The sequence below is a fragment of the Oryctolagus cuniculus genome, chromosome 1 (assembly GCF_051225735.1).
Source record: "Oryctolagus cuniculus isolate XC-2025 breed Fujian yellow rabbit chromosome 1, ASM5122573v1, whole genome shotgun sequence".
Classification (NCBI taxonomy): Eukaryota; Metazoa; Chordata; class Mammalia; order Lagomorpha; family Leporidae; genus Oryctolagus; species Oryctolagus cuniculus.
Window position 1 is genome coordinate 62,623,119 of NC_142867.1, and position 71,776 is coordinate 62,694,894.

At 43.0% G+C, this 71,776-nt stretch overlaps 4 protein-coding genes and 1 pseudogene across 7 annotated transcripts; 1 reads left to right on the forward strand and 4 right to left on the reverse strand.

Moving 5' to 3' along the window:
- The first annotated feature begins 16,994 nt into the window (after positions 1–16,994).
- Positions 16,995–25,944, forward strand: TRIM21 (tripartite motif containing 21). Of its 4 annotated transcripts, none has more exons than XM_070074479.2 (7): positions 16,995–17,153; positions 18,469–18,924; positions 19,728–19,823; positions 20,918–21,148; positions 22,547–22,569; positions 24,187–24,287; positions 24,574–25,944. In XM_070074479.2, exons 2-7 carry the CDS (start codon positions 18,517–18,519, stop codon positions 25,119–25,121), a joined length of 1,407 nt encoding a protein of 468 aa, XP_069930580.2. In that variant the 5' UTR covers positions 16,995–17,153; positions 18,469–18,516; the 3' UTR covers positions 25,122–25,944. The 4 variants fall into 4 exon arrangements, 2 of the variants coding, with proteins under 2 accessions (XP_069930580.2, XP_089185807.1); XR_016231845.1 differs by having other exon boundaries at positions 17,062–17,153; positions 21,549–22,569; XR_016231847.1 differs by lacking the exon at positions 22,547–22,569 and having other exon boundaries at positions 17,062–17,153.
- Positions 25,945–32,670: 6,726 nt separating this feature from the next.
- LOC100345302 (olfactory receptor 52B4-like) lies at positions 32,671–33,615 on the reverse strand. Its single transcript, XM_008264910.3, has one exon. The coding sequence runs from the start codon at positions 33,613–33,615 to the stop codon at positions 32,671–32,673; it is 945 nt and encodes a 314-aa protein (XP_008263132.3).
- An 8,435-nt stretch (positions 33,616–42,050) lies between these two features.
- LOC100346343 (olfactory receptor 52B4-like) lies at positions 42,051–43,057 on the reverse strand. The gene has a single exon (XM_002708732.5). The coding sequence runs from the start codon at positions 42,990–42,992 to the stop codon at positions 42,051–42,053; it is 942 nt and encodes a 313-aa protein (XP_002708778.3). The 5' UTR covers positions 42,993–43,057.
- Positions 43,058–57,723: 14,666 nt separating this feature from the next.
- On the reverse strand, positions 57,724–58,668 carry LOC100346082 (olfactory receptor 52B4-like). Its single transcript, XM_002708731.4, has one exon. It carries the CDS (start codon positions 58,666–58,668, stop codon positions 57,724–57,726), a length of 945 nt encoding a protein of 314 aa, XP_002708777.3.
- Positions 58,669–68,199: 9,531 nt separating this feature from the next.
- The window catches only part of LOC127484411 (olfactory receptor 52B4-like), a 19,940-nt pseudogene continuing 16,363 nt past the window's right edge, over positions 68,200–71,776 (reverse strand).

Here is a 71,776-nt window from a genome sequence, read left to right on the forward strand (position 1 = left end):
GGGCCATCCTCCACTGCACTCCCTGGCCACAGCAGAGGGCTGGCTTGGAAGAGGGACAACCGGGACAGAATCCGGCGCCCCGACCGGGACTAGAACCCGGTGTGCCGGCGCCGCTAGGCGGAGGATTAGCCTAGTGAGCCGCGGCGCCGGCCTATGGAAGCCTTTTGAGTTCGCCGACTTCGGTCTTATTCCGACAAGGTCGTAGTCAAAGTGGAAGTTCTCTCTTCCCTTCAGAGAAAGGTACCTCCTTCTTTGGCCGTTCTTTCCACTGGGATCTCACTCACAGAGATCTTTCATTTAGTTCTTTTTTTTTTTTTTTTTTTTTTTTTTTGGCCAGAGTGTCTTGGCTTTCCATGACTGAAATACTCTCTTGGGCTTTTTAGCCAGATCCAAATGCCGTAAGGGCTGATTCTGAGGCCAGAGTGCTGTTTAGGACATCTGTCATTCTTTGAGTCTGCTGTCATACCTGTCTTTTTACATAAGAATTTAACACATACTACTTAATGCCTGTCCCTGTGAGACTTTTTTTTTTCCTTTTCTTATGAGAAAATTAAGGTTTAAGGAGGCTACGTACCTTTACCAAGGTCTTATGAGTAGGCAGTAGAGCCAGGATTTAAATCCACGATGGCCTAAAGACAAAGGCTATCCATTTACTTCATGTAAGGACAGAGTAATTCTGATCCTTAGCACCTCATGGTTATCAGATCCTATGCCTACAAGATACTTAAATGTCAGTTGTTCTACCATTTACTTTTAAAGCAGATGTAGGGATTTAAGATGGGAGCAAGACTACCCAGTAAGAGAAACAGTCTTCAGACCAACCCAGCCAGGCTTCTCTGCTTCCCTTCATTCACAGTGTTTCCAATTTCCCCATGGATTGTGCTTCATCCCCTGGAGACAATCCTAAAGTCACCTTCCAGCTCCCAACTATACCCAAGACCCAAAATGCAGCAGGGTCTAGTATGTGAGGCTGTACCTTCTAGGCCAATGCTGTGGGGAGGCAATGTCCTTACCATGTAAGAAGGGACACTAATACTTCAGAGTGGTGTGAACATGGAAAGACTATACACTGTTTAGCATATAGCAGGAATTCATTAAAATGTGGTAACCAGACACCACCCTAGGACTTCACAACCATTAACTCATGAAGTCTGCCTCCTCTTAACGCCTCGGAGTGGCATCATCCCCTTTCCACAGTTGAGAATCATCTGAGAGGAGAGGAAACCAACTCAGAGTAAGCAGAAGAGACTGGCTTCAAGCACCCTTCTGTTCCTCAGCAGTCTCATCCCTAAAATCTCTGAAAAATATTTCTCTAAAGATCATAAAGGTAAGATACACAAGACACTCAAAACCATGCCTACTGTGTAATCACAAAAATAATGGCTACTAGGAGTATTGATTGCTTTGCAGTTTGGATACAATGATCATTCCCATTTTGTATATGGGAAACCTGAGGTGCCAAGTGGTTGGATAACTTGCCTAAGGTCATGAAGTTACAAAGTGAATGAGCCAGAGTACAAACTCAGGCAGCCTAATTCCAGAGCCCATATTCTTTAGCACTATGTTATGCTGCTTTCTGTTATCTACAATGAATATTAATGCTGAAAATATCCATCCCCAAAGAAGATGAAACACAAGTGCATATTCATGGGATCTCCTCACACACTCCTGCCTTTTCCCTGACCACTGGCCTGCATCAGTCCTTGAGGGTTCCCAAAGAAAGCCCTAAGAGCATAAGGAGCCTGTGTCTTTACTTGACTATCCCTGTTTTGCACACCATTTGGGTTTTATTCTAGGCATATAAGAATTTTCTCCTCAGTCATGTTCTAAGAGATCAAAGGAGACACTTGACAAAACCATGTAGGAAAAGAGCTATAAAGATGGAGGTAGAAAGATGAAGAGAAAATGATGATGGATGAACAGAATTAATGCAGGGACAATCCCTCTAAAAAAAAAAAAAAAGGTGGGGAACAAAGTACATCCTCTGCCCTTACACTGTCGTACTCATCCAGGTTCCAGAAGACCATGAATAATGCATAATCAGGGAAGTCTCCCCAAAAGCAAAGCTTTGAGTCACTGTAGGAAATGACCCAGCTTAGAGCAGTTTGGAGACCCTTCTCCCACAAGAGTCTCTATAGCAACTAAGCATCAGTCTCCAGCACTCCAGGGAGTATGTGGTGTTAAGCCTCTGGCTTTGCCAGCTGTGTCCTGGGGATAAGAGGAAAGTTAGAGAAAAATGGGGCCTAGCCTGGTAAAGACTGTCAGGAGTTAGGAACCTAAACTTTCTCCAAGCCCACAGTAATGATGTGCTTTCACCAAAATTATACCTACCACTGTTCTTTTTTAGAAACAAGCTTAATTTAAGCCTGCCCAAGTCAAGCACCTGTAGCTTAAAAGACAATCTGCAAGGTTTCCAGCCCCCAAAAACAACTCGGACTCCTTTATTTCTGCTTCCTAGCTATCTGAAGCTTTATGCTATAGGTGGGAACGGAGGATGTGAAGGGAGGTGCCTACATCCAAACCTCCTTCCTCCCCACACCACATACAAATTGAGGCTCAGAGACTCGTATGATGCTGCTAAGTACTAACCAGGACTTATACAACGAAAGCTACCAGGAAGCTGAAGTGAGATCTGATCAAAGGAATAAAATTGGAGTTTCCCAAAGAGTGTTTTACTTTATACATTTAGAATCCAAATGGCAAATAAGACATGTATTTAATAATTGTTAAGTTTTAAAAATTCTATGCAATATCTAATGTCTAAATATTTTTAAATCATAGATCATATTCACATCTAACCATACAAGTGTTATCTCATATTGAAAATTGGCAGGAAAGAGTCTTGGTTAGATTGATTAGGGTTAATTTGGTGAAGCCAGAGTCTGAAATGGATCAGAAATAGTCATTAGAAATAGAAGAGGGAGAAGGACGAGGGGTGGGAGAGTTGGGGGGGGGGTGGCAGGTACTGTGGGAAGAATTGCCGTGTTCCTAAAGATGTAATTATGAAATGTATGAAGTTTGTATTCCTTAAATAAAAGACTTCTGGGAAAAAATAAGGATTTAACATAAATTGAAAAAATATAAACTCAGAAGCTTTTAAATGCAGAATCAACTCTGATACAGAAGACTTCATATGTAAATCATTAGCTCTTGTGAACATTTTGGGACCCAGCCTTCTGTGTTCTTCCTCTGTGACTAATAGATAAGTCTGCTAAGGAGGTCTGAACTGTTCGCAAATGTGTTTTCTCTACCTTCCTTGAATGTCTTTAAGTACATGAGTGATGTACTTTCCATTAAAGACATGCATCTTACTAACATTTCAATTGGCATACTATGAGGATACTTCATTGAAAAAATGGAATTTGAAGATGAGCTTATTCTGTGCAAAAATTTCAGAAACCCATTCATAGTTTTTTTCATAATAGGTATTGTTCATGAACATTTTGAAGATCACTTTTGTACATGAATTTCAGGTACCAGAACAAACATTTAACTGCATTTTCCACAAACTTTGCTGTACACTCATTCATATATTTTACTCTAGTTGGGCAGCACAGGGATAGAAACTCATGCTGGGGCCAGCGCTGTGGGGTAGTGGGTAATGCCACCATCTGCAGTGCAGGCATCCCATATGGGCACCAGCTCGAGTCCTGGCTGCTCCACTTCCAATCCAGCTCTCTATTATGGCCTGGGAAAGCAGTAGAAGATGGCCCAAGCCTTTGGGCCCCTGCGCCCGTGTGGGAGACCCAGAAGAAGCTCCTGGCTTTGGATCGGTGCAGCTCCAGCAGTTGCGGCCAACTAGGGAGTCAACCAGCAGATGGAAGACTTCTCTTTCTCTCTGCCTCTCCTCTCTGTAACTCTGACTTTCAAGTAAAAAAAAAATCTTTAAAAAAAAAAAAAGAAACTTATGCTCTAGATCTAGACTCTGGGTTTGAATCCTGGCATTACTACCTATCAACTGTAAGACCACATGCAAACGTAACCCTCTGTGTCTCAAATGTTCTCACCAATAAAAGGGAAATGACAGCACTTCTGTCACTTAATTGTGACATTAAATGAGTTCATCAGGAAATCATAAGCCCTTAAGTGGTAACTATGATCACTTTTTACATAGCTGACAGTTTCTCTGCTTGAGTTAGGTTAGGGTGATAGGGAGACCCACTCCTCTCTTCCCTTACTCATGCTAGCCCGCATGTGCAGCTAAGGGGAAGTTCAATCAGATGGACCCCAGACAGGGATGCAGAGCCTACATTCTAGGCCTGTCTCTGCCCTACAAGAGATTACAGGGCAACTGTCAGATCCAGCCTGTGTTAAGAGCAGCCACTGCAGATGAGCCTGCAGAACCATCTACAGATATCTTCTAGACTTGACCAGCTGGCTGAAGATTGAAGAGGAGGAACAGTGTTTCCTTTCATCCTGAACTTGCTCGTCCCAATCCCTAAGTTGAGCTCAAACAGGACTGATATGATAGTAGCCCACAGATGCCCAGTGAGGCCCATTATAAAGGGGAAGACCAGCAAAAGTAACTCCCTCTCTCAGGTAATGGAAAGACCTGGAGAAAAATTGCCTTCCTCAGACAGACTCATTTCTGTGCTTCCTAGAGGAAGAAGGGCTGAGGAGGCTGCCAGTACAAGGTCTGAGTTCAGTCTCTTCATCCCAGACCCCAGTTTTGACGCCCTTATCCTTGCACTCACCACAGCTCCAGAGCTTGTATTTCCTCTCATTTGTTCTTCTGTGTGTGGAAGGCATTTCTTGCTGGGTCTGCAAAGGCCAGTACTTTATAATCTTCTGGTGGAGGTATGGAAATAACAGGTCTGCTGGGATCCACATTACAAGTCCAAGAGATTTTCATAAGAGAACTTCCTGAACCCCCTGAGTTCTGGCTCAGGCAGCTCTGGGACTTGGGAGGAATCATCAGGCAGAACATCCTGATGATTCAGCACCTGATGATTTTCTTAGCGGACACAAGAAGTTGGACTAAGATTCCTTATACTAAAGCACCTGCCATCCCCGAAGAGCCAGCCCTTTGAATTGCTTGGTGAGACAGATGGAGGCAAGGGGATGGTTACAGACTGGGACACACTCTATCCTGGGGAAACATAGGACATGAGAAATTGACACTTCTAGAACAAATGAACCATAGGTTCTATGGAAAACATGTTAGAGATGACAGGTTGTCTCTATCTAACATTATTGTACCTAGGGAATGAGAGTAAGTGAAAACAAAGCCATGCTGATGCAGCAGCCTCTCTCCTGGTAATACCTTTGGATATCATCCATCAAGTATGATGCAGAGGAAAAGCTCTTATCTATTCCTAGTTAGGCCACTTATCAACTACGGGATAATGAGCACATGCTTTACTTCCTTGAACCTCGTATGTCTTATTTGTAAACTGGGGACAATGATTACTTTGTGGGATTGTTGGTAGAATATGAGAGTACTTCAAATAGTTCATAGAAAATGGAATTAAAAGATTTTTTACAAAAAAATTAATCCATGCATTTTCCATGAAGTTTTTGAAGACCCTTCATGCAGATTTAAAATGTTCTATGCCAAAATATTTTAATTCTGATTTCCATGAACTTTGTGAAATTGCCTCATATATAAAGGCTCCCAGAAAAGGGTGGCATGCCTTACATTACTCCCTCTATTTCCTTTGCAATAGGAGGTTGAGAACCAGTTCTATAAAAAATTTGAAAGGCAGCATTATTAGGTGAGAGGGATGAGTGGAAGAAGACCTCTCTCCTGTGGTTCACTCTCCAAATGGGCACACCAGCCAGGGCTGGGCCAGGCTGAAACCAGGAGCCTCATTCTAGGTCTCCCACATGAGTACAGGGGCCCATACTCTTCAGCCATCTTCTCATTTCCTAGGCCATTAGCAGGGAATGGGATTGGAAGTGTAGCAGCTAAGACACAAACCAGTGCCCATATGGGATGCTGGCATTGCAAGCAGTGGCTTTGGCTTTACCCACCACACCATGGCGATGGCCCTGAGAACCAATTTTGGTAACTTCTCAGAATTCCTCTATATCCAGTGTGTCATTGTAATCTTTCCCCACCACTCATAGCCAGAGGTATTTAACCAACTTTACCTGAAATAATTTTAAATCTGAAGAAAAATTGCAAAAATAGTTGGTTTCTATATGGTTTCAACCAGTTTCCTTTATGTTAACATATTCCATAAACAAGGTACATTTGTCAAAATTAAAGGATTAATAATGGTACAATACAACTAACTAAATTCTACTCTTTATTTTGATTTTATCAGCTTTTCTACATGTCTGTATTATGTTTTAACAGCCAACCCAGGAAACCACACTGCTTTTAATTGCCATGCCCCCTTATTCTCCTCTGCTATGTGACAGTTCTCAGTCTTACTTTTCACATTCTTAGAAGTCTTTAAGAGTTAGAAACATGCCAGGGGATTCCAATTCAATCCCATCAAGGTGGCATGTACCAATGCCATCTCACTAGTCAAAGTGATCAGTTTCAGTTCACAATTGATCATAATGATAGGATTAAGTGTCAAAGGGATCACATAAACAAGACTAGTGTCTACTAATACTAACTGATAGAATTAAAAAGGAGAGAACGATCCCACATGGGAAGTGGGATACACAGCAGACTCATAGGATGGCAGATGTCCTAAGCAGCACTCTGGCCTCAGAATCAGCCCTTAAGGCATTAGGATCTGGCTGAAGAGCCCAGGAGAGTATTTCAGGCATGGAAAGCCAAGACTCTGGCCAAAAAAAACTGACCTAAATGAAAGATCTCTGAGTGAGATCCCAGTGGAAAGAACGGCCATCAAAGAAGGAGGTACCTTTCTCTGAAGGGAGGAGAGAACTTCCACTTTGACTACGACGTTGTCTAAATAAGATCAGAGTTGGCAAACTCAAAAGGCTTCCATAGCCTTGGCAACTCATGACAAGAGCCTTGGGTGATTACTGATGCCATTATCAGGAGTGTCAATTGTTAAATCAACAACAGCAGTCACTGTGTACTTACTTTCCATGTAGGATTTCTGTCCTTAATGTGTTGTACTATGTGAATTAATGCTGTAACTAGTATTCAAACAGTACTTTACACTTGTATTTCTGTGTGGGTGCAAACTGTTAATCTTTACTTTATATGTAGTAAATTGATCTTCTGTATATAAAGAGAATTGAAAATGAATCTTGATGTGAATGGAATGGGAGAGGGAGCAGGAGATGGGAGGGTTGCTGGTGGGAGGGAAGTTATGGGAGTGAAAAAGCCACTGTAATCCAAAAGCTGTACTTTGGAAATTTATATTTATTAAATAAAAGTTAAAATAAAAAAATTAAGTCTTGAAGAGTAAAGAAATAACCAGATGTTCCGTAGAAAAGTCAGCTTTTAGGCCGGCACCGCGGCTCACTAGGCTAATCCTGCACCCTTGCGGCGCCGGCACACCAGGTGCTAGTCCCGGTCGGGGCGCCGGATTCTGTCCCGGTTGCCCCTCTTCCAGGCCAGCTCTCTGCTGTGGCCCAGGAGTGCAGTGGAGGATGGCCCAAGTGCTTGGGCCCTGCACCCCATGGGAGACCAGGAGAAGTACCTGGCTCCTGCCATCGGATCAGCGCGGTGCGCCGGCGGCGGCGGCCATTGGAGGGTGAACCAACAGCAAAGGAAGACCTTTCTCTCTGTCTCTCTCTCTCACTGTCCACTCTGCCTGTCAAAAATAAAAAAAAATAAAAAATAAAAAAGTCAGCTTTTAATTCACTTCAGCTGTCCCATCATCATCTCTGCTGGAAAGAGAGGAGGGCAACCCAGAAGTGAGACCATGCTACAGATTTCCTGACTTCTCTTTGTTCCAATGTAGGTCTTGGGGTTTCCTGGAGACCAGAGAATGGCATTTGGTCTGCTTAAGGCCATTAGCAGTTCCTCAGATTATCCAGTATTTCTTCCAACCTGGAAACCAATCTCTGTCTTCCATGGGCTGGACCCCATTATAGGCCTTCCCCCACATGTTACACATCACATTTTCATTCATTAAAATTTCATTTAGAAATGTTGCAGGTTCGGGGCCAGCACTGTGGCTCATTTGGTTAATCCTCTGCGGCGCTGGCATAAGGTTCTAGTCCCGGTTGCTCCTCTTCCAGTCCAGCTCTCTGCTGTGGCCCAGGAAGGCAGTGGAGGATGGCCCAAGTGCTTGGGCTCCTGCACCCGCATGGGAGACCAGGAGGAAGCACCTGGCTCCTGGCTTCAGATTGACTCCAGCTTCCTGCTAGTGCAAACCCTGGGAGGTGGCAGTGATGGCTCCAGTGTTGGGTTCCTTACTGTCCATGTGAGAGACCTGGATTGAGTTCCTGGCTCCTGGCTCTGCCCACCCCTCTCCCTCCTTGCCATTGTGGTTGTTTGTGGGGTGAACCAGCTGATAAGAGCATTTTCTCTGTCTCCCCTTCTCTCCCTTTTTTATACAATCACACATGTATACACATATTAATTTTTTAGCCATATGCATGTTATTTATTAGACTTGCAAGCAAAAAATAAATATAAATTTCCAAAGTACAGCTTTTGGATTACAGTGGCTTTTTTCTCCCCCATAACACATATTTTATTTATTTTTTTGCATCATTTTTTTTAACTTTTATTTAATGAATATAAATTTCCAAAGTACAGCTTATGGATTACAATGGCTTCCCCCCCCATAACGTCCCTCCCACCCGCAACCCTCCCCTTTCCCACTCCCTCTCCCCTTCCATTCACATCAAGATTCATTTTCAATTCTCTTTATATACAGAAGATCAGTTTAGCATACATTAAGTAAAGATTTCAACAGTTTGCTCCCACACTGAAACATAAAGTGAAAAATACTGTTTGAGTACTAGTTATAGCATCAAATCTCAATGTACAGCACACTAAGGACAAAGATCCTACATGAGGAGTAAGTGCACAGTGATTCCTGTTGTTGACTTAACAAGTTGACACTCTTGTTCATGGCATCAGTAATCACCCCAGGCTCTTGCCATGAGCTGCCAAGGCTATGGAAGCCCCCTGAGTTCACCGACTCTGATAATTTTTAGACAAGGCCATGGTCAAAGTGGAAGTTCTTTCCTCCCTTCAGAGAAAGGTACCTCCTTTGATGGCCCATTCTTTCCACTGGGATCTCACTCGTGGAGATCTTTCATTTAGGTGTTTTTTTTTTTTCCCCAGAGTGTCTTGGCTTTCCATGCCTGAAATACTCTCATGGGCATTTCAGCTGGATCCGCATGCCTTAAGGGCTGATTATGAGGCCAGAGTGCTGCTTAGGACATCTGCCATTCTATGGGTCTGCTGTGTATCTCACTTCCCATGTTGGATCATTCTCTCCCTTTTTGATTCTATCAGCTAGTATTTGCAGACACTATTCTTGTTTCTGTGATCCCTTTGGTTCTTAGTCCTATCATTATGATCAATTGTGAACAGAAATTGATCACTGGGACTAGTGAGATGGCATTGGTACATGCCACCTTGATGGGATTGAATTGGAATCCCCTGGTATGTTTCTAACTCTACTGTTTGAGGTAAGTCAGCTTGAGCATGTCCCGAATTGCACATCCCTTCCCTCTCTTATTCCCACTCTTATATTTAACAGCAATCACTTTTCAGTTAAGTCTCAGCACTTAAGAAGAATTGTGTATTGATTACAGTATTCAACCAAAAGTATTAAGTAGAACAAAAAAAAATACTAAGAGGGATAACATATTAAGCTGCTCATCAACAGTCAGGGTGAGGGCTGATCAAGTCACCGTTTCTCATAGTGTTCATTTCACTTTAACAGGTTTCCTTTTTGGTGCTCAGTTAGTTGTCACCTATCAAGGAGAACAAGTGGTATTTGTCCCTTTGGGATTGGCTTATTTCACTCAACATAATGTTTTCCAAATTCCTAACAGGGATCACTTTTCAGTTAAAATTTAAACACCTAAGAATAATTGTGTGTTAATCACAGAGTTCAACCAATAGTATTAGAACAAAAAAAATACTAAAATGGATAAAGTATTACATTGTACATCAACCGTCAGGACAGGAGCTGATCAAGTCACTGTTTCTCATGGTGTCCATTTCACTTCAACAACTTTCCCCTTTGGTGCTCAGTTAGTTGTCGCCAATCAGGGAGAACATATGATATTTGTCCCTTTGGGACTGGCTTAATTCACTCAGCATGATGTTTTCCAAATTCCTCCATCTTGTTGCAAATGACTGGGTTTCGTTGTTTTTGACTGCTGTATAGTATTCTATAGAGTACATGTCCCATAATTTCTTTATCCAGTCTACTGTTGATGGGCATTTGGGTTGGTTCCAGGTCTTAGCTATTGTGAATTGTGCTGCAATAAACATTAATGAGCAGACTGCTTTTTTGTTTGCCAATTTAATTTCCTTTGGGTAAATTCCAAGGAGTGGGATGGCTGGGTTGAATGGTAGGGTTATATTCAGGTTTCTGAGGAATCTCCAGACTGACTTCCATAGTGGCTTCACCAGTTTGCATTCCCACCAACAGTGGGTTAGTGTCCCTTTTTCCCCACATCCTCTCCAGCATCTGTTGTTGGTAGATTTCTGAATGTGAGCCATTCTAACTGGGGTGAGGTGGAACCTCATCCCATAACACATATTAATTTTTAAAGAAGACAATTGGGATAAAGGGAAGTAAGGCAAGGAAAAATGCAAAACAATGTGATGTGATACCTTATTACTCTGGATAGGAATTCATGAGTTTCAGGAAGATACAAAAAATCTAGTAGCAAACAGATTTGCTCATTAGGATTGAAAGGGGAAAGTACACCTTGAAATATTCTTCTGTTTTTAAGGATTTACTTGAAAGGCAAAGTTAGAGACAACTTCCATCTGTTGGCTCACTCACCAAATGGCTGCAATGGCCAGGACAAAGCTGGGTCCATAAGCTTCTTCCAGGTCTCCCATGAGGGTGGCAGGGGCCCAGGCCCTTGGGCCAGCTTCTGCTTTCCAAAGCACATTAGTAGGGAGTAGGTTGGAAGCAGAGCAGCCAGGACAAGAACTTGAACTCATGTGGAATGCTAGTGTCCCAGATGGTGGCTTAACCCACTTATACCACAAAGCAGGTGACTGAAAGAGCCTTTAAAAAGAGAAAGCAGGAATTTTGTGTCTCTGCTGTCTCCCACTCCTCATTGATCAATACTTACCCCATGGTGAGCTAAGTCTGCATTGTTTGTTATTTGGTCCATACTGGCTTTTTAGAAATCTTGATCTCATGCCCTGTAATGTATTGTTTTGACCAAACCCCAAAGTATACATATAAAATGGTGACCCAGTACTACTAAGTGCTAAGAAAAGGGTTCAACAGAATATGATATGGTGCACAAGCTGGTATCCACACAGATCACCCTGAAAGTAGTGAATGAAAATCTTATCAATGGACAGACTTTAACAATTTTTAAAGATTTTATTTATTTGAGAGATAGTGTTACATTGAGAGCGAGAGAGAGAGAGAAAGGACTTCCATCTGCTGGTTCACTCCCCAAAAGGCCGGAACTGGGCCAATCCAAAGCCAGGAGCTACTTCTGGGTCTCCCAAGTGTATGGGCCATCTCTGCTTTCCCAGGCCAGAGCAGAGAGTTGGATTAGAAGAGGAGCAGCCAGGACTAGAACCAATGCCTATATGGGATGCCAATGCCACAGGTGGAGGAATAACCCACTGTGCCACAGCCCTGGCCCCGGCCCCAACAATTTTTTTAATATTAATATTGATCTATTTGAAAGGCAGAACTACAGAGAGAAACAGAGGCAGAGAGGAATCTTCCATCCACTGATTCACTCACCAAATGGTCACAACGGCCACAGTTGGGCCAGGCCAAAGCCAAAAGCCTGGAGTTTCATCTGAGTCTCCCACATGGGTGCAGGGACTCACATACTTGGGCCATCTTCTGCTTCTTTCCCAGGTGCATTAGCAGAGAGCTGGATCAGAAGTGAAGCAGCCAGGACCCTAACTGGTGCCCATATGGAATGCCAGCACTGCAGGCAGAGACTTAACCAGCTATGTCATAGTGCTGTTTCCCAAGCAAATTTTTGTCCATTTTGCTTGCAAGAAAAATTTAGTTATGCAGATTAGCTCATGTATACAATTAATTCATTTACATATACTGTCAGTTTATGTAGAACTTCTAGGAAAATGTTCAGAGTGTGAAAATATTTGTTTCTACATGAACCTTACCAAAGGGCATCCAATAACAAAGAAGGTGCTCAATGATCAAGTAGACAAGGTGATCCATCCTGTGGTTGTTGACCGCTTCTGTCCCAGCCACTGGTTGCCTGTTCAATGGGTATGCTCTACAAGTGCCCACATCCATAGTAGTAAACAGGTAAGCCTTAGGGGAAATTCAGGTAGTGGGGCTCAGGCAGAGCCTCTGTGTTGCTATGACACTTGGACATAAACAGTCAACTCTGACTCTGATTTTTCACTATTTCTAAGGAGGTCTGCAAAGTATCCTAGTGGCCTATTAGTTACATTGAGCCAAGAACAATGTGTCCTCACAAAATAGGTAATACTCCAGAGACATACTTGTTTTCCCTCTGACATTGCTTCTGCCAGCACCACCCCCCTTTTAAACTTACACTATCAGGGTATTCTAACACTATCACTTGCAACCAAAGAACTGATTTGATAATAAAAGAATTCTGAGAATTGCATTGCCCTATGGCATTCACTCACCTTACAGGTACTCTGTCAGCCAGAGAAGCAGCTGGCCAGTCGAACTGTGCGATGCGTTGCTGGAGGTTCAGGTATGGCAGGGATTTGGAATCTCCACCTGCTGTGGTCTGAATGTTTGTGCACCCCTCCCTACTTCATACATTAAAACCCAATCCCCATGGTGATCGTGTACAGAGGTGGGACCTTGGGATCCATGCCCTTATAAAAGAGATCTGAGGAAGCTCCTCTGCTTATCAAACGTGTAGGATTCACTGAGGAGTCGCCTTTGAAGAAGAAAGTCCTCACCAGATACCAAATCTGCAAACACCTTGATCTGGACTTCCCAACTCCAGAACTGTGAGCACTAAAATTCTGTTGTTTATAAATTACCCAGTCCAGGATATTTCATTACTGCTGCAGGGATGGAATTAGACACCACCCTCTGAGATTGACTGATTATACCATAAGTTCTGGTATAAATTTCTAATCAGCAAGCGATATATGCTAGCCCTTTTTTCATACCTAGTATAAACATGCTCTTTAGAGAATCGATGGGAAGGTAGAGATGGCTCCTGTTACTATTAAACTCATTTACAGGACATTTTCTGTCCCTTCCCCAACACAGGGTTCAGCCAGTTTCTACTCAACCCTAGAAAGGGAGAACCCTTTCCACTAGGGAAAGGAAACTGACATTTGTAACTATCTCCTGCTCTCTGGCACTTCTTTAGCCACTAAGGAAATAGGCAGAGGATATTTCTACATTAGCAGGAACTGACTTATCCCTATTACCAAGGAGAACTTGGGTTGTTGGTACCCAACAGGGACAATGAGGACTATTCCTAAAACCCAAAGTATACATTGGAGAGATTCCTCATTCTTATGGTCCAATGACAATAGCCAGTGTGTTAGGCAGGAACATTACAGACACTGAGCCTTTAGAAGTAAAGATTTGGGTCACTTACCCCGGAAAAGAACTCTGAAATGCAAAAGTACTGTCAGTGAAGGCTATAAGTGGCAAATTTGGTCTTACAGTTCCTACCTTGGTAATTTTCTGTAACAGTTATGCATATGTTGTGTTAATGATCTATGTGCACATTATTAGCCATACACTAAAATAACCTTGTAGAGTATGCATTAAAATCTCTGATAAGGAAAATGGATAGGCAAATAGCTGGTAAGTAGCAGTGTCAGCAATGATGGTACACCTGCCTTATTATGAAACCTATGTCTTTACTACCCCTCCTGTCAGTAGCTACTCAATGCCTGCAGGAAACAATACAGGGTTTTTAGCAATATGAAGCAGTTTTATGTATTTGAAAGGCATAGTGACACTCTGGCCTCAGAATCAGCCCTTAAGGCATTCAGATCTGGCTGAAAAGCCCATGAGAGTATTTCAGGCATGGAAAGCCAAAACACTCTGGGGAAAAAAATGACCTAAATGAAAGATCTCTGCGAGTGAGATCCCAGTGGAAAGAACAGGTCATCAAAGGAGGAGGTACTTTTCTCTGAAGGGAGGAGAGAACTTCCACTTTGACTACAATCTTGTCTAAATATGATCAGAGTCAGTGAACTCAAAAGGCTTCCATAACCTTGGCAACTCATCACAAGAGCTTAGGGTGATTACTGATGCCATAAACAAGAGTGTCAATTTGTTAAGTCAACAACAGCAGTCACTGTGCACTTACTCCCCATGTAGGATCTTTGTCCTTAATGTGCTGTACATTGTGAATTAATGCTATAACTAGTATTCAAACAGTATTTTTCACTTTGCGTTTCTATGTGGGTGCAAACTGTTGAAATCTTTACTTAATGTATGCTAAACTGATCTTCTGTATATAAAGAGAATTGAAAATGAATCTTGATGTGAATGGAATGGGAGAGGGAGCGGGAAAGGGGAGGGTTGCGGGTGGGAGGGAAGTTATGGTGGGGGGGGAGACATTGTAATCCATAAGCTGTACTTTGGAAATTTATATTCATTAAATAAAATTAAAAAATAAAAAAATTAAAGGCATAGTGACAAAGAACTTCTGTCCCCTGTTTCATTGCCCAAATGCCCATGATAGCTAGCCAAAGCGAGGCCAAGAGCCAAGAACTCCATTGGGTCTCCCACATGGGTGATAGAAATCTGACTATTTGGGCTTTCATCCAGTACCACATTAGCAAGAAAGTGGATCAGAAGTGCTGATTATTAGTGGGACTCGAACCAGGCACTCTGAGGGATGTGAGCATCCAAAGAAGTGACTTAACCCACTATGCTATAATGCCTATCACCCAGAGTTATTTTCTGAGAGTCTAAAAGCTCTGATACAGGTCTCTTCTTGCTTGATTTTTAAAAAAGATTTTGAGAGGTAGAGTTAGAGAGAGGGAGGGAAAGAGGGAGGGACAGACAGAAAGGTCTTCCATCTGCTGGTTCACTCCCAAAATGGCTAGCTGGAACTGTGCAATCTGAAACCAGGAGCTTCTTCCAGGTCTCCCATGTGGGTGCAGGGGCCCACAGACTTGGGCCATCTTCTTCTGATTTCCCAGACCATAGCAGAGAGCTGGATCAGAAGAAGAGTAGTTGGGGCACGAACCAGTACCCGTATGGGATGCCATCACCTCAGGCAGAGGCTCAGCCTACTACAGCACAGTCCTGGCCCCTCTTCTTGCTTTAGATTTTTTTAAACTGTTTCCATTCTGTTTTCTGGGACTGTTTAGTCAAATCTGAGTACAGTGGCACCGTCTGACCATTAAATGTCACTTGATAGCCTTTCACTGAATATAAGTTCTGAAAAACCACTGGAAATTTCAAAGTATGAAGTTTTTTAGGTTTCCTAAGTCCATAATAAATACTAAGGAAAGTTCAACTGATATTTTTATTTTAAGTTATAAGGGACCAAAAATTCTGAGTTAGGATTGGGAACTTTCCTGGCCTTATCACTCTTCCTTTTTTCTCTTTTGCAGTGTCTGACCATGCCCCTATTAGCTGTTTGCAGCTTCTGCTTGAACCAATGCAGCAATCTGTTAGCTCTATACTGCCCCTAGAATGAGGGTCTTCCTACACCTTCCACAAACATGTATCAATGTTTTCAATGTCACCTCAAGCAAGCTGCTTCATCCATTCAGCCTCAGCACCCCTCCCCTCACATAAACCATAATAACCCTTAATCCGCCAAATTATTATGTGACTTACATAATATAACCTAACATAGCAACATTATTCTCAATAGTCAAAAGGTAGGAGGAACCCAAGTATCCAACATCAGACAAATGGATAAATAAAATGTACATACAATGGGATGTTGTTCAGTCTTAAAAAGGAAGGAAATCCTGACATGTGATACAACATGGATGAACCTTGAGGACGTGGTATTAATGAAATAAGCCAGCTGTGAAGGTACATATTCTAAAGCTGATTCCACTTATATGAGGCACCTAGAGTAGTCAAATTCATAGAGACAGAAAGCAGAATGGTGATTGCCAGGGCCTGAGAGAAAGGAAATAGTGAGTTATTGTCTGGGGACAGAATTTCAGTCTGGGATGATGAAAATGTTCTGGAGCAGATGGTGGTGATGGTGCCACAACAAGGTGAATGCACTCATTGACATTCAATGGCAAACTGAAAATGGTTAAGATGGTAAATGTCCCATATTAAAATAACATACTGTAGAATAGTGGTTTTTTTCTATTTAACCCTACACTAAAGAGTTAATCTCGTGAGTTATACAGTAAACTGAAAGATCATCCTAAAAATTGAGGGAATAAGAGGAAGGAGGGAGAGAAGGATGAGAAGTATCACTAGGTTCCTAAATCTGTAGATGAGTTACATGAAATTTGTTTTATCTTAAATATCAAAAATAAAAATGATATAACCTGAAAATATCCTTAGCTCAATGACAAGAACCCAGCTGGTGCTCAATAAAATGTCAGCTCCCTTCCTACCACTGCCCCATGTGATATCCGCCTCAGAGTCCTGAGGAATAAATCTCCCACCCCTGGAGGTCACCAGAAACATGAGTCCGATGGGAAGCAACTGTTTCGGCTGTCAGGAAGCAGGTGGTGGAGGCCTGTGAAGGAGAGAGCCAGGCATCCTTTGCATCCAAACCTCCTTAATAGCATCTCCCAGAGGTGCACATAGCATTCAGGTACGAGGCGATGGCCGGTGTCAAAGCATCGATTTTTTTCACTAAGATAGATGACAAGGACAGGAGGAGTGTACGCCCAGATGACATGTTGCTGAGGTTTAACTGGGCTGTGACAACTCCCCCGGCTTGGCTCTGTCTTCCCTCCTCCCACTTTTCTTTCTCTGCCCTGCTCCTTCTCCCCTACACCCGGTCATCCCCTGCCTCCGCCCTGACCCCGCCCAGTCTCTGCCCTGTCCCTCCCACCACCCCTCCCTCATCCTCCTCCCTGGGGCCCCTCCCCTTTCTCCTCCCACTCTCCTCCCTTTTCCGTTCAGACTGGCCTCTTAGAGGAAATTGAAAGTGAAATAGAGAGCTGTTGAATCGCCTGATCAGGTGAGTGAACCCGGCAGGACCACAGTACCCCTTCTTGCCTGGGTGGGGGAGGGTCTCTCTCCCCTGCCTCTGATTCTCTCTTCCAGCTACTCACTAACCCTAGAGCCTTCAGCCCCACTGGCCCCGACTCGTTCAACCCAAGCCCAGCCATTCTTCCAGCACTGGCCAGTCTGCCTGAGAGGAGGCTGGGCTGAGTGTGACTTACAAACCACAGGGATGGGTGGAGCTCAGGCTGCTGTAGTGCAGGTACCTGAACTGGGCCAAGGGAAAAGGTGACCCTGGGTGTAAGGGAGCTGGTGGGTGCCCAGAGGAGCCCCCTGTGGAAGAATCCTCACTCTATTAGACTGGTCCCCAATCTCCTGCTAGAAAGGGAAAGGGCAGGCTGTTTAGGGTGTTCAATTAGAAACTTATTTAGGTTCAAGATTCTTTGCCCTAGAGGAAGTGCACAGACATATTCACATCTGTAGCAGAATATTTCAAAGTTAATGGAAATGGAATTTACTTTTGGTGCAAAAAATTGGAAATCCATGCACCCATTCGTAGTATACATTTTCTGTGAACTTTTTGAAGACCCCTTATGAATTTTTTAAGATTTTATTTTATTTGAAAGGCACAGTTGCAGAGGCAGAGAGAAAGACTGCATGCTCTTCCATCTGTTGGTTCACTCCCCAAAGGCTGCAGTGGTGGAGCTGAGCTTATCAGAAGCCAGGAGCCTGCTGTTTCTTCCAGGTCTCCCATATGGATGCAGGGGCCCAATGACTTGGGCCATCTTCTGCTTTCCCAGGCCATAGCAGAGAGCTGGATCGGAAGTGGAACTAGCACCTATATGGATTGCAGGCAGCGGCTTTACCCACTATGCTACAGTGCCACCCCCCCCCATGAATTTTTATGTATTTCATATATATGGGAGTAGAACAGAGAGAGACTCTTGCCATTATATTGAACAGTAGTGAAGATATTATACAAAGCACATAGCTCCTCTCTGACACATAGAAAGCACCTGGTAAATGACTGCTCATACTATGATTACCTCCTCCAACCTAGGCTCTGAGGATGTAACCCAGATGGACATGATGAAGTAGAATTGTCAGCAGACTTATCTGAGTCTCTCCCCCGTTTTCTCCTCGTTGGAGGACTCTGTCTCCCTTCTTCCAACAGGATCACTGGGCCAGACTGTGGAGGAGAGGCTCCTGCTGTTTGGGTTGATGTTCTTGTCTTCTCTTGCTTGGCACCACCAGCTCATCTTGTTTTCCTTTGCATTATTGTGTTCCTGTCATGCAGATCTCTTCTTTTCTGTTCCTTCTTCCCCCACCAGAGCACCCCAAGGTCTGCACAGTGCTGCCCAACAAGGACTGTCACTCCCATGGCTTCTGCAACGCCCCTGGCAATGATGTGGGAGGAGGTCACATGTGCCATCTGCCTAGATCCCATGGTGGAGCCCGTGATCATTGAATGCGGTCACAGCTTCTGCCAGGAATGTATCTCTAATGTTGGGAAAGATGGGGGTGGTATCTGTCCTGTGTGCCGGAATCACTTTCTGCTCAGGAACCTCCGGCCCAATCGGCATCTAGCCAACGTGGTGGACAACCTTAAACAAAACAGCCAGGCTGCCAAGGATGAGCCACAAGGGCAGCGGTGTATGATACATGGAGAGAAACTTCACCTGTTCTGTGAGGAAGATGGGCAAATCCTCTGCTGGGTGTGTGCCCAATACCAGAAACACCGTGAGCACCACACAGTCCCTATTGACGCGGCTGCTCAAGAGTACCAGGTGAGGCCTTCGCAGAGACATGGACAGATCCAAAGGAGAGGGGCTGGGTGAGTTTTGTTACCTCTGGAGTTCAGAGGTTGGGAAAAGAGGGATACTTTCCTCCTTTCATGTCCAGTCTAAACACAACCTTCTCATTAGAGTAGTGGATACACTCTGTGCAAATGCTATGAAGTCCATGTTTCCTTGTGGACTCCTGATAAATTAGGTGTGAGAAATGCCCTCATCCTGCCATGCCAGTAGTTCTTTTTTTTTTTATTTTTTGACAGGCAGAGTGGACAGTGAGAGAGAGAGACAGAGAGAAAGGTCTTCCTTTGCCATTGTTTCACCCTCCAATGGCCGCCACGGCCGGCGCGCTGCGGCCGGCGCACCGCGCTGATCCGATGGCAGGAGCCAGGAGCCAGGTGCTTTTCCTGGTCTCCTATGGGGTACAGGGCCCAAGCACCTGGGCCATCCTCCACTGCACTCCCTGGCCACAGCAGAGAGCTGGCCTGGAAGAGGGGCAACCGGGACAGAATCCGGCGCCCCGACCGGGACTAGAACCCGGTGTGCCGGCGCCGCTAGGCGGAGGATTAGCCTAGTGAGCCGCGGCGCCGGCCAGTAGTTCTTTTTTGTAAGATGCATGATTTGGGCTTTTTCCACAGTCTGCCTATCCACCAAATGCCTACCCTAATCAGACCCCAGTCCTCCCTCCTTCTCTGTGTTTAGGCTTTATTGAAGAACCAGAATGATCATCTCCCACCCCAAGCCACTCCACCCTACTTCTTGGTTTGGTTGGGATTAACCTGTTACTTTGTTTTTGGCAGGAAAAGCTCCAGGTGGCATTAAAAAAGCTAAGATGCCAGCAGGAGTTGGCAGAGAAGTTGGAAATAGATGTTGCAATGAAGAGAGCAGAGTGCAAGGCAAGAGACACTTCTTGATGGGGGGGGGGGGGTCAGAAGGCTGGGCAAAGTCCAGGGTCCTAGTATCAAGAAAGCCTTAACCTGAGCTATGTCTGAGAATGATAATTGCCATATCACACCCTCTGGGAACCAGCCATCCTCTTAGTCTCCAAATAGAGAAAAAAAGAAAAAAGAAAAAAAAAAAGGAGAGGCTCACAGGAGAACTCCCAATCAGGAACAAAGAGAATTATTGAACAACTGTTCTGCGAGGGCCAAGCTACATCCTAGGGCTCCCTGCTCCTCTGAGCCCAGACTCAGGGTATGTATGACAGCATCAGAACCTCAGTGTCTGGAGCAGGGGTATTCCAAGAGAGAAGCCCCACTGCTATGCCTTTAAGGAGATGAGAGGAGCTACAAGGAGCAGACCTCCAGGATCCATCCAGGCCTGAGATGGAAAAACCAATCTGAACAGGTGGTGGCATCACTGTGCCGAGGCCACTGGTTGAAAGCATAATGCAGAAGTAAAGCTTGTTCACCACTGGTGACTTGCTAGTACAGGGGAGGTGTGAAGAGTGAAAGGAACTCGAGGCTAACGGCTCCCGGAAGAGAGGTCTGGGAGTGGGGAAGGGTAAGTCGGGATTTGGTGGCACAGGGGGCCATCCTACATCATGAGCTGACCATCCAGTTACCAGCAGGAGAAGGTGAGCAGAGAGTGTCCCAAAGTCACCCTCTGCCAGGACTTGGGAATAGCACTGTGAGCCCGTCTCTGTGAAACCTCTGGGAATGGTTGAATATCAGATATGACTGATATTCAAACACAGATCTGGGTGATAACTGCCTTTTGGAATAGAGGTTGAAGAACATCTCTGATACTAAAGGTTGATGCAGCTGGGGTGTAGGCCAGCGACAACATGCCAGCACCAATCATACTCTGTTTAGTCCCCAAAGCCTCACCCACCTATCTCCTCAGCAAAGGGTGTGTGTGTGTGTGTGTGTGTGTGTGTCTGCCTATTCACTTGAGTCTCCAGGTGACAGAAATAGGTTTCAACACTTCTACCCCCAAAGCCTGGGAGATTTTCACAGAAACCTCCTCTATCTTTCCCTGGACACCAAAGACAAAGGTTGAGATGCACAAGTCCAGGATTCATGCAGAGTTTGTGCGGCAGAAAAACTTCCTGGCTGAAGAGGAACAGAGGCAGCTGCAGGCACTGGAGGCAGAAGAGAGGGAGCAACTGAGAATCCTAGGGGAAACAGAGGCTGACCTGGCCCAGCAGAGCCAGGCCCTACAGGAGCTGATCTCAGAACTAGAGCGGAGGAGGCGGGGCTCGCCGCTGGAGCTGCTGCAGGTGAGACTGGGAGTTGGGCCCAGAGAATAAGCGAAAAAAGCTAGAACTCTGTAGCTACCATTAACCCAAAGGCAAACCTGGTGTCCGTAATATTCTCATTTAAAACAAACTGGAATTTGGACCCATACATGGTTTGCATTCAATCTATAGAAGAGCCCAGAATTAGGAGGGAATGGTCCATCCGGCAATTAACAGATGTGGACATCCCAGGTCAGTGTTCATTCTAACACGTACCAACTATGAAACCCTAAGAAAGTTCTTTCATCTTTCTGAGCACTGGGTTTCTCATATTTTAAATGGATATTTGGAACTGGCATTGTGGCACAGCAGGTTAAGCAACCCTCTCTGATACTGGCATCCCATATGGGCACCGGTTCTAATCCTGGCTACTCTACTCCAGATCCAGCTCCCTGCTGATGTGCCTGGGAAAGCAGTGGGAAACTACCCAAATCCATGGGAGACCTGGACTTCTAAGCTTCTAACTTTGGCATGACACAAGCCATTTGGGAAATGAATCAGCAGATGGAAGATCTCTTTCCTCTTCCCTCTCTCTGCAATTCTGTCTTTCAAATAAATCTTTTAAAAAATGATGAAATCCACTAAAGCTCTTATATAAGTGTCTACCCATGGGAAGGTTTTAATAAATGTGATAGAACTGAAAACAATGAATGGAACATTGAGACTAGCTGCCGAGTCTCTCCATTACTCTAGGTTAGGTCATTTTCCTTTCCTGGACCCAATACATTTGCCTCACTTTGGGAAACTGCGGATTACATGGTCCCAGAAGTCCTTTCTGCTCTAACGTTCTTACCATTCCCTTCTAGTGTGAAAAGGCTGATTGTTATGGCTTGACTTGACAGGCTCTCTTCTACCCGACTTTCAAGTAGGCTTCAAGTACACTCTTGAGTGGGCCTTAAGACAGTCAGTTCCCATGTAAGGGCTCCCACAACCCCTGCAACACAACATTCTAGAGTAATTCAATTTCATACACAGGAATAGGTAGCCAGCACAGCATTAACCAACCAGCCCTCCCTCCCAAACAGCTCAAGCCCACAGGGAACTAGGATGGTTTCTGGGCCTCTTATCCCAGCCATTCTCTCCCTGAGACTGCATGGGCTATCTGCCCACTTGCAGCTGCCTCCCCGCTTTGCCCTCCCCCTAAGAATATGGTCTTTCTATTCTGGTTTCTGGGTCAGTCGTCTTTAACACCCCTACAGTGTTTCTGGTTACCCCAGAAGCATCACATGTCCTTGACGCTTCAAGCTAGTCAGAATCCTCTTCGGAGCCTCAGCCCAGGGCAGTGAGGCAGAGCAGAATCCCAGACACCACAGGCTGCTATCACATCACCCATGGGACTGAGGTCTTGGCAGTGAACTTACTCTCTGTCTTTTTTCTTAGGAAGTGACAGTTGTCCTGGCAAGGTAAGAGGGGTTTTATTTATTAAAAGAGGGGGCAATATTCAAGCTGATTTACCTCAAACGGTAGAGTTAGAAACATACCAGGGGATTCCAATTCAATCCCATCAAGGTGGCATGTACCAATGCCATCTCACTAGTCCCAGTGATCAATTTCTGTTCACAATTGATCATAATGATAGGACTAAGAACCAAAGGGATCACAGAAACAAGAATAGTGTCTGCAAATACTAGCTGATAGAATCAAAAAGGGAGAGAATGATCCAACATGGGAAGTGAGATACACAGCAGACCCATAGAATGGCAGATGTCCTAAACAGCACTCTGGCCTCAGAATCAGCCCTTAAGGCATGCGGATCTGGCTAAAAAGCCCATGAGAGTATTTCAGGCATGGAAAGCCAAGACACTCTGGGGAAAAAAAAAAAAAAAACCTAAATGAAAGATCCCCAAGTGAGATCCCAGTGGAAAGAATGGGCCATCAAAGAAGGAGGTACCTTTCTCTGAAGGGAGGAGAGAACTTCCACTTTGACCATGGCCTTGTCTAAAAATTATCAGAGTCAGTGAATTCAGGGGGCTTCCATAGCCTTGGCAGCTCATGACAAGAGCCTAGGGTGATTACTGAGGCCATAAACAAGAGTGTCAATTTGTTAAGTCAACAACAGGAGTCACTGTGCACTTACTCCTCATGTAGGATCTTTGTCCTCAGTGTGCTGTACATTGAGATTTAATGCTATAACTAGTACTCAAACAGTATTTTTCACTTTATGTTTCTGTGTGGGAGCAAACTGTTGAAATCTTCACTTAATGTATGCTAAACTGATCTTCTGTATATAAAGAGAATCAAAAATGAATCTTGATGTGAATGGAAGGGGAGAGGGAGTGGGAAAGGGGAGGGTTGCGGGTGGGAGGGACATTATGGGGGGGAAGCCATTGTAATCCATAAGCTGTACTTTGGAAATTTATATTCATTAAATAAAAGTTAAAAAATAAAATAAATAAAAGAGGGGGCAATATGATCATATATGCCTCTGAGAGGGTGGCAAAGGTAGAAAAACATGCCCTGGACTTTCCCGTGCTTGCCTCCCTGTTCTCAAGGAGATCCTCTATTAAGCACTTTCTGGTTTCAGAAGGCTAACAAATGGATAGCTCAGTTGCCAAGTTTCCCAGAGGATTTGGGCTATAATATCTTCACAGAGCAAATCCCCAACAACTGGGGAAAGGCTAGGAATTTCTCTAGCCTGCTGGGTCTGCTTTTTTAGAAGCAGTTACACCAGTTATAAACTACCTCGAAAGAGCTGTAAGACAGACCTACAGCATGGTCAGACTCCTTGAGGCTTCTCATAGATGTGATTCAGCCTGTATCAGACACCTTGCCTGTAAGATAAGATGGAGCCCAAGGTCACCAAGTAAGCATGAGAGAAGACACATGCTGCAAAGACTTTCATAACTAGGAATTTCTGGATAAATCCTGGAAATTTTTGCCTCTCATTCCTACTTCCCAGAGGCAATTGTAAGTTTTGTACTTAACTATCACAATCCCCAAAGAAGTCATAGCGTTATGGTTGGGGTGGGGGAGCGGGTAGGTAATAGGAGTGGAAGACGAGTCTGAAACTCTTTCCCCAGGAGTGAGTCCTGGAGCCTGGAGGAGCTGAAAGTCATCTCACCAGACCTGAGGAGTGTGTGCCATGTGCCGGGGCTGAAGAAGATGCTGAGGACGTGTGGTGGTGAGGCGAGCTCTGGGAGTTGTGGGTGTGGGGCAGATGGGAATGATGAAAGTGTGGAGTAGACCCAGGATGGGGGAGGATGGACAGCAGCATGGAGGAGAGATGGCAGGTGGGGGAGAGATAGGAGTAGAGAAGGTAATCCCTTCAAAGGCCAGGGCAAGGCCAGGGCAAAGCCAGAGCTTGCTGAAAGCCAGTTCCTCACCTGAGGAGGTCGGCCGCTCGTCCTCCTCCTGGAATTTACACAGATCCCCACACCCCAGGCCTGACCGTGGTGCTCTCTCTGCAGTACACATCACTCTGGATCCACAAACGGCCAATCCACAGCTCATCATCTCAGAGGACCTGAGACAAGTGAGGCTTGCAAACACCTGGCAGGATGTGCCAAAAAATGAAGAGAGATTTGATAATTATCCAATGGTCCTCGGTGCCCAGCACTTCAACTCTGGAAAGCATTACTGGGAAGTCAGTGTGAGGGGAAAGAGGGCCTGGGACCTGGGAGTCTGCAGAGCCTCGGTGCAGAGGAAGGGGAATTTTGTGCTCAACACTGAGAGGGGCTTCTGGACAATTTGGCTGTGGAAAGTAAAACAATATGAGGCTGGCACCTGTTCCCCAACCCCCCTCCACCTTCGGGTACCTCCACACCAAGTTGGGATCTTCCTGGACTATGAGGCCAGCACTGTTTCCTTCTACAATGTCACTGACCATGGGTCCCTGATCTACACCTTCTCTGACTGTGACTTTGCTGGACCTCTGCGGCCCTTCTTCAGTCCTGGTTTCAATGATGATGGAAAAAATGGAGCTCCTCTCACTCTCTGTCCACTGAAGATGGCATAGTCTGGACTCGCCAATTACTGAGGGCTCTTCATGGACACCCTCGTCCCATTGGGGCCCCTCCCAGCAGCAGCCCCTGCCTCTTTTGCCCATGAATGCTTGAGACACTTTTGCCTCTGCAGAGGTGTTGGGATCCCAGGAAGCAGTTGTTAGCAGGGGTGGGAGGTCACTGAAAGCCAATATCAAGTGGGTATTTCTGCTTTAAATTGCCGATTCCCTCCAGTGAAGCAAACTGCAGATTTAGCCCAAACTCTCCTGAACCAGTTTCCACCTCCTTTATGTCGCTGAAGTTCTGTCCTAGGGGACAGCACTGTAGCGTAGAAGGTTAAGCCACTGCCTGCAGGCACCAGTTCAAATCCTGGTTTCTCCACTTCCAGTCCAGCTCCCAGCTAATGTGTCCGGGGAAGCAGTGGAAGAGGGCCAAGTCCTTGGGCCCCTGCACCCATGTGGGAGACCCAGACAAATCTCCTGGCTTCGGCCTGACCCAGCTCTAGTTATTGCGGCCATTTAGGTAGTGAACCAGCAAATAGAAGCTTGCTCACTCTCTCTCTTAAGTAAATAAACCTTTAAAAAAAATCCTGTTTTAGCCTCTCCATCTTCAGGTTATTATCTTAGGTCAGAGCTCTGTTATACTGTGGGTGGTTTGTAAAATAGCTTCCTAAAAACAGTTGTGTTGCATTCTGCCCTTGTTCCTTAAACCTGAAATATTTGACAACTCTGATTAATAGTGATATACAACATTCCTTCAAAATGTTCATGGAAAATACATATGCAAAGTATGCATGGATTTCAATTTTTGCACCAAAATAAGTGTATCTTAACTCCATTTTTTTTTACAAACTTTAAAGTATGCTTAGATATCTAATGTTGCACATTTTTTCCTGCCTGGGCTGCCCTCCCTACTTCTGCATCTGGATTATTTGGTCTTGGGCAGAAGATACCAGTAAGAGTCTCCTCTCTCGATCTCCAAGTGGCCACTGTGATGATAGAAGGCATTTTGAGATTGCAGTCACTGCCCGAGGGCAGGTGCCCTTCACATGGAGGGAACTCCTGGGTTTGAAACAAAGTGCTCTCAGAGCTGGTACAGTTCTCTGTACCTCTGAAAGACCTGAGATGCTTCTGTCCATGTTCTTGGTTGACCAGTGAATGTCATCTATAGAGGGTGAAGGCTCAGGTGCCCTCAGCTCTCAGCGTTCTTCCTGGAAAATGGAACACTTCTACTCCTCCTGGGACATGCAAGTTTGCTATCATTCCTCTCTGAAATTCCCCCTTTCTTGGGCAAGTTTTTCTGGCTTTTCCAGGGGAACACATATGGCCTCCACTAAGGAATAGCAGAAGGGACTTGTCTGCAGTGAGTGAGACCATATCCTTAGTTATGAGAATGGAAGTTTGAGCAGGGTGGGATGTGTCTGTGTCTACCTGTGTTCCAAGTCATCAGCTCAGGTTATGAGAACTGGGAAAAAAAGGGCTCAGTTTATCTTCCAGAAGCTTCTACCATAGAGGATGAAATCAGCCAAGGTAAGGGGAAGGGGAGGGTTCCATACCCTTTCTGTGCAACCACACCACCTCCTCTCTGAATCCTGCCCCCAGTCCCAGGGCTTGAAGGTTTTGTTGTTGGAGAGAGGTGTGGAAAAGAAATTTAAACAAAGGAAGTATCTAAGGCCCCAGGCCTAGCTGCTAACAAGTGTCCTATGTATCTACAGCTCAGGCCTGTGCCTCAGGACCAGGGGTCTAGGAATGGGAGGATGGAGAGAAGACCAGGGACTGTGGAGGGGGTCTAGTGCTGCATCTCTGGGGAGGGAAGGGCCCTGCCTCTGCAGACAGGGCAGGGGTGTGGGGGCATAGACTCTGAAGTCAGAAGTAAGGGAGCATGGGCCCAGCACTGTGGTGCAGCAGGTTAACACCCTGGCCTGAAACGCCGGCATCCCATATGGGTGCTGGTTCAAGACCCGGCTGCTCCACTGCCAGTCCAGCTCTCTGCTGTGGCCTTGGAAAGCAGTAGAAGATGGCCCAAGTCCTTGGGCCCCTGAACCCATGTGGGAGATCTGGAGGAAGATGCTGGCTCCAGATTGGCACAGCTCTAGCCATTGCAGCCAACTGGGGAGTAAGCCAGCGAAAGAAGACCTCTCTGCCTCTCCTCTCTCGGTATAACTCTGTTCAAATAAATAAACCTTAAAAAAAAAAAGCATCTATTTCTACTACTGTCCCCTCAGAAGTGGTTTCCAGTCCCTCTAATAGAAGAAACCTTTCTCCCTATTCTTCCCCCTCCCCTAGATCCAGACCCCTCAGCCTTTGAACTGCTCCCCCAACCAGCAGGGACATACACACACTGTATTAACCTGCCCTGTTGGCCTCTCTGACCCAGATCTCTGATGGCTGCTAGTAGATTCTGCCAAAGCCTCCCCCCAGAGTAGAGGACAGAGCCTGGAAGCCTGTGGTACTGGTCCCCCACTGGGGTCCTATGGAAATTGTCCAAGCCTGTGAAGGACTGCAGATGGGAGATGTCTACGGTGCAGAGGAGGTTGGGAATAGGTTGGTGTTGGTCCCTGGGAGTGGGAGTCTCTGTAACATGTGGCTCTGGGGTTGTGTAGATGTACCGTCCTCCCTGCTGCCAGTTCCTAAAGCCCATGAGCTAGGACTGGAGCTCTCCCAGCCACACCCTGGTCACAATGGAGTTGGCACTACAGGCACATCGTAGTGTGAAACACACTTTCCCAGAGCTACGATGTGACCACATCCCCTCTTGGCCTCCTGACTTTGCTTGGGAACTGTTCCAATGGAGAAGAAGGTTAAGTACTTGCTCTGTGCCAAGCCCTGGAGGTGAAGACCCCACAGCTTTCTCCAGGCCTCTATAAGGACGACTCCAACATCAGAGAGCAGCAGCTACATGTGGAGCTGGTTTCTTTAGGAGGAGAAAGGATCTTAAATACTGTAATGATGTCTGAGAAGGATATGAATCCTGGAGCTTGATTATTACATCCCCTATGCCTAGTCCAGTGCCAGGGACACAGCAGATCCTTAGGAAATGGTTTTAGGACCAGATACTGGGGATCCAGCTGGACAACTCACTTGGATAAATGATGGAAGAGCATCATACTTCAGTCATGATACAAACTGCACTTCTAGGAGTGACCGACAGGCTGATCAAAAAGGCATGCTCATGTGGCATAGCATGTTAAACCACCACCTGTGATGCTGTGATATCATATACACCAGTTTCAGTCCTAGTGTTCCACTTCTGAGCTGTCTCCATGCTAATACACCTGGGAAAGCATCAAAGGATGGCCCAAGGGCTTGGGCTCCTGCACCAGAGTGGGAGACCTGGAGGAAGATCCTGGCTTCAGCCTGGCCAAGCCCCGGGCATTGTGGCCATTTGGGGAGTGAACCAGCACATGGAAGATCCTTCTCTGTCTCCCCCTCTCTGTGTAATTTTCAGACAGATAAGGACATTCCACACTGTCTACAAGGCATACTTATCTTCCATACCTACCTATCTACAGACTCTGAAAGCCCCAGACATCTGTGAAAATTTAAAAGGAAGTAGGAATGCCAAAAAGGAACCCTGAATAGTGCCATAGTTTTCCTGATGATCTAATGTGTACTGTTAAGTTTCTTATGGACATAAATATGCATTCAGAACAGTATACACAGTATGCTAAAAAATTTTTCTTGTGACTGAATACTCCTCTGTAATAGAATCCAAATCCAGAACACTGCCAGCACCCCCAAAGATCTGAATGAGTTCCCTTCAAGTCACACACCACAAAGATCATCACTAGCCTCATATATATAGCATAGATTTGTTTTCTTTATTTGAATCCTATGTAAATGCAATTGCACAGAACCTATTTATGTGTAGCTTCATTTTAGTTTCATGGTGTTCCTCAGTCAACATTGTAGGACTGGGTGTTAGGATTTCTTGTAATTGCCATCGATTCATTCTCTTTACTGTTTCTATGGCATTGTTTTGACACACTCTCCAACACAATTTACAGAGCCTTTCCATTGAAGACATTTAAATTCCTTCCAGTTTCACACTATAAAAATTTTTTCATGAATATACATAAAATATAAATCAGATGTGGCTATTATATAACCTCTAAAATCATGATGAACATTGTTAATTAGAGATTCTGTGAAATCTTACAAAATGTGTTCCCACTAAAGCAACAATACCTGGCAGTCTTATTTACTTTCATTTTATTTGAAAAGCAGAGAGAGAGAGACTGTCCATCCATGGTTCACTTCCCAAATGCCAGCAACAGCTGGTCCTGGGCCAAGCCAAAGTCAGGAATCTGGAACTCAATCCAGGTCTCCCATATGGGCGGCAGGGGCCAAAGTACTTGATCCGTCATCTGCTGCCTTCTCAGGATGTGCTTTAGCAGGAAGCTGGATTGGAAGTGGAAGCAAGACTGTGTGCCGTGGGGTAGTAGGCTAAGCCTCCATCTGCAGTGCCAGCATGCCATATGGGTGCCTCTTTGTGTCCAAGCTGCTCCTCTTCTGATCCAGCTCTCTGCTTCTGGCCTGGGAAAGCAGTAGAAGATGGCCCAAGTGCTTGGGCACCTGCACCCACATAGGAGACCCAGAAGAAGCTCCTGGCTCCTGGCTTCAGATCCGTCCAGCTTCAGTGGGAGTCAACCAGCTGATGGAAGACCTTTCTCTATCTCTTGCTCTGTCTGTAACTTTATCTCTCAAATAAAATCTTTTTAAAAAGACTTCAACCAGACATTCCAGTATGGGATGCAGGCATCCCAAGTGAGCTCTAAACCACTGCACTAAATGCCCACCCCTGACAGTCTTAATCCTACATGGAAAATGCATATTACCAAAATCTCAACATGGATTTTTTTTTGCACTGACATCTTTACACTTTTCCTTGAACTTTTTCAAGTGCTCTCATACATACCGAATAACAGTTTCAGATTTGTTACATTCATCTCACTACCAATTTCAAACTATAAAATGGCATTCAACATTAGTTTGCTATTATATTTTTGCTTTTTGATAAAGAATATTCAGTAAGTATTGTGTTCAATAGAAAACTATTGGTATAGTTTTCTCCTCTGGGTGTGTTGTTTTATCTATTTGATGTTAGGCTGTTCACAAACACTTTTAGCCTTTTCTTATGCTTGGTGATTTTTATTTTTGAATTGTAAGTTAATATTTCAATTCAAAATTTCCTCATGCTGGTCCACTTCCAATCAATTCCCTGCTAATATGCCTGGGAAACAAGATGGCCAAGTACCTGGGCTCTTGCCACCCATATGAGAAACCCAGATGGAGTTCCTACCTCCTGGCTTTAGAGTGGCCAGGCCTGGCAGTTATGGCCATTTGTGGAGTGAACCAGTGGATGCGAGATCCTTCTCCCTCCCCTCCTACCTTCCTCTCCCTCTCTGCCTTTCAAAAAATAAACCTTTAAAGAAAAATTTTTACTGCACACATGTGCATGCATACAGAAAGAAATGACAGTCCTTTATTGATAAGGACTGTCATCTCTTTGCTCTTACATATATAAAATGAATATGAATATTCTTATATATGTTATGGGGAATATGTGTGTATGTTCTATATTTGGGAGGGACATATATCTAGAAGTACATAAGCAGCCCCAAATTTACAATTTCACTTGGGATTTTTCAACCTTACAATGGTGCAAACGCATACTCATACACTATTCTATGCTTCACGCTCAGTAGCCAATAAACTACATGAGATATTCAATACTTTATTATAAAATAGGATTTGTAATAGATTATTTTGCCCAACTATAGGTTAATGTCAGTGTTCTGAGCACTTTTAAGGTAGGCTATACTAAGCTATGATGTTTCTTATCTAAAATAGAATCTCAGATTGCCATTAGACCATTAGCAAAATATTTTATGAAAAACTTCAATACTAACAAAGATGTCAGTGACTTTGAACAGAGTTTCTTGATGAACTGTTTCTAACTATGAGTAATGGTCTGTCTGAATGCTGAACAGAGAGGTGGTCCTGTTGAGAAAAGACAAAAAGAAGAGCCCCAGGCCCAGGTCATGAATCCTCAGGCAACATTACAGAGCTAAGTCAAGATAAATGAGCATAGTTAACCAGTGTATTGCTGATAAACTGGAGAAGGAATACAGAAAACTCATGCTGATGCAAATGAGGGTGTACTTGAGACTGATTGACTTGTATGTGTCAGGTACATGGGAAAATGTTTTTTAAAAATGTTGGTTATCATGATAGTTCTGCTTTGTATTTCTGTATTGAGGTTGACCAGCATAAGTGACAACTATGGTGATAGAAGACTGTCACTCTGATATAAAGTTAATCTCATTTCTCAAAATCTGAATACCTTGGCATATCAAGGTATCCTTGGAGATATTCATTACAAATATGACATTCTCTTTGGTTTCCAGTCAGAGATTTCATGGTAGCTCAAGTTTTTCCAAACTTATAGACACTCACCTGAGTGCACTCCTATTTTCACATAAAAATGATCTTGAAAAATGATAGACTATATCAGCACTAATTGATAGTGTCCTTTAAAATTCAAATAAGTTCTGTTGAATTTCCTAATATTTGATTATTCAACTTCCTATTGAATTAGGAGGGGCAGAAATTATTATATCAAAATTTTAGGCCGGTGCTGCAGCTCACTAGGCTAATCCTCTGGCTGCGGTGCCGGCACACCAGGTTCTAGTCCCGGTCAGGGCACCGGATTCTGTCCTGGTTGCTCCTCTTCCAGTCCAGCTCTCTGCTGTGGCCCGGGAAGGCATTGGAGGATGGCCCAAGTGCTTGGGCCCTGCACCCGCATGGGAAACCAGGAAAAGCACCTGGCTCCTGGCTTCGGATCAGCGCAGTGCGCCGGCCACAGTGCGCCAGCCTTGGCGACCATTGGAGGGTGAACCAACGGAAAAAGGAAGACCTTTCTCTCTGTCTCTCTCTCACACTGTCCACTCTGCCTGTCAAAAAAGAAAAAAAAAATTAAAGAAGAATGGGGAAGAAAAATTAAAAATGTGTTCACGGCTTACTCTTATGTAAATTCAAGATCATCATGTTTACACTTTCAGTTCTATCACAGTCCTATGATTAAGGACAAGAAGGATATAATCTCAGAATGTAAGCATTATAGCACCTGCCCATATCTAACTCAAAATGTATTTTAAATGATATCAAATGTGTATCTATGATTACATTAATACAGATTCTGTCTAGTCTGTGATGCCCTTGGTAAGTTCATTGTGGGTCAAGTTTTCTTGTGGTTTAAATTGGTTTCTTTGGTTCTTTCTATTACCCTAATCATGTGCTAAGAAAAGTATTTGAGAGACTAATTGTCCCACAGTCAAACACATCATTATTAGTAAAGCCAAGAGTCAAATATGATTTGGATTTAAAAGCTCATGCTTTTTCCTAAACACTACCCTTCTCAAAGTCATATGGAAATCTGACACGTCACTTTGTTCACAGTCAGTGGAACTTTTAATCCATAAGTCTCTGCAAAGTAGGCCCAAAACAAAAAGTGAAACCCTATATTGGTAAACATCTCACCACCCCCTGATCAAACTAGGCATCATTTCCACTGTGAAGACCAAGTACTGAGCACACGCTCTCGAATCTGTCTGGTCTTGACCCCATAAATGATAGGATTCAGCATGGGAGGGGCCAACATGCAGATGTTGGCCAGCAGGATGTGTGTATGGAGAGGAACATGGTGTCCAAACCTCTGGGTAATTATGGTAAAAATGCCAGGTAAGTAGAACATGGAAATGACCCCAAGGTGGGAGCCACACGTGCCCAGAGCTTTTTGCCGAGCTCCTTGGGAGGGGAGGTGGAACACTGCATTGAGGATGAGACTGTAGGAAACTAAGATGAGCAAGGCATCTAGTACCACTGTAGAGAGAAGGACAGACAAGCCATACCAGACATTGACACGAATATCAGCACAAGCAAACTTGGCAACAGCCATGTGCTCACAGTAGGTATGTGGCAGCAGATTGCTACGGCAGAAAGGCAATCGCTTCACCAGGAACACATCTGGGAGTATCACACAGAAGCTCCTCAGGACCACAGCCGAGCCTACCCTTACAATCACTGCATGATTCAGCACTACGGTATAGTGCAGAGGGTCACAGATGGCCACATAGCGGTCAAACGCCATCGCCAACAGAATCCCTGATTCAGCAATGAAAGTAGCATGGATGAAGAAGATCTGGGTGACACAGCCATCTAGGGAGATCGCCCCAGCATGGAACCAGAATATGGCCAAGGCCTTGGGCACAGTGGTAGTGGACAAGATGAGGTCAGCCACGGCGAGCATGCAGAGGAAGAGGTACATGGGTTCATGGAGGCTGCGTTCAGTAATGATGATGAAGATGAGGAGGCTGTTCCCAAGCAGGGCAACAAGGTAGGAAAGAAAGAAGGGGAGAGAGATCCACGCGTGCTGGTCTTCCAGTCCAGGGATGCCCAGCAGAATGAAGAACGAGTGGCTGATGCTAGTGGAATTAGGAGTTGCCATGCCCAGTTCAGGTCACCTGTGCCTTGGTGTGTAGGATTTGGCAGTCACCTCTTCTCTCTTCCCAGAAAGCTGGATGGTTGGAGTAGGGGAGGAGGGAACAGATCATATTCCATTGAACAGAGCAGTGAAAAGGGTCCCAGTCAGGAGGCAGGAGTTAAACTTACTTTCCATTTGTTCACTACCCATGTAATCTCAGTAAAATTACTTCCCTGCTCTGGATCTTTGTTTCATCACCATAAAACTGAAGTTAGGGAGAGGGTTGACTGCATCATCTCTGAGAGGCCTTCCTCTCTGAATGCTGTAGACCATAACAAACTGCCAAAGGCTGTGAACGGCAAACACCACAATCTCCACTTTGACCACCAGATTGTGACGTGCATCTCAAAAGGGAACTGGAAACTGAGCTGCCTATCAATGTAACAAGCCTACTATGTGCAGGCATGGCTGCCTGAGGATCTGCTTAGTAGGAGACAGGCCATTACTATGAGCAGTGTGGAGGACAAACTAAACAGAGGCTGTGGAAACATGGAAAACTCCCTATGAGTTCAGAAAAGATTGTTTAAAGGTACCAGCCCGAGTTGAACCTTGAACAATGAGAATTTGCCAAGTGAAGAAATGTGATGGGGTAAGAACTTGAATGAAGTCATAGAGATATAACAGGACATGTGTTTTGAGGAAAATTGTAATGATTCAGGGTTAACAGCAAAGGAGATATGGTAGAAAAGAATGTTGAAAAGTGAGATGAGGCCACCCATCGAGGGCTTCAGTATTACTCTGAGGGGTGAGAATTTGTTGTATTAAGAGGCACTAAAAGATCTGTAATGTAGAAATGGTGCATTTGCATTTTAGTTTTGCTGCCTCACTTGCTCCCTCTCTCCCTCTCCTCCTCCTTCCTCCCTCCCTCCCCTGTCCCACCTCCCCCCATCACTCCCTGTTATTTTAAGATGACTGGGGAAGGAACAAGACCACTGAAGAACAGAGAGCAGTGAGGAGGGGCGCTGTGCTGAGGGCTTTACATGCATTATCTCAATTAAGCAGCCTGAGGCGCCTGTAGCCATCTGCCCCATTTTACTGATGGGTTGCGAGGAAAGCTTGGAGAATGTAAGTAGCAGCCCACCGAGGTCACCTGGCCAGCAGAAGGTAGGGATGGAATTTGGCTTCCCAGACCAGGCCCATTCAGGTCTGCCCTGCTTCCTCTCACTCCCATGATTTCACGATCCTTTAGCCTCCCCCACATTCACTTTGCCACCTACAAATTTACTTATATTCAAATGTAATATAAATTTGTATTTTCTCTCTTACTCTTTCCCAAGGCTAAGCCTTTTGTCCATGCACAGTCCACTTACCTCCCTCTTAATCTTCAACCATTGCCATTTTACTTACAACCCAACATACCTCTTAAGCTTCTTTTTCTAAGTCTGCCACAACACGCTTGCACAGTCTAGCCTCACTTTTCTTATTATTCACAATCTCTAATTTCTGTTAATAGTTCCTGGTTGTATAATAGCAACCATTCAGTACCTACTGAGTGTGAGGTCCATTTCTTATTTCTGATATCCGCTTGGTGCAGTGAGCACTGCATCAGTTGTAGATAAATACATTTCTTGTTTCTAATGCTCACCTATGAAATTGGAATCATCACTGGTTTATGAATGACAAATGGTCCAAATGTGATATTTGAAACCAAGACTATTAGGGTTAAAACATGCATTAGTTTTTAAAATTTCCATTTTGTTATTCTGATTACCTATACCGTCTTTCCAGTGTTTCTACCCATTCCCTTCCAATTCTCCTATTTATGCTGCAATTTTTCAGACATCTAAGAGCATAATATAGGCAAAATGATATGGCTTTAGATTTAGACCTACCTGGGATCAATTCCAGCTCTGCCACACACACACACACACACACACACACACACTCATTCAGATGCTTAGTTTCATACATTCATTTTTTTCCTACATTCATTCTTATTCACACATTTATTCACTCACATAGACTGGGTAAAGGAATATACCCTGACACACATTTACACAACCTACACAAACAGCCCATCCCTGCGACACTTCACACACCTACTTTTAAACTTTCCCACATGCATGAGTATGGACTCATACAAATCTGCATAGAGTTGTTAATTACCCAAGCTCACTCTCATATGGACAGTTTATGACTTTTCTAAGTCACCTTATGACTCACTCTCACTCTGCCTCCAGCCTTACAATCCCCTTTCCCCGCCACAGGAGGGGACTCTCACAAAAACGCAATTCACAGGGCTACACCTCTGCTTCACCAGTTCTATGCTTAAGCCAGAGATATAAGAAATAAATGCTGGTTGGGACTCATTCCCAGGGTTCAAACTAAAGTCAAATTCTTCCCACCACCTGCTTTTGTAAACTAAGTTTTATCAGAACATAACTATTCCCATTTATTTACATACTGTCTATGGCTTCTGTTGTGGGACACAGTTGAATGGAGCAAATCTGAAGCCTAAAATATTTACTCTGGCCTGTTCCAAAATGGTTCCTCAACCCTACAGTAGGAAAATCTCAGGATGTAACACTGTATCTACAAAGGCCTCAGAAGGAAGGCAGTTGTTCCAAGGTCGCGGAGGAACTCAGTTCAGGCAGTCCAGAAGCAAGCCTCACCTTCCACTAGTGTTTCCACTATGCCACAAAGCTGCTGCAGAAACAGTCCGGTCTGGCCTCTCTAATTCCTCTTCCAGAGGGTAGAAAACGCCGACTATAACCTCCATAAGGTGGCCAAATGAATATGGTGATCCGGCATTATTTCCCACATCTCTCATCAATAAGCTCAGTGTTTCCTTCACCTCCCCTCCCCCACACTCAGTCAGACCTCACAGTTCATGTCAAAGAGCAGAAAAGCCCTCAGAAGCAGCAGGCTGTGCTGGTCAGTGCCCCTCACAGCATCAGGAATCGCCAGCTGGAGCCATGCCCCGGCCCTGATCCAAGCGTGTCCCCACAGCCAGTGCAGTGGCCAACAGCCCAAACTGGAGGAGCAGCCGCAGGACAAATTATTCTTTTTTTTAGCATCTTCAGGGACCATAGATGTGTCCATGTGATTTGCTTCTCCCCAAGGATCTCCCCTACTCCCCGTGGTATAAGTATAAAGGGAGCTCTTAACTCTTTCACTGCACGGACGCCAGGAGCCCACCATAAATAGCATGCCTGAGAGGTTCCATGAGCTCGGGAGCAAAGATGTGGTGGGAGGGGTTTCAGAGAGGAGACGTTAGGGCTGAGGGTAGGAATTGGCTGGGGGTCTTCAGCAAGGCCCCAGACTTGCTCCATGTCATCCTCTTCAACCCTGATTTCTGGAAGGCACAGAAACACTTTAGGAGCCAGAATTCTCTCCAACATTTGATTTAGTCATTCATCACCCATACAACCAAGAGGGTTTAAGTACAAAGTATACTGAGAGCATCATAATAAAATGTTGAACAACATCAAGTCCATTTAAAATTCTTTATTGTTTTAATGCTTTATTCCATGGTTTCATGATTAACAATGGAGTATTTTCACTGGTAACCCTCCAAGATCTTTCCTCCCCTATTTTTGCATTTCTGTTTTGTTGAGATCTTACTGTACATGTGGCATGCTCTAACTTTTCATGGTAATCTGTGTTCTGTAAACCACGGGGCTCTTTTAATTTTTTTTCCATTTTAGGAAATTGAGTTTATTTCTTTAAAATAAATTGCATATTTAAGGTATAAAACATGATGTTATAGGATATAGAGAGAGAATTAAATGACTACCATAGAGGAAAATTACTATATCCATTGTCTCCCGCAGTTATCCTTTTGTTTTTATGCAAGAGCAACTAAAATCTACGCATTTAGCAGGAATCCCAGAAACAATACAATTTTATTACCACAGAGCTCTTTTACTACAGCTGCATTTGTCTCCAGTCTAGAACAATGTCACACACATAGTTAGTACTCTATACATATTCCTTTAAAGAAAGAGTTCCATGTTGGTGACATTCCACAATATGTTTAAATCATTCCTCGATTGTTAGACACTTATGTATCTTCTGTTTTTCTCTATTAAAAATATTCTGTAATGAATATATTTATATATAAACTTCTGTGTGTGTTCTGAATTGTTGTATTTACATGCTTGACACACAGCAGAAGGAAGTTCCATGGCAGTGCTTCCATTCCCATGTATTACATATTGATAAAACTTTCACATTTGAATAATTATTTATAAATCCTTTTTTACAAGAAGTCAAGTTTTTGCAAATGGAAACCTACTCTGGGACAGGCACTTTGCAATACAGGAATGAAGAGACAGTGCCTTTGTGGGTTTCCTTCCTGTGTGGATGGGAATCAAAATCTTAATTAAATATTTTTGTCCATTAATGTTTTACGTTATTTATTTAGAACCCGTGGGAGCCCTTAATATTTTAAAGATGCTTGAAATAACCCCAGTAGGGGGTTGGCATTTTTACTGCAAAACATTTCCAGGCTTTGTTCCAGACCAAAGCTCGTTCACTTCCTCGTAGAAGCTACTTCCCCTTTGTTCTTTTCCTTCTCCTACTCCTCAGTGCAGTCTGCAGGCCTAGACTGCCTCACAAATATATGCAAGAGTGGCACTGCTATCACAGACATTTCAACGTCCATAGACTAAACTAATTATTTACCTGTGCTCTCTTGTTCCAGTCTTACTTACAATTGACGAATAAAAATTGTAGGGTACTGGTTACTAGAGGCTGGGAGGTATAAAAGGAGTTTGGAAAAAAAAAAGTAGGGGAGGTCGGGTGTGGTTTCATTTATTATGACAAGTATATTAATATGAAATGTTAATAGGGAAAATGGGGTGAGGGTATAGGGGAATTCATTGAAGTACTACCTCACAAGTATTGTTTTGTAAATTTAAAATTACTAACAATGACAAAAATGTATGTATTTAAGGTAGATGATTTTGTTTTGATATGTATATGCATTATGAAATACTACAATCAAGCCTAACTGAAGTATTTGTCATCTCACAGCATTACATTTTTTGTTACAAGCACATAACATCTACTTTCTTAGCAAGTGTCAAGTCTATGATTACAATACTGATAACTATACCTTAGATCCCCAGAATAAACATTCATCTTGAATAACTGAAACTTTACACCCTTTTACTGTCTCCCCACCTGCCCTCCTCTCCACCTACAACACTGCACTCTGCACTCTGCTTCTATGAGTTTCACTCTTTTAGATTCTATATATAAGTAAAGTCATGTGGTATTTGTCTTTTTATGTCTGGATTATTTCACTTGGCCTAATGTCCTCTGGGTTCACCCATGTTGCCACAAATTCCCTCCACAATACACAGTAACAACTACTTACTTAGCATTTACACTGTATTATGTATTATAAGTAATTGAAAGATGATGTCAAGTAGATGGGAAGATGTTTTTTAGGTTATATGCAAATAGTATGCCTTTTTTTTTTCAAGGATTTAAACATTCATAGATTTTTGTTATCCTCAGGAGATCCTGGAACCAACCTTCTGTGGATATCAAAGGAAGGTTATAATTTTTATTTTTCAATTAAAAATGGATAATTTTAAAGGGGAATAAAAATTAGGTTACTATATGTACACTATATATGTGCAGAATAAGCAATACTCCATATATTTATTGCCTGACAATGTTTTCTAGATAGATGTGGAAATTTATGTGGCTGGAGATAACATAGATACAGACCCATATACAAATACACATACATAAAGGCAGGTGTATAGCTATGATGAAATTTTAATACTGAAATTGAAATCTGTGAGATTGAGTTTCTTTTTTCATAATGGTCTATGTTTTCATGGAAACAGATTTTTAGTTAAGTATTAAAAAGGAGATATGGGAAATATGCTACTTTTCTTTTTTTATTTTTTTAACTTTTAACTTTTATGGTAGATACAAATTTCCAAAGTACAGTTTATGGATTACAATGGCTTTTTCCCCCCCCATAACTTCCCACCCACCCACAATCCTCCCATCTCCCGCTCCCTCTCCCATTCCATTCACATCAAGATTCATTTTCAATTATCTTTATATACAGAAGATCAACTTAGTATATACTAAGTAAAGATTTCATCAGTTTGCCCCCACACGGAACACAAATTGCCAAATACTGTTTGAGCACTAGTCATATCATTAATTCACATTGAACTACACATTAAGGACAGAGATCCTACATGAGGAGTAAGTGCACAGTGACTCCTATTGTTGACTTAACAAATTGACACTCTTGTTTAAGGCATCAGCAATCTTCCCAGGCTCTAGTCATGAGTTGCCAAGGCCATAGAAGGCCCCTGAGCTCACCGACTTTGATCTTATTTCTACAAAGCCATAGTCAAAGTGGAAGTTCTCTCCTCCCTTCAGAGAAAGGTACCTCCTTCTTTGATGGCCCTGTTCTTTCCACTGGGATCTCACTCGCAGAGATCTTTCATTTAGTTGTTGTTGTTGTTGTTGTTGTTGTTTTGCCAGAGTGTCTTGGCTTTCCATGCCTAAAATACTCTCATGGGCTCTTCAGCCAGATCCGAATGCCTCAAGGGCCGATTCCGAGGCCAGGAAATATGCTACTTTTCTTATAAAGGAAGTATCAACTATAATACATTGAAAGGAGTGGTTGCTTGAGAAAAGTGTCCCAGAGGAGATGGCATCAGCATCCAGTATGGAAGAGAAATAGGAGTGTCCCACAAGTCAGTGGAGGTTGTTCCAAGACAGAGCAGAGTCTGTATAGCCTGGGAAAGATGAGGAGCTAATGGTGCGTGTATCCACAGCTCAGGTTGCATGGCAGGGGATACGGGAAGGGTGGCTGTCAAAGCAGTCAGGAATCAGGAGACTAAACACCTGGAACGCCCTTCTGGGGAACAGATCAGTGAGGAACATGGCCTGACACTGAGCTGGAGGGGTTCCCTTTCCTCAGCATTCTCCCGGCATACTCCATCCCTTCAGAAACCACATTCCTCTTTTCCCAACACGAGAGACTGGCCAGCCTTAGTCTCAAAAAGGGTTGCTCTGCCAAACCTAAATCATATAATTCACTCACATTCCCTTGCTATAAATTATTGAATTGAGCTGACAGTTCATGTTAAAGAAGATAAGGTTTGACCGCCCTAGCCAACCCGCACAGTAGCATTGGGCCACTGTCTGACAGCCCAGCCAAACTGCTGTTTGACTGCTAAGGCCAATCCACATGTGACAGCCCCAGCTGGCCATTCAGCAGTGCAACCTGTCACAGGACAGCTCCAGCAACACAACCTGCTGTGGGGTAGCTCCAGCTGGCTTATGTGGAAGCCTGGCTGGCTGACCCAGCAGCTGTGGCCAGTCTCCTCATAATGGCACAGCCCTGCTCCTTTTCTGTGTAGCATCCAAACTTCCTTCCCTTTCTGTGCAGCCTCCAAACCCATCTCCCCTGTACCACCAAACCACTCACCCTTTTTCTGTGTAGTGGAAACTGCAAGTTTCTTAATGTTGCAATCTTAGAAGCAGTGCCAGCTAGAAATATCCAATATGGCTTCAGAATGTGTCCCCATGACATTTAAGTCATTATAATGCCTCTAGGATAAAATTATCATAGCTGACACTCCCACTCCCATGATGCACCATGCACACCATGACACCACCAACATTTCCCAATCAGGGCACAGAAAAGGACAATACTCAAGCTCCACTCCAAGTTCTGTTCCTTTTTAATATTCACTTATGTCCTACCCCAGATACCACCCTCTATGCCTTCCAGTAGAATAAAAAGGACTGCACAAACCTTGTTGAAGGTTTTTTGGTTTGGGTCTTTTTTGTATTTGAGCATTTTATCCATTCTCTTTCTCTCTTTCAAGCTGACCTGACTTACTTTTCTTTAAATGAATCCTGCTTTCCTGTACATCTTTATGCCACCACTTTGAATTCTTGAACCTGAAATATACCCAGCCAGAGACCTTGTTGCCTATAATATTATGTTACAAGAAAAACAAATAGAATACAATGAATAGAAATAGAAAGTCTAGGAACCACTGATACAAGGATGTCACTTTGAGCAAAGGACATAAACAAAGGGAAGTTAGTATGTGATTGCCCAAGGAAATTATAACATGTCTTGGGACTTGAGAAACTCAGTACAGGATAGCTGAACAAATGATGACAAGAACATTGTTCTTGCTTCCTCTATTTCCAAAGAGCATGCTAATGTCTTTAAGGGGACATGACTTCTAAAAACAACCCATCCTATCCCAAGTCCTGTGCAAAAGATAAGCTATTGAGAAAATGGAAAAGTCCTGCAACCTACCTGGTGAAACATGCATCAGACACGGAACACACTGACCTGGTTCCTACTGGGTCAGCTGACACCATTCCACCCATTACTTGCATAGACAATTTAGCAGATAGCTAGGGATTCTGAAAACTTTCTTGTTAAACCAAAGTCACTTCTGTTTTGCAAACAACACGTGAACCACTTGCTCCTGGATTTGCTTGGTCTTGATCCCATAAATGATGGGATTCAGCATAGGTGGAGCCAGAATGCAGACATTAGCCAGCAAAATGTGGATATGCAGTGGAATGTGATGTCCAAACCGCTGAACGAGGGTTGTAAAGATTCCAGGTCCATAAAAAAGGATGATGACACAGATATGGGAGCCACATGTATGCAGAGCTTTGTGGCGAGCATGTTGGGAAGACATGTGGAAGACAGCATGGAGAATCAACACATAGGAAACAAAAATTAGCACAACATCTAAGACCACTGTTGACATTAGAACAGAAAACCCATACCAGATGTTTACTTGAATATCATTACAAGCATATTTGGCCAAACCAATGTGTTCACAAAATGTGTGTGGAATTATATTATTTTGGCAGAAAGTCAATCTTTTCAAAAGAAATATTATGGGGAAAATCATACCATAGCTTCTCAGAAAGACAATCACACCAATTTTCCCAATCAGTCCACATGTAAGAATAGCAGTGTATCTCAGTGGGTAGCATATGGCAACGTAGCGGTCAAATGCCATCACCAGCAAGATCCCTGACTCAGAGATGAAGGTGGAATGGATGAAGAAGAGTTGAGTGATGCAGCGATCCAGGGAGATCTCCCCGGCGTGGAACCAGAAGATGGCCAAGGCCTGAGGCACCGTGGATGTGGAGAGGACAACATCTGCTCCGGCCAACATGCAGAGGAAGAGGTACATGGGCTCGTGCAGGCTGCGCGTGGTGAGGATAATGAAGATGAGCAGGCTGTTCCCAAGCAGGGCGATGACATAGGAGATGCAGAAGGGGATGGAAATCCACATGTGCTGGTCCTCTAGGCCAGGGATGCCCAGCAAGCGGAAGACTGTGTGGCTAACACCAGTGTGGTTGAAAGGCATTCCCGGGAAGAACTCTGAGGTCCTCACCTCCTATCCACAGAGACAGAGGAAAATACACATTTCCTTTCAGGTCCTTTGTGATGTTACCAGAAGCTTTTTGCATATTCCATGTTCTGCATCTTCTTTGAACATGTAAATAAGGAGAAACACAAGAACATGAAAGGAGATGGTCTGTTTTCTCATGAGTGTCAGTCAACTACAATTATCTTCCATCATCAAAGAGACAGAATTATACGTATGTCATTTAGAAACAGAGGGTCATTAATACACAAAGAAAATCATTTTTTTTCCTTGGGAAGCTCTAAAAGAATGATATTTGCACTTGACCTTAAAATTTATCATTTTATGAAAGATCTCTGTGAGTGAGATTCCAGCAGAAAGAATGGGCCATCAAAGAAGGCAGAACCTTTCTCTGAAGAGAGGAGAGAACTTCCACTTTGAATATGGCCTTGTCTAAATAAGATTGGAGTTGGTGAACTCAAGAGGCTTCCATCATAAATAAGAGTGTCAATTGTTAAATCAACAACGGGAGTCACTGTACACCTGCTCCCCATACAGGACCTCTACCCTTAATGTATTGTACTATGAGAATTAATGGTAAAACTACTATTCAAACAGTACTCTATACTTTGTGTGTCTGTGTGGGTGCAGTCTGTTGAAATCTTTACTTAGTATATACTAAGTTGATCTTCTGTATATAAAGATAATTGAAAATGAATCATGATGAAAAATGAGATGGGAGAGGGAGTGGGAGATGGGATTGTGGGTGGGAAGGAGGTTATAGGGGAAAAGCTGCTATAATTCAAAAGTTGTACTTTGGAAATTTATATTTATTAAATAAAAGTTGAAAAGAAAAAAAATTTTAGCATTTTACCATAAAGTGCATAATGAAAAAGAAGGGAAACACCATAAGAGAAGGTGAACATACGCATCGGTGCACAGTATGCTCCTGAACCATTTTGAGCCATGTGGGAGCTGAGGCATAAAGAGTACTAGAGAGGGGCCAGTGCTGTGGCTTAATGGGTAAAGCCCCTGCCTGCAGTGCAGGCATCCCACACGGGCACCTGTTTGAGTCCCAGCTGCTCTACTTCCCATCGAGCTCTCTGTTATGGCCTGGGAAAGCAGTACCCTCCTGGGAGACCTGGAAGAAGCTCCTGGCTCCTGGCTTCAGATCAGCCCATCTCCAGCCATTGCAGCCATTTGGGTAGTGAACCAGCAGATGGAAGACCTCTCTCTCTCTCTACTCTCTGCCTCTGCCTTTCAAATAAATAAATAAATAAACCTTTTTAAAAAAGCACTGAAGAGAGCAGGGAGGTGGCTGCACAGGCAGGTTTTCCTAATTGAGGAGTTGCTGGATCATCACTTCACTCTTAGACCTCATTCTTTACATAGGGGTATAGCCATCAGGTGTCTGGAAGCCAGGAGTACAGAACGATTCCTCCAGTTTAAAAAGTTAATGTGCATGTCTATTGAAATGTTAATTGACTGAGGACACTAGAGTCTTAGAAAGCTAGTGGGGTTACAAGAATGGAAAAGAGCTGGGGGCTGGCACTGTGGTGTAGTGGGTAAAGCCGCCACCTGCAATGCCGGCATCCTATATGGGCACCAGTTCAAGTCCCGGCTGCTCCACTTCTAATCCAGCTCTCTGCTGTGGCCTGAGAAGGCAGTAGAAGATGACCCAAGTCCTTGGGCCCCGCACCTGCATGGAAGACCCAAAGAAGCTCCTGGCTCCTGGCTTCAGACTGGTACAAACTCCAGCCATTGTGGCCATCTGGGGACTGAACCTGCGAATGGAAGATCTCTCTCTCTCTCTCTCTCTCTCTCTCTCTCCCTCTCCCTCTCCCTCTCCCTCTCCCTCTCCCTTTCTCCCTCCCTCCTTCCCTCCCTCTTCTTCTCTCTGTAACTCTGTCAAATAAATAAATAAATCTTTAAAACAAAAAAAAGAGCTGAATGGAAAGTAGTCACATAGGAATTAAATTAATGTTTATTAGGCATGGCTTTATGCCACAGAATATAGAATGCACAATGCACTTTATATATTCTTCAAGCAGGGAGTAGATATCTCCTCAGAAATGTGCAAATTATGCCCATTTCACACTTAAGGAAGCAAGCCCAGACAATGTGAATCAGTTGCCAAATGTCACAAACCAATAACTGACAGAACCAAGATTTGGAATCTTGGACTTAATACAGTTTCCTCACTTATAAAAAGAGAGTCTAGAGACCTTCAAAAGTGGCAGTGACCAGACCTATTTGCCTGAGAGGAGGCCCTCCTTGGGCTCACAGCTCAGGGAATCGAGCGTAGAAATAGCCAGCTTGTAAAAGGAGAGTTTTTGTTTCAGGAATGAGGGCTGCAGAACCTGATATCAGCAATAATAAATAATTGTTCTGCAAGTGGATATTACTGTGTGACTTCATGACTTCTAGCATAATTCCCTTCATCCACTAACTTCATCTTTCTTCTACAGCAAGCAGCTTTTGAGCAGTGACTGATTTTTCAGGCATCCTGCTGTAAATCCGAGTCCTAATCTGGCTTATGACTTGAGAGAATGGTAGTCTGTAAATATATGGATTACAGAAATGTTCCAGGGAGAATGGGCTCAGAGAGCACTTTCTGAGAAGTCATTCACATTGGAATGAAGACAGAAAGCCAAATAATCGCAATATTCTCTTCATGAGGTTTTGAGGATATGAAAGCAAGAACTACCAAAATTTCTGTTTCAATGGCTGAGATATAGCTAATGTTCATTAACATTTTTTCTTCCATTCCACTTCCTCCTCTTGGTACCCTCCCCCAATTTTTTCTGAGGGGAAAATTGGCTCCTAGCTTTCTTCTCACACTTGGAGAGATGCCCTGGCTGCCTTCAGAAAGCCCACTCCAATGTCCAGTTGAGGACAGATGAGCACAGCTCCCTGCCATTCTCGAGTCTGCTGTCAGAGGCGAGCAATCTTAAGTTAACAAGCTTTAGGCCAGTGCCGCAGCTCACTAGGCTAATCCTCCGCCTGCGGCGCCAGCACACCAGGCTCTAGTCCCAGTCGGGGTGCCGGATTCTGTCCCGGTTGCTCCCCTTCCAGTCCAGCTCTCTGCTGTGGCCCGGGAGTGCAGTGGAGGATGGCCCAAGTCCTTGGGCCTTGCCACCCGCATGGGAGACCAGGAGAAGCACCTGACTCCTGACTTCGGATCAGTGCAGCGCCCCAGCCGCAGCAGCCATTGGAGGGCGAACCAATGGAAAAGGAAGACCTTTCTCTCTGTCTCTCTCTCTCACTGTCCACTCTGCCTGTCAAAAAATAAATTAATTAATTAATTAATTAAAAAAAAGTTAACAAGCTTTATGTTTTCTCATCTCCAGTCTAATTATTAGAGCACCAACAATTCATTGGGTTATTTCTTCTCCGTATAATTCCTTGAATAAATTTCCTGTGCCCCATAACTTTCAACCTCCCTTCCCACATTCACCTTCCACATCTGCTAAAACCAAGCATATTTGTGCCTCTGGTCCTCTTATTTCTTTGACCACATATTTCAACATTCTCCAGAGTCCGGGAACCTCTGGCTTATACGCTGCAACTCAAGCCTAGTTCCTACCATATTTCTGAAACTATCCTATGCCCAGACTAATTCACTCACCAGCCTCAGAGACCTCAGGAACAGGCAGAAGATCTGTGCTAAAATCCAGTTTTTGTGGCACCAGGAAGTTGGGTTTTTTTATCTTCTTCCATGAGAGCCCATGAGGGAGGCACTCACACCAGGATCTCCTGGGACGACAGAGCTCCACCAGCCCTGCCCTCTTCCCACGTGAGCTGAGTCTCTGTGACCATCCCCACCCCTCCTCTTCCTCCTACCCCTTTTCTGTCTTGCTTCTCTCAAGATGCTTCAATAAAAAAAACTTTTCCACCAAATCCAGTCTTACAACAGCCTATTTAAATAGATTTTAAGCCCATTTTCCACAGGATTATGAGCTTACAATTAATAAGTATTGATGATTTGTAAAGTTTTGTTCTTCATGAAAAAGATTACATTGAAGCCGGCACCGCGGCTCACTAGGCTAATCCTCCGCCTTGCGGCGCCGGCACACCAGGTTCTAGTCCCGGTCGGGGCACCGGATTCTGCCCCGGTTGCCCCTCTTCCAGGCCAGCTCTCTGCTGTGGCCAGGGAGTGCAGTGGAGGATGGCCCAAGTACTTGGGCCCTGCACCCCATGGGAGACCAGGAAAAGCACCTGGCTCCTGCCATCGGATCAGCGCAGTGTGCGGGCTGCAGCACGCCGGCCGCAGCAGCCATTGGAGGGTGAACCAACGGCAAAGGAAAACCTTTCTCTCTGTATCTCTCTCTCACTGTCCACTCTGCGTGTCAAAAAAAAAAAAATTACATTGAACTCACACTCACTCCTAGGGTTTTCATAAGTTTCAAGTTTCAGGGTCATAAATAATGATATTTAACTCTATTGCCTAAGGTATATAAGTACATATGCTTAATAGTGGAAGGTCTGAGTCCTGATTAATTTGGACACATTCCTACTTCATTGTCTCCTTTGACTATGTTTAGAATTTTTCACTTTGTCTTTTTGTTAAAGATTTATTTATTTATTTAAAAGTCAGAGTTACACACACACAGAGAAGGAGAAGCAGAGAGAGAGGTCTTCCGTCCACTGGTTCACTCCCCAATTAGCCGCAATGGCAGGAGCTGTGCCGACCTGAACCAGGAGCCTCTTCCAGTTCTCCCACACGGGTGCAGGGGGCCAAGGACTTGGGCCATCTTCTACTGCTTTCCCAGGCCATAGCAGAGAGCTGAGTCAGAAGTGGAGCAGCCAGGACTTGAACCGGTGCACATATGGGATGCCAGCACTACAGGCGGCTGCTTTACCTACTACGCCATAGCACGACTCCTTCACTTTGTCTTAATTTTCATTTGATTGTGATATACCTAGACATTGCTGTCACAGTTTTTATTCTCCTTGGGATTGAGTTTTTTGAATCCTTAACTTTATAATTTTTATTAATATGGAAATTTCAGTAATTATTTGTTAAATTGGTTTTTACCCTATTTTCTCTCTCACTTCATTTTAGGACACAATTACACATCTGCTAGAGCTATTAACATTGTTCTACCAGTAGCTAAGGATCGTTTCATTTATTTTTTTGTCCTTTTCCTTACTTTTTCAGTCAGATACTTCTATGGTTTCGGTTATTAGAAGGAATATCTTGATCAGAAAGTAAATGCTTTTGCATTGTTTTATGTATTACAGATTGCCTCCTTAGGGGTTGTACCATTTGTGCTACCACCAGGAATATATGAGATTGCCTTTTCCTTCAAAAACTCAACAGCAGAATATGTTGTCAAGCTTTACTAACAAATTCTACAAAACATTTACAGAGGAACTAACTCCAATACTTTTCAAACCACTTCAAAATATTGAACAAGATGAAACTCTGCCAAACTCTTTCTATGAGGCCAGCTGTACTATGACACCAAAACTGAACAAAGACATACACAAAAAGAAAATAACAGACTAATACCCTTCATGAACATAGATGCAAATATTTTCAATAAAATATGAACAAACTGAATCTAATACTACATTAGAAAAATCATACATCATAATTAACCAAGATTTATCCCAGAAATGCAAAGATGGTTCAACATTCACAAATCAATAAATATCATAAATAACATCAACAGAATGAAGAACAAAAACCACATGATCAATTTGACACAGAAAGCATTTGAGAAAATTCAATTTCATGATTAAAAAAAAAATCCCTTCACAAATTGAGTATAGAAGGAAAAAGCCACAGAATTATATAAAGTTTATATAAGATAAACCAAAAGCTAACATCACACTGAACAGGAAAAAGCTGAAAGCATTTCCACTTTTACCACTCTTATTCGATTTGTATTAGAAGTAGTAGCAAGAGCAATAGGGAGGAAAAAGAAATAACAGGCATTAAAACTGGAAAGGAAGAAATCAAAATATCCATATTTGCAGATACTATATATGGAAAACCCTAAATGTTTCACCAAAAAGCTGTTAGAACTGTTAAGTCAATTATGTAAAGTCATGTTACAAAATCAACATACAAAAAAATTGTAGTTGTATACACCAATAATGACCTTACCAAAAGAGAAATTAAGAAAAAAAACCTACTCACATTAGCCACGAAAAAAATCAAATATTTATAATAAATTTAGCCAAAGAAGTGAAAGACCTCTACAATGAAAACTGTAAAACATTGATGAAAGAAATGATCAAGGAAACAAAAAATAGAAAGCTACTCCTTGATCATGAATTGAAAGAATATCATTAAAATGTCTATACTACCTATAGCAATCTATAAATTCAATGCAATCCCTATCAAAAGACCAGTGACATTCTTTATAGAACTAGAAAAAAATCCTAAAATTCATGAAGAATCACAAAAGACCCAGAATAGGCAAAGCAATCTGATTAAAAGGAAACAACCTGGAGACATCACAATACCTGATTTCTATACACACTACAAAGTTATAGTAATTAAAAACAGTATGACACTGGCATAAAAACTGACACATAGATCAATGGAACAGAATACAGAGCCCAGAAATTAATCCTCCTACATACAGCCAATCGGTTTTTTGACAAAACTGCCCAGAACATACAGTGGTGCTGGCAAAAATGGATGTATATACATAGAAGAATGGAATTAGATCCCTACTTCTCACCATATACAAAAAATCAACTCAAGATTAATCAGATCTAAACTTAAGACTTGAGACTAAGAAACTGCTAGGAAAAAATGTAGGGAAAATACTTCAAGATACTGGTATAGGTGATGACTTATTGTATAAAACCCCCAAAATGCAGGCAACAAAAGCAAAACTATATAAATGGGATTATATCAAATTCAGAAGCTTCTACACAGCAAAGAAAATAATAAATAGTGAAAAGATATCCAACAGGAGAAAATATTTGCAAGCGACTTATCCAACAAAGGACTACTATCTAGAATATAACAGCAACTCAAAAAACTAATTAGAAAAACAACCAATCCAGTTAAGAAATGGACAAAGGACAAGTCACAAAAAAAGAAATACAAATGTCTAACAAATATATGAAAAATGTTCAATATCATTAGCCATCAGGAAAATGTAAATCAAAACCACAATTAATTATCACCTTGTCCCTATCAGAATAGTTATTATCCAAAAAATATAGAACTAATTCTGACGAGGATGTGCAAAAGCGGGAATTTTACACACTATTGGTAGGAATGTAAAGCAGTACAGCCACTGTGAAAAGCAGTGAAGATTTCTTAAAAAAACAAACTAGAAATAGGCCATATGACCTAACAATCCCACTACTGAGTATATGCTTTGAACATATGTTTATGTATGTTTATGTATGAGTTTATTTTGGATACATAGATTCATTAAAGAGATCCTGTTCTACCATGTTTATAGCAGCACTGTTCCCAATAGCCAAACTATAAAATCAACCTACGTGTCCACCACAGATAAATGGATAAAGAAAATATCACACACACAATGTAATATTATTCAGGTATAAAAAATGAAATTCTATCGTTTGCAGCAAAGTAGTTGGAATTAGAGGACATCACGTTGAGTGAAATAAGCCAGACACAGAAAGACAAACACCAAATGTTCTCACTTAGATGTGGGCATTAAAATCAAGTAAGTAAAGAAAAAAGAAAAGGAAAAAAAGCATCAGTTTTGCTGCAAATATAGTATTTTGTTAAAAAAAAAAAGTCTACCCCCGTGTGATAACTGAGGCTGTCAGGCATCTTGCTGCTGGTTACTTCTCCAGCAATATTTCCCATTTCATCTCTGTGACTATTTCTCAAGAACAGTACATCATTCACCCTCTGCTGCCATGCCAGGCTCCTCTGTTACCACCATGCCCATATCTTTGCCCATTTGTATACCAGGAATATCTCCTTTTTTGGTGAACTTAAAGTCAAATCTCATGAATCATCTGAAATCTTAGCTCCACTAAATAGTTTACACTGATGCTTTGGGGCTTTATTTTAATTGAAAATTAATAATTCTGTGTATTTATGGCATGAAATGTAATGTTTCCATATCTGTATACAATGTAGAGTAATTAATTCATGCTATTTGACATATGCAATACTTAACTAATTATCACTTTTGAATAATGAGAACATTTCAAATCTACTCTCTTTGCAATGTTCCAATATACAATATATTATTACATGATGTACAATAGATCTCTGAAATAATTCCTCCTGTTTAACTGCAACTGTATATCCTTTAACCAATATTTCCCCATGCACCCCTCCTTTAACCACCTCAGACCCTGGTTGCCACCATACCATACTTCTATGAGATTGACTTTTTTAGATACCACATATAATTGAGATCATATGGTATTCGTCACTCTGTGATTGGCTTATTTCACTTAATATGATATCTTCTGGGTTTGTCCACATTTTTCCAAATGACAGGATTTCCTTTCTTTTCTAAAAAAAAGATTTATTTATTTATTTATTTATTTGAAAGTCAGAGTTACACAGAAAGAGAAGGAGAGGCAGAGAGAGAGAGAGAGAGAGAGAGAGAGAGAGAGAGAGAGAAAGTCTTCCATCCACTGGTTCACTCTCCAATTGGCCGCAACTGCTGGAGCTGGGCCGATCTGAAGCCAGGAGCCAGGAGCTTCCTCAGGGTTTCCCAAACGGGTGCAGAGGCCCAAGGACTTGGGCCATCTTCTACCGTTTTCCCAGGCCATAGCAGAAGCTGGATCAGAAGTGATGCAACTGGGACATAAATGTGCCCGTATGGGATGCCAGCACTGCAGGCAGCGGATTTACCCACCACGCCATAGCACCAGCCCCAGGATTTCCTTTCTTTGTAAGGCTAAATAGCATGCTATGGTATACCGCATCTCCTTCACTCATTCATCTGTTGATGGACACTTAGGTTAATTCCATATCTTGGCTATTATAAATAGTGCTGCAGTACACATGAGGGTGCAGATGTCTCTTTAACACACAACTTTGGAATGACTTCAAGGAGAATACATTGAGTGAAATAAAGCCATTCTCAAAAAAAATTACATACTATATGACTCCATTTATGTAACATTTTTGAAATAATAAAATTGTGGCAATGATGATCTTTTTAGTACTTTCCGGGGATTAGGAATGAGGACAGACAGCTGAGTGAAGCAGCAAAAGCACAAGGGAAACTTGAGATGAAGAAACAGTTCTGTAAGTCGATTGTAGCCGTGCTTACACAAATGTCCAAAAATACACAGATCTGCTCACACACACAAATGAGTGCATGTAAAAGTATTGAGATATAAAACTGTGCAATGTGCCAATGTCAGTGTTTTGGTTATGATATTGTATTACAGTTGTGCACAATATTACCATTTGGGGAAACTGGGTGAAGGGCACAAGAACCACCTTTACATTTTTTTGCATCTACTTGTGAATATAGAATTATTTCAAAGTTGTTTGAAAATAAAACTAAAGTTTAAATAAAGATATTTTAAGACAAATGAGGAAAAATAAATGAAATCATCAAAACAATAGCATATATACATATATATGCACATATGACACTATGGCAAGTAGCATCCTAAGTAATTTACATATACTTATTCATTTGACCCTCACAAAGCTTTATAAAGCTGATTTTTTTTTAAATCTCTCTCAATTTAGAGATTTACAAAACGGTAAAGTGAAGAAAACTGATTTGTATACTATCCAAATAACAGCTTAAAGGATGTCTTCTAAGATTAAACAATGACAAAGATAAAAGACAAAAACATAGCTATTAATATTTAAGTCTGTTTATGAGGACACTAACTTTAAGGGACACACATACTGCACAAATACTTAAAACAAGTAGGAGAGAGATAACATTATCATTGATAAATTTAAAAAAACAGGACTTTCAAGAGTTAAATGGATAAAGAGACAGCCAGATCATGTGGGATAAGCAGTACCAAATAAAAACAGATCTGGAAAGGAAAACGCAAATCTTGCTCCTGCCTCTTCTGTTTACTTTGGCAAAGTTTTCATTTCCCCAAGTATAATACTTATCTCATGGACCTGCAATGCACTAACCATTTAAAAAAATCATAGCTATTTATATTTCACAGATGAAATATGACTACCCAATAAATTAAATGGCAAAGATTTTTAAAAATAAAAATACCCAATTCCATTGGGATCGCATTAAGATATATTCTAGGGGCCGGCACTGTGGTGCAGTGGGTAGGGCCCCCACTTGCAGTGCCGGCATCCCATATTGGTGCCAGTTCAAGTCCTGGCTGCTCCACTTCTGATCCAGCTCTCTGCTATGGCCTGGGAAAGCAGTAGAAGACGGCCCAAATGGTTGGGCACCTGCACCTGCATAGGAGACTCAGAGGAAGCTCCTGGATTTGGATGGGCCCAGCTCTGGCTGTTGGAGCCATTTGGGGAGTGAACCAGTAGAGAGAAGACCTCTCTCTCTCTCTCTCTCTCTCTCTCTGTAACTCTGCCTTTCAAATAATAAATAAATCTTTAAAAAATATATATTCTATCATGCACTGTTAACAGTAAATTATGCATCATTTATGAATGAAGTTTTATAGACTTCAACAAAAATCTACAACTCTAGGAAGTTATGATTTTTTTTTTTATTTTTGACAGGCAGAGTGGACAGTGAGAGAGAGAGACAGAGAGAAAGGTCTTCCTTTTGCCGTTGGTTCACCCTCCAATGGCCGCCGTGGCTGGCACGCTGCGGCCAGTGCATCGCGCTGATTCAAAGCCAGGAGCCAAGTGCTTCTCCTGGTCTCCCATGCGGGTGCAGGGCCCAAGCACTTGGGCCATCCTCCACTGCACTCCCAGGCCATAGCAGAGGGCAGGCCTGGAAGAGGGGCAACCGGGACAGAATCCGGCGCCCCAACCGGGACTAGAACCTGGTGTGCCGGCGCTGCAGGCGGAGGATTAGCCTAGTGAGCCACGGTGCCGGCCAGAACTTATAATCTTAAAAAGTTAAAAATTTATGTGAAATCCAGCAGACCCATAGAATGGCAAATGTCCTAAGCAGCACTCTGGCCTCATAATCAGCCCTTCAGGCATGCGGATCTGGCTGAAATGCCCATGAGAGTATTTCAGGCATGGAAAGCCAAGACACTCTTGGGGAAAAAAAAAAAAAAAACCTAAATGAAAGATCTCCACGAGTGAGATCCCAGTGGAAAGAATGGGTCATCAAAGAAGGAGGTACCTTTCTCTGAAGGGAGGAAAGAACTTCCACTTTGACCATGGCCTTGTCTAAAAATTATCAGAGTCAGTGAATTCAGGGGGCTTCCATAGCCTTGGCAGCTCATGACAAGAGCCTAGGGTGATTACTGATGCCATAAACAAGAGTGTCAATTTGTTAAGTCAACAACAGGAGTCACTGTGCACTTACTCCTCATGTAGGATCTTTGTCCTCAGTGTGCTGTACATTGAGATTTAATGCTATAACTAGTACTCAAACAGTATTTTTCACTTTATGTTTCTGTGTGGGAGCAAACTGTTGAAATCTTTACTTAATGTATGCTAAACTGATCTTCTGTATATAAAGAGAATTGAAAATGAATCTTGATGTGAATGGAAGGGGAGAGGGAGTGGATAAGGGGAGGGTTGCGGGTTGGAGGGACGTTATGGGGGGGAAGCCATTGTAATCAATATTATGTACTTTGGAAATTTATATTCATTAAATAAAAGTTAAAAAAAAATTATGTGAAATCCATGTACAAAGACATTCATAGCAGCCTTGTTGACAATAGCTACACTGGGAAAATCCCAAATACCCAACAATGCTGAAAATATTGTTATTGAATATTTATGCTTTTTAAATGGGTATATGTTTATTTTATGATATACAGTAAAAGCAGGTTTCTAGATTTTATACATAGCTCAATATTATGAAAATGCATATGCATAGAATAAAGAATATATGTCATTCACCAAAAGGTTATCATTGGTTTTTAACTAAAGTTATTCTTTATACTTTTGTTATTTTCCCATTGTCTTATGGTGTCTTACACAGGAAACAACTAACAGACATCTTGCAGCCTGTAGTTAAGAATGATCAATTTAGAAAGATTACCTATGGTGGTTTCTTAGAACAACAGTTGACTGAACAGATTGGATTCCAAAAGACTAATCCTATATCAGGAATGGAATGGACCTGAACATAATCTAAATCACAATTGAACTACCATTTATTACACATCTGCCTTATAAACTGTTTATTACACATCTGCTTTAGAGCAGGTAGCACTTAGTATATTTTTCCATTTAGGCATTGAATATCTTTTCTAGCACCTGAATATTGGTCCCATTTCACACTGAAGGAAAGTGAGACTTAGACAACTTGTCACCTGTCAACAGTCACTAACTGATGGAAATGAGATTTTAAATCTCTCCAACTTCACCACATACAATTTTCTCACTTGAGAAGGGGGTCAAGAGACCTTTGAGAGACTGCATTAACAAAGCTTGTATGTGCCTGAGTTTAAAGACTCCTCTTGAACAAACCTCAGTAAACTAAGCTTAAACAGAAATAACTGAAATGGGGAAGTAAGGGCAGTGTTGCAGGAGGAATTGTATATGATATTTCAAAGATTTTTCTGCAGGTAGAAATTTTATTTATTTGCTAATGCACCTCCAGTAATTAACTCAGTCATTCAGCAAGCGCATTTTGAATACTGTTTTCAGACAACATTATGCAACTGGGGTTACAGGGTAAAAAGAGGAAACTTGCCTGGGTCCTGTGGGCTAACGGATGGACAGGAAAATTTATAATTTTATGGCATGTGAGTTATAGCCCAATACCACTGTTACAATAAATTAACGAATGAAAATGTCCAATGTGCACATTAATGAAAAGTGTAAAGATAGAAGGAGGGTGACCAGCAAGCAGAGATGGAGTGATATAATGTATGAGAGGAGAATGAGCACTGAGGATGGACCTAAACAATTTGAAGAAAAAATTTTCTTAATTGGTAAGAGGTGGGCTCCTGGAGGATGAGGTTTGGTGGTAAGAAAACAAGTTTTGTCTTGTGCATATTAAATTTAAGATGCATATAGACCTACAAGTAGATATGTTAAGCACAAATTAGAACTGTGAGTCTAGGACAAATTAGACAATGGAGGTTTGAATTTGGAAGGACTTAGAATATTGATGCATCTATAAATCTGTAACCATGAGAATGCGTGAGATGAAAGAGTAACTGTAGATAGTCCTTGAAATCCTACTTTTCTCTAAGTCCTAGAAATTCTGGTTAAGAGTCAAGGAGGGGCCAGTGCTGTGGTGTAGCGGGTAAAGCTGCCGCCTGCAGTGCTGGCATCCCATATGGTCGCCAGTTCAAGTCCCGGCTGCTCCACTTCCCATTCAGCTCTCTGCTATGGCCTGGGAAAGCAGTGGAAGATGGTCCAAGTCCTTGGGCCCCTGCATCCACATGGGAGACCTGAAGAAGATCCTGGCTCTGGCTCTAGATCAGCGCAACTCCAGCCGTTGCGGCCAACTGGGGAGTGAACCAGCAAACGGAAGACCTCGCTTTTGTGCTCACTTTCTCTCTCTCTCTCTCTCTCTCCCTCTCCCTCTCCCTCTCCCTCTCCCTCTCCTTCTCTCTCTGTGTAACTCTGATTTTCAAACAAATAAATAAATCTTTTACAAAAAGAAGGAAATGAGGAAAACCTACCAGAGGATCCCGAGGTGTCACCAGGAAGACCAAAGGAGCACAAGAGCGGTAGAATGAAGAAATATTTTCAATGAAGAAAGGAGAGTTTAATGTTACAAAATGCTGCTCATATAGTGAATGAGAAGGGATTTTGACAGTTTAGCAGTGTGAATTTCATTATTCAATTTAAATAAATAATTTTCATGACAAGCACACTTTAGAAAAAACCATTTAAATGATTGTCCCCAACTAACCTTGCTTATATAAATCAAGAAAGCTCACATAGCTTACGGACCCAAAAAAGAGGAAGGAAAAAGTAACTTTGTGCTCAGCATCTGTACTTCACATTCAAGTTGGGATAAATATACTAATATTCCTAAAAGAAGAAAATCACTGTGACCCTGTCAGATACAGCCTCAGTGAGATGATGTGGGTGAAAGCCAAAGTGGAGTAGGAACAAGGCAAAGAACGGAAATTCCATCCTGCAAGAGGACAAATTACTCAATGTGCTTTTCTGTATGATGTGGAAGAGAAATGAAGCAGCAGTTACAGGGGAGTGTGGACTCATGGGATAGCTTTATCTTGCTTTCTTTTCTTTTGTTACAGTTTTACATTGTAGAAATGATGCAAACAGGACAGCAATGGGCTATAAAGAGCAAGAACTTGAAGATACAGAGGACATTTAGGAGAATGGCAGGAGAAGTTTCTATACTTGATTATACTAAAGCGGTTCAATCATAAAACATACCAGGAAAGGTCACCATAATAGATTCACCTCATCCAGTTCTTCAGTCCATGGTGATAGCGGTGAGAGAAATTGAGAGAGCAGCCTGACCTACTTCTCAGTCCCATAGGCAAGATAGAGAACTAAGCTCCAAGGACACTGATCTTCAAGGACAGAGACCTTGGAAGAAACACGCACCAAATCTCCATCAGTGCAATTGCTCTAGAAACAACAACAACTGCAGGCTTTTCAACTAGGACCTCACCTGCTGCCATCTCCTGATGCTAGAGCATGCATACCCATACATGGAGACATCAGCTTCCAGCATCAAAGTCACTTCTGTTTTGTGAACAACACGTGAACCACCTGGTCACGGATCTGTTTAGTCTTGACCCCATAAATGATGGGATTCAGCATAGGTGGTGCCAGAATGCAGACATTGGCCAGAAGAACATGGATGTGTGGTGCAATGTGGTGTCCAAAACGCTGAGTGAGGGTGGTGAAGATCCCAGGTCCGTAAAAGAGGATGATGACACAAACGTGGGAGCCGCAAGTGCTGAGAGCTTTGTGGCGAGCGTCTCGGGATGGGTTGCGGAAGACAGCATGGAGAATCAACACATAGGAAACAAACACCAGCACAATATCTAAAACCACCGTTGACATGAGGACAAAAAACCCATACCAGATGTTTATTTGGATATCGTTACAAGAAACGTGGGCCAAGACAATGTGCTTACAACCAGTATTTAGGAGGATGTTGCTTTTGCAGAATGTCAGTCTTTTCAGCAAAAATATTATAGGAACAATTGTGCCATAACTTCTCAGAAAGACAATCACACCAATTTTCCCAATCAGTCCACGTGTAAGAATAGCAGTGTATCTCAGTGGGTAGCATATGGCAACGTAGCGGTCAAATGCCATCACCAGCAAGATCCCTGACTCAGAGATGAAGGTGGAATGGATGAAGAAGAGTTGAGTGATGCAGCGATCCAGGGAGATCTCCCCGGCGTGGAACCAGAAGATGGCCAAGGCCTGAGGCACCGTGGATGTGGAGAGGACAACATCTGCTCCGGCCAACATGCAGAGGAAGAGGTACATGGGCTCGTGCAGGCTGCGCGTGGTGAGGATAATGAAGATGAGCAGGCTGTTCCCAAGCAGGGCGATGACAAAGGAGATGCAGAAGGGGATGGAAATCCACATGTGCTGGTCCTCTAGGCCAGGGATGCCCAGCAAGCGGAAGACTGTGTGGCTAACACCAGTGTGGTTTGCAATAGTCATACCTGGAACAGACAACCTGGAACCTCTCTGTCCAGTCACAGAGAAGAAAACACAGATTACATCCAGGATTTTCATTTATGTCACCAGGGAATTCTCACAGCTATCTGATTCCATTCCATTCTGGAGCCAGGAACTGTGATATATAAAGGTAAGACACAATTTGTTTCCTAAATGAGTCTTAATCTCATAAATATGTATACAAATGAAAATAAATGATTAAGTTAACATATTCTTGATACAAAAAAATTTAGGATTTATTTGAAAGGCATAGCAACAGAGAGGCCAGAAACTCCTATCAGGCCTCCCACATGGGTGGCAGGGGCCCAAGTACTTGGGCCATCTTCTACTACCTTCCCAGGCACATTAGCAAGAAGCTGGATTGGAAGCAGAGGAGCCTGCATTCAAAATGACACTCTAATAGGGTATGCCAGAGTTGCACTGAAAATTTTAATATAGGAATATAGTAATTCTCACTGTTCACTCTTGCAATGTGTTTAAAAACCAGTGGCTATTTGAATCAACCAGTCACAGAAAGGCAAACACAAACTTCAAAAAGTTTGCAGAAAATGGGATTTTTAATTTAATTTAATTTATGTTGTGCAAAAATGTCAATTATATTTCAACAGCTTTCATCTGTGTGGCTTTGCAAAACAGGAGCAAATGGGAGAAAAGGAGCAAGAAAGTAGACTGAATACAAATTAAAGTGTCTAGATTTCATTGTGTCAGGGGGAAAATGGTCAGCTATGATGAGTTTTGAAATAGGAAAGCAGGCCGGCGCCTCGGCTCAATAGGCTAATCCTCCGCCTGCAGCACCGGCACCCGTGGTTCTAGTCCCGGTTGGGGCACCGGATTCTGTCCCGGTTGCTCTTCTTCCAATCCAGCTCTCTGCTGTGGCCCGGGAAGGCAGTGGAGGATGGCCCAAGTCCTTGGGCCCTGCACCCACATGGGAGACCAGGAGAAGCACCTGGCTCCTGGCTTTGGATCAGTGTGGTGCGCCAGCCGCAGCAGCCATTGCGGGGTGAACCAACGGAAAAGGAAGACCTTTCTCTCTGTCTCTCTCGCTCTCTCATGTCCACTCTGCCTGTCAAAAAAAAAAAAAAAAAAAAAAAGAAGTAGGAAAGTAGTTGAGATATGTTTACCTTGCAACGAAGTAGAAAATAGAATGGATGGGAAATGATGTCAACAATTAGAATTCAATGAGGGGGCTGGTGCCGTGGCGTAGCAGATGAGACCACTGCCTGCAGTGCATCCGGTTCAGGACCCAACTGCTCCACTTCCAGTCCTGCTCCCTGCTGTGGCCTGGGAAGGCAGTGGAGGATGGCCCAAGTCCTTGGGCCCCTGTATCCACATTGGAGACCCAGAGGAAGTTCCTGGCTCCTGGCTTCAGATTGGCACAGCTAAGTCTGTTGTGGCCATCTGGGGAGTAAACCATTGGCTGGAAGACCTCTCTCTCTTCTTCTCTGCCTCTCTGCCTCTGCCTCTCTGTAGCTCTGCCTTTCAAATAAATAAAATAAATAAATATTTTTTAAGACATTAAAAAAATTCAATGAAACTGTGAAGTTATCCTACTAAGAGAGAGATCGATGTATCACTCTATAAAGAAATGGATCAAGAGAGCAACCTTTCGGGGCCGGCGCTGTGGCACAATGGGTTGACGCCCTGACCTGAAGTGCCGGCATCCCATATGGGTGCCGGTTCGAGTCCCAGCTGCTCCTCTTCTGATCCAGCTCTCTGCTATGGCCTGGGAAGGCAATGGAGGATGGCCCAAGTCCTTGGGCCCTTGCACCCATGTGGGAGACCCAGAAGAAGCTCCTGGCTCCTGGCTTCAGATCAGCACAGCTCCAGCTGTTGCGGCCAGTTGGGGAGTGAACCAACGGATGGAAGACCTCTCTCTCTCTCTCTCTCTCTCTCTCTCTCTCTCTCTTTCTCTCTCTCTGCCTCTCCTCTCTCTGTGTAACTCTGACTTTCAAATAAATAAAAAAGAGAGAGCAACCTTTCTATAACACCCTCTCAATGGAAGGCACTAGTGTAAAAATGTTACTTATGAACAACCACTAACCTCTCTACCAACACAGGCCGACAGGCCAATAGGTGTTGTCACAAACAGTTTTCCAAAATAGGAATTTGAGAATCAGAAATATTGTCACAATGCAAAGAATAGAGCTAGGACTTGAAGTTTTTGTAAACTTACTAAACTTAATATCCTCATCTGTGAAATGACCCAAGTAAAAGAGACCTTCCTAAATCAACTAAATGGGGAAGACTCCTGACACAGATGGAAGGGGGTGAAGGATCAAGGAGGAGGAATGGACAAAAGCAGTGTAACAAAGACAGCCCCTCAGCAGATGGCTAATCTTATCCCCTTTATCACAGGATGAGAAGGGGAAGTGCTACAGAGGTTTTATGATTGTTTGCCATTGACATTCCATCAGTTCTTTGTGTTTTCTTCCTGTCTATATCTGTAAGAGGAACAAGGATACATTTTGGTGAAAATACGAAATGCATGTGCACCTTGTATCCAAGCCAGTTGAACACTGAGAAGTTCAGAAATGACTCTTTTGTCCAAGGGACTAGTAAATGATGAGCCAAGTGTCCACAAAGAGGGCAAGTGCTGCCTAACTGTAAGGACTTGAAGAAAAGACTGAAAATAGAAAGTTAAACGATGTCAACTTCTGGTAGAAGCACAAGTAGTTTAGTGGACAGAGGACTCATTCCTTAGAAGCAGCAAGAAAAATATGTTTGTAATTGGAATAATTTTTAAACCTAAGGTCCATCTCTAGGTCTAACATCACCATGCCCTTTCAGGGTAAACATTCAGCTTGATATCTATTTGCAGGATCTGAGTTGGTACATGACACAGGTAATGAGAATTTCAGAGCCCCAAGGGGTAAGAAAGCACAGGTAACCTCTCATCTGCACCGTTGCATTTATTCAGTGCCTAGCATATAGTAAATACACACAATCATTTGTTTCCCTCATCTTCCAGGTTTTATTCTTCTTACGTGTTAATGTCCAGAGTAAGAAAATTCATCCCCTGTTTCATTGCTGTATGACCCCTAAGAAACAGCTGAAACCATACTAAAAATACAATCACATGAAAAGAGCCTAGTAGAAGCTTCAGAGAATGCACTGGCTATAGACAACTACTTGGGCATTCTGTGCCCAAACAGCCACTATGAAAACATACAGTCCCCTGAGGAAAGCCACCTTTCCGGAAGAGAGAGAAGAAATCAAAATAGGTAAGAAGGTGCCAGTGGGGGCTAGTGTATGCAGCACTCTGCTGACAAGGTAATATCAGGAAACAGAGACAAGGAGTCAGGCAAGGCTTCAGTAATTTAAAGTGAGAAGCTCAAGATGACCCGCTTATTGATGCTGATGAATACAGGGTACTTTAGGAATAGCAAAGAGGACTGTGATTGGAGTCTGTTCTCCTGATGAAGCTGCACGCACGAAAGTGACTGCCCATGTAGCTCCAGGTACCCTAGAATTCTTCTCAAATGCCTCTGAAAGATTTCCCCAGCCTTGGGGCCGGCACCGTGGCTCATTTTGTTAATCCTCTGCCTGTGGTGCTGGCATCCCATATGGGTGCCGGGTTCTAGTCCTGGTTGCTCCTCTTCCAGTCCAGCTCTCTGCTGTGGCCCGGGAAGGCAGTGGATGATGGCCCAAGTGCTTGGGCCCTGCACCCCATGGGAGACCAGAAGAAGCACCTGGCTCCTGGCTTTGGATCAGCGTAACTCCGGCCATAGCAGCCATTTGGGGGGTGAACCAACAGATGGAAGACCTTTCTCTCTCTCTCTCTCTCTCTCTCTCTCTCTCTCTCTCTCTCTCTCATTGTCTAACTTTATCCATCAAATAAATTTAAAAAATAAATAAATAAAATAAAATAAAAAGATTTCCCCAGCCTTGATCAGGCACCTTCAGTGCCCTGGAGAAGTCATCTCTGTCTCCCTGATCCATGCTCCTGAGCTAACTGCTCTGACTGAGGACACTCTCAGAGTCTGTCCAGATATCACGAATGTGCCTGACTGACACATTCTCACAGGTCGCGCCTTTTCCTCAGCTTCCACCAGGTGTCAAATCACATGAGTGTCTAACTCATAGACAGGAGTAGATCTGATTACCTATCAATATACCCCAATTCATCAAGTCCTTTCTGGGGTCTGAGAATGCTCTTTTATTTGAGCGCTCCTACAGTCCAACACACTGAAGAACAATGTCATTCCTCAACAGTGACAAATAGTGTCTGGGAGGTATAAAGGATCATGATAGGAGACCTCCCACTGCCTACAGCAGTCAGGAGATTATCCAATATGGAATCTTCTCAGAAGTGGCTCAGAGCTACTCGGCACACTGAGAGACAAAGCGGTTCTAATGGCCAGAGTCTCCTCACTCTCCACCCACTCCAGAAAGCATTTCACATTTTCCTGAGACAGTCCATATTTGTGACAATGTTGTGTCGGGGAAGGATGGAAGGCTGGATGGATGATGGAAGGAAGGAAGGGAGGGAGGGAGGGAGGGAAGGAGGGAGGGAGGAAGAGAGGGAGGGAGGAAGGGAGGAAAAAGAAGGAGGAAATTAACTGTTTGATGGTATTTGACAATTTCTTGGATGATAATTTTCCTGTTTCCTCCACTTTAAAATGACAGCATGATACACCTTTATGTAGCATTGGAAGAAATATACTCTCAAAGGAAATTTACTCGAAAAAACTAATACCCATTGTATACAAAGGTCTTAATATTTTCATTCATCTACTTTAGGTCCCACAACCCCATAACTGCTAATCTTCCTCCTGAAATTTAATTCCATAACAATAAAATAGTCTCTCACCTCCCTCAAAAGGAGTCCTTACAGGCTCGAATGGGATGAGTCACAAAAAGACTCTGAGCAATGGGCATCAGGGACAGAGATTTTATGCATTTGCCTAAAGACTGTGCAGTTAATTTAGTACACAAGGGATCTCATACGTAATGCACTTGGGTCAAGTCATTATACTTCCTCAATCCCGCCCACATCACCCCACTCTCCACAACTTCATTCCTAGATCACATGTGTACATGCATTATTTTTAATAAATATAATGTTTTATTGATGTGTAAAATATCATTGTTTCCATTTAAATGGAAATTAGTAATATTGATCCCATTATAAATCAATTCATATAGTTTTAAAATATAGAAATAATTTTTATAATTGTACTCTTTTAGAATAGCTTTGTATTTAAAGAACAATTACATAGAGGCCAACGCTGAGGCGTAGCGGGTTAAAGCCCTGGCCTGAAGCGCCAGCATCCCATATGGGCGCCAGTTCTAATCCTGGCTGCTCCTCTTCAAATCTAGCTCTCTACTTTAGTCTGGGGAAGCAGTAGAAGATGGCCCAAGTCCTTGGGCCCCTCACCCACGTGGGAGATCCTGAGGGGGCTCCTGGCTCCTGGCTTTGGGTTGGTGCAGCTCCGGCTGTTGCAGCCATCTAGGGAGTAAACCAGCAGATGGAAGACCTCTCTCTCTCTGTCTCTACCTCTTTCTGTAACTCAAATAAAATAAAAATAAATCTTTTTTTAAAAAAGTAAAATTACATAGTACAGAGTTCTCATGGATTCTATTCTGTTTAATTAACATCTTACATTATGATCTATTTGTGATATTTATTGAGCCAATATTGATATGAATGATAGTATTAGTGAGTATCCACACTTTATTCAGATTTCCTTAGTTTTTACCTGATATCATTTTTCTATTTCAGGATCCCATCCAGGTTACCACATGACATTTAGCAATCTTTTTTTAAATTTTATCAATATAAAGAGAACAGATCTCATGGATTTCATAGACATAATTTTTTTAAAAGATTTATTTATTTATTTGAAAGAGTTATACAGAGAGGAGGAGAGGCAGAGAGAGAGAGAGAAAGAGAGAGAGGTCCTCCACCCACTGGTTCACTCCCCAATTGGCCGCAACGACCAGAGCTAAGCCAATCCGAAGCCAGGAACCAGGAGCTTCCTCCGGTTCTCCCATGCGGGTGCAGGGGCCCAAGGTCTTGGGCCGTCTTCTACTGCTTTCCCAGGCCATAGCTAGATCTAGAGAGCTAGATCAGAAGTGGAGCAACTAGGACCTGTACCGGCACCCATATGGGATGCCAGCACCACAGGTGGCAGCTTTACCCGCTACACCACAGCACCAGCCACCATAGATATAATTCTAAGAAGACGACATTTTTTCTTTAGGCTGCTTTTGGCTATGATGACTTCTCATGCTTTGTTTTTGATGACCTTGACAGTTTTGATCAGTATTGCTCAAGCATTTCAGAAGATGTCCCTCAGCTGGAATTTTTTTGATGCTGTTTCCAAGATGACACTGAAACATGGGATTTGGGGAGGAAGACCAGAGGTAAGTTGCCATTTTTATCATATCATAACAAGGGTACATTCAGTCAACATAGCTTCTCACTGTTCATGTTGACTTTATTCACCTGGCTAAGTGCCTGTCAGGCTTCCCCACTGTAAATATACCCTTTTTCCTCCTTTTCTGACTGCACTTTTTAGAAGAAAGTCCCTATGTGCAGCCCACACTTGAGTGGAAACTTGGGCTCTACTTCCCAATGAGTGGAGTATCTGTACAAACTATATATAATTACGCTGCGTAGATTTGTCTATCCCCTCCCCATTAATATATTCATTCAACTATTTATGTGGAAGCGTGCATATTTACTTCCTACATTGAGTTATAAACCAATACTGCTTTATTTTGCTGCTCAAATTATTTCTGTTTGGACCATCAGGAGAGCTTTGGATTGCATCCTTTTAACATACTCATCATTGTGTTTGTTCTGTTTAATTTTGTTTTCTGCAGCACATCCTTATTTCCTGGTACCACAAGAGTCTCCAAGTTCATCTCACATATTTTAATCCTAGAACCAGCAACCTTTTCAAAAAATCCTGTTTGTATTATTGAAGAATGTTATTAGAAATCAAAATCTGGGCACAAATGTGCTTGTTGTTACTAAGGCGCCATTGCTTCTAAATCCTCTTAGCTGACAGAATAAGGAAATATACTCATATATGTTTATATTATCTCATGTGTATACATATATCTATAGCTAATAATGTGTAATTCTACATATTCCACATTAATGGAATGCAAACTCATTATGATATGTATAACTCTTATCATTATTACATGGATTCTAGCCTCTTCTTTTTTTCTGTAAATACCCACTGTTCCAGAGAGAGACCTGGGTACTATTATTTTCCATCCACTTACTTTATTGTCCAATTCTATTATACATGCATATTATCAGAACTGTTATCCAATACTCCAATGGGGAATAACTTTATCAACTAAAGAGCAATGCTTATGTATAATTTCTTTTGCTTTTAGTGTTATAGACCCCATTAATTTCCACAGGTGCTTAAATGAGCACTCTTTATCCCACTCCCTTCAGTAACATTTCACATTTTTGTAATGTAGTTAGATTGTCACATTTTACATTTCAACCTAGGATATCTTGAACCCCTAAATTTGTTTCTAATTTTTGAACTTTAAGGTTTATCCTTAGTGCTGTAAAATATGGATTTTCAAAAGTTCATAGCTGTGTGTTAACAATTACAATATTATAGGCCGGCGCCGTGGCTCACTAGGCTAATCCTCCACCTGCGGCACCGGCACACCAGGTTCTAGTCCCAGTTGGTGTGCCGGATTCTGTCCCGGTTGCTCCTTTTCCAGTCCAGCTCTCTGCTGTGGCCCGGGAAGGCAGTGGAGGATGGCCCAAGTCCTTGGGCCCTGCACCCGCATGGGAGACCAGGAGGAAGCACCTGGCTCCTGGCTTCAGATAGGCACAGGGCGCTGGCTGTAGCGGCCGTTTAGGGGGGTGAACCAATGGAAGGAAGACCTTTCTCTCTCTATCTCTCTCTCACTGTCTAACTCTGCCTGTCAAAAAGAAAAAATTTACAATATTATATAAAATGGTCTTACCACCTTGAAAATTCCCTCTGCCTCACTTGACCATCCCTCAGACCTCTGAAAAACACTGATTTTTTTATTGTTGCTGCTTTATTTTATATTTTCTGTATTGTCATATGCCTGGAATCATACAGTACATAGATAGTCTTCAGGTCAGTGTCTTTCACGTAGCAATATGCATTTCAGATTCAAACATTTTTCCCCCTGGCTTCATCATGCATTTTTTTTCTGAATAATATTCCATTGTAAGGATATACCACAGTGTATTTCTTTATTTACTTATTGAGATATATTTGAGTTTTAATGATCAGGAAAAAAATATTGCCTACATTCACTTATAGGTTTTAGGTAGACCTAAGTTTAGAATCAGTTAAATAATAACTTGGAGCCCATCACTAAATCATATGATAAGACTGTCTAGATTCTAAGAAGCCCTTCTAAGTGGCTCCACAGTTTTGCATTCACACCATTGATGAATGAAATTCCTTGCCCACAATGGATACTATCAACTGTGGGGATGTTGACCATTCTAATAGGTATATAGTAGTACTTATTATTGTTTTAATTGTATTTACAATGCCACAATGACAAATTATATTGAGCACCTTTGCAGACATTATGTTCATTTTTAATTAGTTATTTGTTCTCATTATTGAGGTTTTTTTATCTTTTTTTTTTTTTTTGACAGGCAGAGTGGACAGTGAGAGAGAGAGACAGAGAGAAAGGTCTTCCTTTTGCCGTTGGTTCACCCTCCAATGGCTGCCGCGGCTGGCGCGCTGCGGCCAGTGCACCACGCTGATCCGATGGCAGGAGCCAGGTACTTACCCTGGTCTCCCATGGAGTGCAGGACCCAGGCACTTGGGCCATCCTCCACTGCACTCCCTGGCCACAGCAGAGAGCTGGCTTGGAAGAGGGGCAACCAGGACAGAATCTGGCGCCCTGACCGGGACTAGAACCCAGTGTGCTGGCGCCACAAGGCGGAGAATTAGCCTAGTGAGCCGCGGCGCCAGCCTCATTATTGAGTTTTAATTGAGTGTTTTCTCATCATTAAATTTTAAGAGTTCTTTGTATACTTTAGATAGAAGTACTTTTTCAGATATGCATTTCGGAGATATTTTCTCCTAACTTATGGCTTGTCTTTTCATTCTCAACAGTACTTTCAAGAGAAGAAGTTTGTAATTCTCATAAAATCCAACCTACCAATTTCTCTTTTGTGGATTGTTACTTTTGGTACAGTATCACCAAGCACCAGTTCATATACATTTCATCCTGTTTTCTCCTCAAAGTTTTATGGGTTTACATTTACATTTATGTCTATGATCCATTTTAAATTAAATTGTTGTGAAAAGTGTTAAAGTATTTATGTAATTAATAGTTTCCTAGACGTTCATATAATTGTTCTAACACCACTTGTTGAAAAGTCAATCCTTTCCCTACTAACAGACTTTGCTCCTTTGTCAAAAATCAATTGACTATCTGTGGGATACTATTTCTGGGCTCTCTTCTTCTCTGTGTATGTTCTTTCACTAATGCCATACTGTTTCAATTACTGTTTCTTTATAGAACATCTTCAAATCAGGTAATGTGAGTACTCCAATTTTGTTCTTCAGTATCATGGATATGAGAGGAAATGTGGCATCCAAACATCTGAGTGAGAACTGTGAAGATTCCAGGCCCATAAAATAGGATGTTGACACAAGCACAGGAGCCACATGTGTAGAGAACATCATGGTGAGTACAGTGGAGAGGGGCATGATAGCACATCAAATCAGCACAGAGGAAATAAAAATTAGCACATCTCAGACAAAGTTAGACTTTATGACAAAAACCCATACCAGAGACTTAACAAATGTCTTCACAGGCATGTTTGACGAAGCCAATGTGCTCACAAAAGGTATGGGAAATATTATTTAAGCAAAATGTCAATCTCTAAAAAGAACTATTATGGAGAAAATTGTACAATAACTTCTGAGAAATATGGTCACATGGTTTTCCCGATCAGAGCATGTGTGAAAATAGTGGTGGATCTCAGCTGGCAGCAATTGGCAACGTGGTAGTGAAAAGCTGTCACCAGCAAGATCCCTGCCTCAGACGTGAAGGGGGAATGGAGGAAGAGTTGAATGAGGCAGCCACCCAAGGAGATCTCCCCAGCAAGGAACCAGAAGCCAGTCAAGGCCTGAGGAAGTGTGGATGTGCAGACGACAATGTCTGCTCCCACCAACATGCAGAGGAAGAAGCACGTGAGGGTTCACAGGGCTGTGCTTTGTGCCCAAACAGGGCAATCACACAAGGAATGCAGGGGTGGAGGAAACCCACATATGCTGGTCTTCTAGACCAGGGATGCCCAGCCAGCTGTGTGACTAACCTCACTGTGGCCTCACATGGTCCTACTTGGACCTCACCTCCTATTTTTAGAGATGGAGCATCTTAGTCTGTGCTGCCATAATAAAGTGCCTAAGGCAACAGAAATTTATTTCTCACAGTCTGGAAGCTAAGAAATCTGATATCAAGGCACCAGCACCTGCTTTCCAGTGACGGCCTCTTGCTGCCCCACAAATACCAGAAGGCAGAGTCAGAAGCTGCCTCTCTTATAAGGCTGACTCCCATTAATGAGTGGGCAGTCTATAGGGCCTCATCCTCTCTTAAAGGCCTCTCCTCTCACATTGGTGACCCCTGAATTTTAGAGTGGACACATTTGAACCATAGCATCGAAGAAATACAGATTTTCCTGTGATATTACGAGATCCTCAGGATCTTTTAGCATTTTCTTCACTCTCTCTCTTTGAACATGCAAATAATGAAAAATACACAAACTAGGATATGTTCTCTATCCTCAATAAGTCACAGTCTAATTAAAGGATACCCATATTTTGGGGCCGGTGTTGTGGCATAGAAGGTTAAGCCTCTGCCTGCAGTGTCGGCATCCCATATGGCCTCCGTTCAAGTCCCAGCTGCTCCACTTCCAATCCAACTCCCTGCTAACGTGCCTGGAAAATCAGTGGAAAATGACTCAAGTACTTTGGCCCCTGCACCCCTGTGGGAGACCTAAAAGCAGCTCCTGGCTCTGGCTTTGTATCGGCCCAGCTCTAGGCATTGCAGCCATTTGGTGAGTGAACCAGTGGATGGATGATCTCTCTCTCTCTCTCTCTCTCTCTCTCTCTCCTTCTTTCTCCATATCTCTGCCTTTCAAAATAAATAAATAAATAAATCTTTTAAAAAAAGAAACAGGGCCGGCGCCGCGGCTCACTAGGATAATCCTCCACCTTGCAGCGCTGGCACACCAGGTTCTAGTCCCGGTCAGGGCGCCGGATTCTGTCCCGGTTGCCCCTCTTCCAGGCCAGCTCTCTGCTGTGGACTGGGAAGGCAGTGGAGGATGGCCCAAGTGCTTGGGCCCTGCACCCCATGGGAGACCAGGATAAGTACCTGGCTCCTGCCATCGGATCAGCGCGGCAGCCATTGGAGGGTGAACCAACGGCAAAAGGAAGACCTTTCTCTCTGTCTCTCTCTCACACTGTCCACTCTGTCTGTCAAAAAAAGAAAGAAAGAAAGAAAGAAAGAAAGAAAGAAAGAAAGAAAGAGATATTTCTAATCAGAGTGAAAGATATTATTTACTATTTCCTGTACTTCTCCTGCAAATAGATGGTTATGAATACATCGGGGAAATCTTTATAGATATTTGAAAAGAGAAGAAGATACTTGAGACTGACTCGTTCATCATAAGAATGAAAAGAGGGAAGCACCAGGAAAAATGATTCTTGTTCTTGAAACATTCTCGGCTCAGGATGCCTGGTGTACAGGTGCAGGGGCAGGGGGCATGGGGCCCTGATTTAGCTTCCCTTTTTTACTCCATCCTTTACACAGTGGGCAGCCATCTGCTGTCTTGAAGTCTGCAGTTTAACAATTACTCTAGTTTAGAAAGATTATCTGTGGATATTTATTGGAAGGATAATTAAATGAAGAGACTAGATTGTAAACGGCCAGTTCTATTCCAGGAATGGAATGGATCTAAACGTAATACTGTCCTGGTTGATGTTTATCACACATCTGCTTTACTCTGTGTGGCACTTTGTGTCTGTTTCCATTTTGGTGTTGGATATCTACCCTAGGAACTAAACATTATCCCTATCTACACTTAGAAAAATAAGATTCAGAAAATAGGAGAACCACTTGCCAACTGTCAAAAACTGAACATTGATGGAAATGAGATTTTATATCTCTGCTTTTTAAAGATTGGTTTATGTACTTGAAAGGCAGGGTTATAAAGAGAGAGAGAGGGAGTTGCAGAGAGAGAGAAAGAGAATCTTCTGTCAGTGGGTTTACTTCCCAAATGGCCACATTAGCAGGCCAAAGCCAGGAGGCAGGAGCTTCATCCAGATCTCCCATGTGAGTGCAGGGGCTCAAGCACCTGGGCCATCCTCCACTGCTTTCCTGGGCATATTACCAAGGAGCTAGATCAGAAGTGGAGCAGCTGGGACTCAGACTAATGCCCATATGGTATACCAGCACTGAAGGCCATGGCTTAACCCACTGTATAGTGCCTGGCTAAGATTTGATATCTCTGACTTCACCATATACAATTTGCTTGCTTGATAAGAAGACCAAAAGATCTTTAAAGAATAACATTGACAGAGCCTGTGAACCTGAAGGGAAGCACCCCTGTACTCACATCTTCGGAACTAAGTTTAGAAAAGACTGAACTTAATCACAATTGGTCATACTGATAGGTCTAAGAGTCAAAGGGATCACACAAACAAGAATAGTGTCTGCTAATACTAACTGATAGAATAAAAAAGGGAGAGAACCATCCAACATGGGAAGCGGGATACACAGCAGACTCATAGAATGGCAGATGTCCTAAAAAGCACTCTGGCCTCAGAATCAGCCCTTAAGGCATGCGGATCTTGCTAAAAAGCCCATGAAAGTATTTTAGGCATGGAAAGCCAAGACATTCTGGCAAAAAAAAAAAAAAAAAACTAAAGGAAAGATCTCTGCGAGTGAGATCCCAGTAGAAAGAATGGGCCATCAAAGAAGGAGGTACCTTTCTCTGAAGGGAGAAGAGAACTTCCACTTTGATTATGACCTTGTCTAAATAAGATCGAAGTCAGCAAACTCAAAAGGCTTCCATAGCCTTGGAAACTCATGACTAGAGCCT

Coding starts and splice junctions, on each gene's coding strand:
- TRIM21 (XM_070074479.2), top strand. CDS start 18,517: ATGGCTTCTGCAACGCCCCTGGCAATGATGTGGGAGGAGGTCACATGT. Junction 19,824..20,917: donor TGAAGAGAGCAGAGTGCAAG/GCAAGAGACACT, acceptor TGGACACCAAAG/ACAAAGGTTGAGATGCACAA. Junction 22,570..24,186: donor GTGACAGTTGTCCTGGCAAG/GTAAGAGGGGTT, acceptor CTCTTTCCCCAG/GAGTGAGTCCTGGAGCCTGG.
- LOC100346082 (XM_002708731.4), bottom strand. CDS start 58,668: ATGACTATTGCAAACCACACTGGTGTTAGCCACACAGTCTTCCGCTTG.
- LOC100346343 (XM_002708732.5), bottom strand. CDS start 42,992: ATGCCTTTCAACCACACTGGTGTTAGCCACACAGTCTTCCGCTTGCTG.
- LOC100345302 (XM_008264910.3), bottom strand. CDS start 33,615: ATGGCAACTCCTAATTCCACTAGCATCAGCCACTCGTTCTTCATTCTG.